This window comes from Arachis hypogaea, chromosome 2 (genome assembly GCF_003086295.3).
Source record: "Arachis hypogaea cultivar Tifrunner chromosome 2, arahy.Tifrunner.gnm2.J5K5, whole genome shotgun sequence".
NCBI lineage: Eukaryota > Viridiplantae > Streptophyta > Magnoliopsida > Fabales > Fabaceae > Arachis > Arachis hypogaea.
In genome coordinates, this window is record NC_092037.1 from 97656869 (window position 1) to 97728957 (window position 72089).

Below are 72089 nucleotides of genomic sequence, written 5' to 3' on the forward strand. Positions count from 1 at the left end.
CTCTTACTACTGTTATTCTCGATGGTAAAAACTATGGTAATTGGAGTAGATCTGTGCTGTGGGGACTGAAAGGGAAGAACAAGATGAAGTTTATTGATGGTAGTTTGCCTAAGCCTAATAAGGATGATGAAACCTTTGAGGCATGGGATAGGTGTAACACTTACGTCGTAGCTTGGATAAGCCTTTTCCTTAGTCCAGACATAGCTAGAAGTGTTGTTTCGGAACAATGTGGCTAGCAATCTATGGAGTGAATTGAAGCATAAATACTATCAAGGAGACAGATTTAGAGTGGCAGAGTTGCAAGAAAAGTTGTTTGCCATCAAACAAGGGGACCTAGATGTGACGGCATATTTCACAAAGTTAAAATCCATTTGGGAAGATCTTGACAGTTTTAAAGCTATACCCGATTGTGAATGTTCAAAAAAGTGTAATTGTGGCTTAAGTGTGATACGACAATATCGAGTAGAGGATCATGTAACACGATTCTTAAGAGGGCTAAATGAGCAATACTCCACCGTTAGATCTCAAATCATGTTGTTGGATCCTCTCTCTGATGTGACCACTGTGGTATCCATGTTGACACATCAGGAATGACAATTTCAGAATCCAGATGTCGCTTCAGACATCAAAATTGCCTATGCTGCCATTCCCTCGAACACTGCAAGATCATTTCAAGGCAGAGGGAGAACGAGGGACAGAGGTGGATGATCCCAAGGTGGTAGAAGTTAGGGAGAGAAAGGCAGACCACAATGCTCCTATTGCAGAAAGCTAGGCCACAGTGTTGACGTATGTTACAAGAAACACGGATTTTCACCACATTTAAGAGGTAAAAATTCTGCAGATGAAAATGAAAGCTTTGCAGCAGCAACGAACACTGAGGGTGAATCAAGAAAACTCAGTTAGCACGACAACTCATCGCATTCCTCCCATTTAGAGAGAGTTTGAAGTGACATACTGGAATTCACCCTTGAGCAAAAGCAGGCATTGCTCACTCTTCTCAACAAGATTCATGGAGCGTAGCATCATAGCATCAACGTGACAGCATCAAAGGTTTCACCCGAGTTATCTCATCAAGGTAATTCAGTGCATACACCAATCCTTCATCTAGGGAAGTTGGTAACAGTCATGCATTTTAAAATAAGCATCAATGCATTGAATATTTCTTCAAACAGGTTCTTCTCCTGGGTAATCGATACTGGTGCAATTGACCATGTATCATATTGCCTTAATGATTTTTTCACATATAAAGAAATAGCTCCTGTGATAATTAAGTTGCCCAATGGGGCTTGGAATACAAGTAGAATCATAGAAATTATTGTTTTCTCAAACAATCTATTACTGCACAATGCCCTTTACATCCCATCTTTCAATTTCAAGCTCATTTCTGTTTCAAAACTCACCTCGGCATTGCATTGCCAAATGAATTTTACTGACACAAAGTGTGAGATACAGGATCGGAGCTCGATGAGAATGATTGGAACAGCTAGAGAAAATGGTGGTCTCTACATATTAAATAAAGAGGCTTTAAAACTCCCCAAGCCAAGTACACAAGTATGTTCGGTTGTAAGCAAAAATCACAGGAAAGACTGTTGTATTTGGCATTACAGGTTGGGTCACTTGCCAAATGATAGACTAATAAAGATGAAGAGAGACTTCTCCTTCATCTCATTTGATAAGGCAACAACACCATGTGATGCTTGCCATCTAGCTAAACAGAAAAGACGTCCTTTTCCTGTAAGTAGTTTTGACCCAACTCAATTGTTTGAGCTTGTACACATAGACATTTGGGGGCCACTTAGAATGCCATCAACCAGTGGATATCGTTACTTTCTAACCATTGTAGAAAATAAATCAAGATATACTTAGGTGTACTTGATGAAATTGAAGTCTGAAGTATGCAATTTGGTTCAACATTTCATCACTTTTATACAAACTTAATTCGATAAATCTATCAAAATCATTTGAACTAACAATGGTCCAGAATTTCTCATGGAATCCTTTTTTGCTAAAATTGAAATTTTGCATCAAACTTCATGTGTTGAGACTCCTCAATAAAATGGGATAGTAGAAAGAAAACACCAACATATTCTTAACATTACTAGAGCTATACTATTTCAATCTCACGTCCCACATTGTTTTTGGAATTTTGCTATTAAGCATGTTGTTTTCTTAATGAACATGATTTCTTCTACTTTTCTCAAGGACAAGTCTCCTTTTCAAATTTTGCATCAATATCTTCCTGATCTAATGACCCTAAAGGTCTTTGGTTGCTTGGCCTATGCCAGCACCATCAATGCTCACAGGTCCAAGCTGGATCCTCGAGCTAGGAAATGTGCCTTCCTTAGATTTAGGGAGGGGACAAAAGGATATGTTTTAATTAACTTAAAATCCAAAGAAATTTTTGTTTCTAGAAATGTGGAATTTTACGAAAACCATTTTCCTTTTGCACAAGATAAAAACAATCATGCATCAACGCTAGAATTAGAAATAAATAAAACCATTGCACCACCTACACTTAGACCTGAAACATTGGAATTGGATCATGGTTCTTCTTCATACGAGCACACGAGTGACTCGTCGAGAGTCACTGAAGGTGACTCAACAAGTCAAAGGAAAAATACTCAAGAACTAGCCAGGAAAGACTCACAACTAAGATACTCGGAACATAATATACAAAGAAAATCCACAAGGGAGAGAAAGCCACCAGCTTATCTAAAGGATTTTGTTTGTATGAGCACCACCATTGACAAAGCTAATCCAAATCAAACCATCAATGATAAAGTCAGGTATCCAATGTCAAACTTTGTGTCTTATGAAGCTCTTTCTGCATTACATAAAGCATATTCACTTGCACTAACCAATTATATCGAGCCGAAGTGTTATGAGGAGGTGGTGTTACAACCCTGTTGGCAAGACGCGATCAATGCTGAGCTTAAGGCTCTAAAAATGAACAAAACATGGAGGCTTACAACTCTGTCTCATGGGAAGAAAGCGATTGGAAGTAAGTGGGTCTTCAAGATAAAACACAACCCGGATGGTTCGATAGAAAGGTACAAGGCATGGTTAGTGACAAAAGGGTACACACAAGTGGCTGGTATTGATTATCTAGACACATTTAACCCAGTGATAAAACTGAAAACACTAAGAATTGTGCTAGCCTTGGCTACCATGAAAGGTTGGATGCTTAAAAAAGTTGATGTAAATACTGCGCTCTTGCATGGCGTACTCAAGGAGGAGGTTTACATGAGGCCACCACAAGGTTTAGAAGTTGAAGATGGGAAGGTGTGCAAGCAAATCATTGTATGGACTCAAGCAGGCTAGTAGGCAATGGAACCACATGCTATATTCTGTCTTGGTAGAAGCTGGATACACCAGGTCAGCATCAGACCATTGCTTGTTCACGAAAGGGACAGAATCTGGTTTTACAGCGCTGCTGGTCTATGTGGATGACTTAGTGATAGCCAGAAATGATGAAAAGGAAATCGATCGAATTAAGAGGATCTTGGATGAGAAATTCAAGATCAAGGATATAGGAGATTTGAAGTTCTTTCTAGGGATAGAAGTTGCAAGATCAAAGAAATGTATTACTCTCTATAAAAAAAAAATATGTGATGGACTTGTTAAAGGATACAAGATTTGAAGGTTGCAAACCAGCAAGAACACCATTGGACTATACCGTGAAGCTGTCCAGAGAAAGAGGAGAACCACTAAAGGACCATTCAGCTTATAGGAAGCTAGTTGGGAGGCTCTTGTACTTAGCTAACACTAGACCTTATATAAGTTACGCAGTTGGAAAGGTCAGTCAGTTTTTGGACTGCCCAACCACGCAGCACATGCAGGCAGCACATCATGTGCTTAGGTGCTTGAAAGGAGCTCCATCAGCGGGCCTGTTTTTCACATCAGAACCAGATTTCAACTTGACTGGGTTCTCAGATTCGGACTGGGCAGCATGCTCAGGCACTAGGAAATCAATTTCAGCCTATTGTTTCTACCTGGAAAACTCAGTCATAACATGGAAGAGTAAAAAGCAATTGTCAGTGGCTTCATCATCCTCCGAGGCAGAGTATCGAGCATTAGCGAGTGCGACTAGAGAGGCACAATGGATTAGTTACATCTTGAAGGATCTGCATATCTCTCTTACCAAGGCTATCAACATCTTTTGTGATAGTCAGTCAGCAATATACATAGCATCTAACCCTGTATTCCATAAAAGGACGAAACACATAGAGGTGAATTGTCATGTGGTGAGGAATAAAGTTCAAGAGGGACTCATTCATTTACTACCCATCTCAACCCATGAGCAAGTGGCTGATTTGTTCACCAGAGCACTTGCACCAACTGTTAGTATTGCAAGTGTGAGGAGTGTTGAAGTTAGTCCCACATCAAAGAAAGCAAGGAAGAGTGAGGAGTTTATAAGATGAGAGACCCATTAACTTGACACCATAAGGTTTTAAGTTAGATGTGGTGTCTTCTCATCTTATGTTCTCTCACTTGATTCCTCCCCGAAGTCTCTCCGATGGTCGAGAGCTCTCCACAGTTGGCCCAACAAAGTGGTATCAGAGCCGATGGTTTAATCGGTCTGGTTTTAAAGAGTATTCAATGTGAAGCATCAAAAGTCTTCCTGGTAAAGGTGGTTCGGGCAGCGTGTCCCGCGGTGTTTTGCGGCGGTGTGATGGACGAATACTCGTGGTGGCAGAGGAGCTAGAAAGAGGGAGAGTTGATGCTTGATGTGGAGACTCACACTTGAGGGGAAGATTGTTAGTGTTGCAAGTGTGAGGAGTGTTGAAGTTAGTCCCACATCAAAGAAAGCAAGGAAGAGTGAGGAGTTTATAAGATGAGAGACCTATTAACTTGACACCTTAAGATTTTGAGTTGGATGTGGTGTCTTCTCATCTTATGTTCTCTCACTTAATTCCTCCCCAAAGTCTCCCCGATGGTCGAGAGCTCCCCACGGTTGGCCTAACACCAACTGTGTTTATTAGTGGGCTCCGAGATAAACTAGGCATGCTAAACATATACGCTCCTAATTTAAGGGAGGGTGTCACTTGACCTCTAAGTTTGATAATAAATAGCTAGAGTAAGGTGTGATTCACCATTTTATGCTATCAGGTATTTTGCAATTGTGCCTTTCTCTCTGTTTTCTCTCACGAAAAGTGCAGCTACTCACACTTGCAACACCTTTAACACATGTCTCACGAGGAATCAAATCACAACTCTCTCTCTCTCTCTCATTGCACTGAGCTTGTCACATGTTGTGGAATTTTTGCTACATTTGACTCTCTCTCTCTCTCTTTCTCTTTCCTCCTACATAGTTAAGTCTTTGTATTTCCATAATTTTCTCCTATACAACTTATTTACATATGCAATAAATCCTTGATTATTAACGGACTCTTAAATGAAGTTTTGACACAAAATAAATTAGTTTTTAATTTATTGAATTAAAAATTATTATAAAAAAACTAAAAAACAAATAAATGAATAAAAAATGCATAATGTCTAATTTTATTTAAAATTTAGCTAGTTTGAGCTGACTCAACATAACTTGAATAAATTTTTTAATAATTTTTAGTCCTACCATTATAACTTAAACCTTGAATCTTTGATTAAATAACATACTAAAGTAGCATTATATATAAATATTTTCAAATGAACTACATGTATCTTAAAATAAAGTAAAACAAAAAATAAAAAAATGTATCATTTTATTTATTACCTCCAATAATAGATCATTTTGTAAAAATGGTTACACACACTACTTACTTGAAGCACATTAGTATTGGAACAACATATTGCTATTAACAGGAATATCAAAAGGGAGTAATAACAAAAGCCAGCTTAAATAATAGAATAATTATTTAAATTAGTCTTTAAAATTTTTAAAAATAAAATATTTTAGTTTTTATTGATTTTAAAATAAATAAAATAATTTTCAATGTTTATTTCTATTAAATAATACAATTTTTCATTAACTGTTGTAATTAGTCAATAACTTGAATTACTCTTAAGTGTGCATGTGTAAGATGAATAATTGTTTAACAAAACTACATTGTCTTAAACCCAATTCCAAGATGAAAACAAATAAATAATAATAAAGATGAGAAAAAGCCAAGTGGAACACGTAATATGCAAAATAGTATTGGGGACCCGTGACAATTGGTAGGCTTTCAAGTTTCAACACCAGATTCCACACTCCCTGCTTCTTCTTCTTCTTCTTCTTCTTCATCCATGGCAAAGAAACCTGTCAAGTACACTATAGTAAGTTCATCTTTGATCCCTATACTCTGTTTATTTTTGTTACGAGAGGAATTACCATTTTGTTGGTTTATAGGTTGACGCATTCACAGAGTCAGCGTTCAAGGGGAACCCTGCAGCTGTGTGTTTGCTAGATGAAGAGAGGGAACAACAATGGCTGCAATCTGTAGCTGCTGAGTTCAATCTCTCAGAAACTGCTTTCTTGATTACAGTTCATAATCAAAACTCTAATCCTCGTTTTGCTCTCAGGTGGTTCACTCCTGTTGCTGAGGTCAATATTCTCCCATCCCACTCCTACAAATAATATTTTTTTGAATAATACTATTCAAAATAACTTTGATTATTTGTCTGTTGTAAATTTAGTTATTCTATTATGACAAATTTAATTACTATTATGTAATTAGAAAAATATGCGAAGTATAAATATACAATGACTCATTTAATGAAAGTGGGGACAAGTGACTGCAATTTTTGGGACGGAGATTAAAGTTTTGATAACATTTTTGTTAAAAAACATTTTTATTTAATTTTTCAAATGCTAAATTTATTTTTTAATTTCTATATTAATTGAACATAATACTAAGACATAATTCAATTCAGTATTATCAAACACAATACAAAGACTAACTGTCTCTCTGTTTCCAGTCTTAATTTTAATCTCTCGGTCTCTGTCTCAGTGTCTGTCTTTAGTGATGTCATGATGTCATGTTTGATTATTTTAGTAGCTAAAGTAGCGTTTGAAAGAAAATTTGAGATTGAGAGATAGAGATTGAGAAATAGAGACTGAAATAAATCTTAGTATTACATTTGGTATAAAGTGAAAGACAGAAACCGAAATCAGAATAAAATTCTAATTTAATTTGCATAAAAGATAAAGTTGGAATTAATTAATTGAAATAGAGGTATTTTAGATATAAAATGTTATTAAAATTTTAGTCTTCGTTTTCAAAAATTTCAGTCTCCTGAGTTTTTACCTTTTGGAGATACTGAAATACTGAAATTTTAGAGACAGTGATTGAAGTTTTAATACCAATCTCTAGATCAACAAACATAATATTGAATTCCAATCTCTCACTCTTCTCCCGATACCTCAAAACAAACAAACGTTACCTTATTATTGTTTAGTTAAAAAAACATATATAAACCAATATATAAATATACAAATACATAGAGATGAATGGAACATTTTCTTTTATTCTTTTTAAAGTACCTAAAATGAAAATCAATAGGCACTTTGTTATTAACATAAAGAGTAGCCTTTAATAATACATGGATGATTCTTATGCAGGTTAAACTATGTGGCCATGCAACATTAGCATCAGCACACACGCTATTTTCATCTGGTTTGGTTGATGCCAATAGTATTATTGAATTTGTTACTCTCTCTGGAATACTAACTGCCAAAAGAATCCCAGCAATCAATGAAGAAGAAACCAAGCATGGATTGTTCTATGTTGAATTGGATTTTCCTGTTGACCCTATAAAGGAAGAAGAATCCAACGTTGCTGAGATTTCTTCTCAAATCTCTGAGGCATTGAGTGGTGCTACCATAATTGATTTAAAGAGGACACAAGATTCAGATGACTCACTCGTAATTACAAACTATACTATCTACAAATATTTTATTCATTACGTATTTTCTTTATTCTTTTTTTATTTATTACTGTCAATAATGTACGTACAAAAATTGACAGAAATAAATAAAAAGACAGAAGATTAATAAACAAGTTTTTGCTGATCAAGATTACATAATTAAGGTTATTATTTTTTCTTTTCATAGGTTGTACTAGAATCTGGAGAAGCTTTGTTAGAAATGGAGCCAAAAATTGATGCAATAGTTAAACTTGAATGTGCTAGAGGTTTGCTTGTTACAGCAATTGCTCCTCCAGGATCAGGATTTGATTTCTACAGTAGATGTTTTTTCCCCAAATATGGAATCAATGAGGTATGTATACTACTATGGTAACAGGGATAAAATGTAATTTACCCTTCTTCCAACATTTTGACTAGTGAAATTTACTCTTTAAACTTTTAAAATGTACAATTTGTCTCCTAGAGTTATGAAAAGTTAATAAATTAGTAGAATGTATATTCTTTATTTATACATTTGAAAAATTTAAGAGATAAATTGAATAAAATATATGAACTGAATTTCAAGGTGGAAAATGGAAATTTTTACATGCTAATGTCTTAACTTAACTCTTAAGGCAGTAATTGAATGAAGACTCAATAATCTAAGGTAAAGTTGTTACAAATAATTGTAGGATCCTGTGACTGGGAGTGCACATTGTGCATTAGCACCATACTGGTGCAAGAAACTAGGCAAGTGTGATTTCAATGCATTTCAGGTACTATACTTTTCTATCTTTGATTATTTGCAATCATCTTAATATATATAATTTAGAAAAAATTTTAAATATTCTTAAAATGCCGGTGTTTCAGTAATTTTTACTGTTGATTTCAATTAATATATTATATTTATTTTTTATAATTGAGATTAACTGTTAAAACTACTGAACCTGGTATGCCAAAAATATTTGAAATTCTTCTTATAATTCATGAGCCTAAATTACTAAATTTATCCAATAAACACATACTGTAATTTGAGCAGGCATCAAAAAGAGGGGGAGTTCTGAATATTCATATTGATGAGAAGAGTCAGAGAGTGCTTTTGCGTGGAAAGGCTGTTACAATTATGGAAGGCTTTGTTTTGGTTTAGTAGGGTTTTCATCAATTCAGTTCTTGTTGGTCCTTTAATAAATTTTTATGAGCACTTAATTCAAAATACTCATGTTAGACAACAAATTTGTCTTCGTTTTATGGGGTAATGAATTTTCATAATGCTTTTATCTTTAATTTGAATAATAACCTTTAAATGTGCAATTAATAAATAGTCAAAATAGTCTTTTAAATTTCGCTCGTAAATCTAATTGATCTTTTAATTTTTTATTAAATCAGACTAATCCATCAAATTCATTTGAAATTTTGTAACAATAACAAAGAATTTAATTTTAATGTTTTGACAGTATACATATTCTTTTAATTACATTCGCTTTTTAAATAAAATAATGTAAAAATTAGTTATTTTTTATTAATAATTTTATGGGATTAGATGTATCTGTAAAAATATCAAAAATTAAATTCAATAACAGAAACATTAATTTAGATTATTAAATGGTAAGCATCTTGAATTCTATCTAAAAAAGCCTTGTTGGCTAATTCTGAATTCTTTTGAATGCTTGCCCTCCAAGTTTGTCATGTCAATTGTTCTCATGAAAAATTTCAAGCCACTTGCTATAATTTCTACTTAATTATTCATTTTTTTATATCATGATTTTAAATGAGTCATTTACTTTGAAAAATCTTTACAAACTTAAACAATTTTATAATTTAAATTTATACAATTGTATATTTTACGTCTTTAATTTAATTATAGTTCTTGGTTTTTGCTATCTTGTTTCATGCAAGAGCAACTTAGAGCATTCTAATAAATTATTTTTAGAATATTATTTTTGAAAGTTTCAAAAAGTGAATCGGTTTAGAATTAAAATCTGCATTGAAATTTATTTATAAAATGAAATCGGTGTTACATTAAAGATAAAGTAACTTAATGAAAAATCAATAAAATTTTGTTACTCATATAATTATGTTGATAAAATAATATAAAATTTTAATTAAACTAATATTAAGCATTAGAGAAACAAATTTTATTTTTAATTTTAAATTATTATTTATGATATATGGTCTACAAATATTAATATAGGACTCAAAATAAAATAAAATTAAAACTAAGCATTGGAGATCCTCTGAGATTTAAATATATATTAAAAAAAAGAGAAACCTTAAAAAAAAATTAAAAGAAAGCGCATCATCAAGATTGAAGTGCACAAAAACCATCAAAATTTCACATGAAGTTTTGTAATTTTAACATTTGTCCTAAGAATACAAAATAAATAAATTTTTTAACTAATTATACTTAATATATATTAAAATTACTAACTATAAAATATATATTAAAAATAAATTAAATTATATAAATATCTACGTATAAATATATAATAATTAGTTTTAATATATACTTAATATTCGTATATATTAATATATATTTTATATGAATAGATAAGAAGGATTATTTTTTTTTTCTTTTCATCTCCTTGTTGCTCCCCACTTTCTTCAGCAAAGCCTGCTCAATACCCCAGCTTGTTGAATAGTAGTAATTGTCAACAATTTCCCCGAATAATAATAATAGAAATAAAAAGGAAAGTGAAACACTAAGACTAACAGAAAGCGTTGACAGTTGACACTTATATTTACAAGGTTCTTACATCTTAGGAGTTTGGTTCATCAGAATAAACCTGTGTTCTTCTTCTATGGCAAACAAATCTGTCAAGTACACTCTGGTATTCTTGAATTATTACTCTTCCTGCAAATGATTATTTATTCATATACAACAACTAAGATTTAATATTGTGAATTTATGATGATGAATAGGTTGATGCGTTCACAGAGTCAGCATTCAAGGGGAACCCTGCAGCTGTGTGTTTGTTAGATGAAGAAGAAAGAGAAGACAAATGGTTGCAATCTGTGGCTGCAGAGTTCAATATTTCACAAACTGCTTTCTTGACTCAAATACATAGTAATAATCATCATAATGGATCATATTCTATTCCTCGTTTTGCTCTCAGATGGTTCACTCCTCTCATTGAGGTTCAACTTAATTTACTTTTCTTTTCTTAATTTTCATCCTGTTTAAGTTAAACCTTTTTCTAACAACTCTATTGTTAATGCTAAGGGTAATTTCGTAATTTTTCTTATATATTAGGTGATATTCTTGAAACCATGTTTGGAATAGATATAAAGAGATAGAGGAGAGGAGACAGATAAATATTTTGTATCCATATTTCAGAAATTTTTTTTTACATAAAATCAATTTTTAATTAGCAAGTTAACCTTTTTTATTGTAAAAATATTTTACTTTTATTTTTTCAGAAGGTTAAGAGTTAGGATTTAGGATTTAAAATGTAGATTTTAAAAAAGTTGTAACTAAAAAATTGACTTTTCAGTTGAACTAGAAAGATATTGTGTTAGACAGTAAATTAATATATTTTGTGTCTTCTTAACAGAAAGGACACAAAAACATCAATAAGAGACAACGTAAAATCTGTGTCTTGTTCTATTATCAGAACCAAATGCAGCCAAATATTACAATCTTGTGTGAAGACAGTGTAATAATATCTTAGCTTCATTGCTTATTGATCAGGTCAAACTATGTGGGCATGCAACATTAGCAGCAGCACATACACTATTTTCATCTGGTTTGGTTGATGGCAATAATAATGTCATTGAATTTGTTACACTCTCTGGAATAGTAACTGCCAAAAGAATCCCAGCAATCAATGATGAACAAGAAGGAAGCAAGGATAGTTTCTATGTTGAATTGGATTTCCCTGCTGACCCTATCAAAGAATCCAACTTTAATGAGACTTCTCAAATCTCTGAGGCATTGAGTGGTGCTGAGATCATTCATCTAAAGGGGACACAAAACTCAGATGACCTGTTTGTAATCTCCTAACTTTACCATCACTGTTAAGATCTACTAAAAATTGACTGTTATAAATATTTGTAAAGAGAAGTGATCAATTTATACCTATGAAGACTATATTTTCAGCAAACATTTGAAGTTTATGGTTTCTTGATAGGTTGTAGTGAAATCTGGAGAAGCAGTGACAGAAGTAGAACCAAAACTTGATGAAATTGTAAAATTTCCAGGAAGGGGACTAATTGTTACAGCTGCTGCTCCTTCAGGCTCAGGATTTGACTGCTACAGTCGTTTCTTCTGCCCGAAATTCGGAATCAATGAGGTAAACTAATGTTTCTTCAGTTGCATTATTAATATGATGATGAATTGTTGATGCAGACATAAGATCTTAGTAAGATAAACTTAAGAGAAGTTGTTCATTTAGTACAATTAATAAAAGGGTGTTGTATCATATGCATATAAGGTTGAAATAGAATCTTAAATTAAAATCAAATAGATCAAATTAGAACTAGTGATGAGATGAGATCATATGGTAAATTTAACTTGCAATTTGTTATAGGATCCTGTTTGTGTTACTGCACATTGTGCCATAGCATCATATTGGAGCAAGAAGCTAGGCAAGTGTGATTTAAATGCTTATCAGGTACTATTCTTTAATTAACTTATTGTGTGATTAATTATCTTTTTAGCCTAAACTAAATTTTATTCAAACTCACTATTATTTGATTAGGCATCAAGCAGAGGGGGTGTTTTAAATATTCATTTTGATGAGAAGAAGCAAAGAGTGCTTTTGCGTGGAAAGGCTGTTATAGTGATGGAAGGCTGTATTCTGGTGTAACATAATTGCATGTATTTGGATGAAGAATGATTTGTTATTTCAAAATTTGAAACTTAGTATTTATGTTGCATCTTAAAAGATCTTTAGGGAAAAAAATAAGTGGAGTTAGCTTGAAAGGCAGAGACCACACCAAAATTTAAATAAAGGTGATAAAATGGATGTTGACATGATGTTCCAAAAAAATGTACACCTCTTTTAATTGTTTTTGGAATAATTATATTTAGAACTTCTGAATTACTAATCTCTCAGTGGATTCTGTATATAATTCAAAATTTTACAGAAAACTTAGTATGATTATGCTCATCTAGTCATATTTGTTGAGCTGAATAAATTGTGCCGATCAATCATATAAGTTAAGAACGGAATGAATTTACATCAATTTTGTTTATATTTAGATGATATTACACATGATGTTCTTTTTTAAAAAAAAAAAGTTCTTTTCTATAAAAATGTTTGTATGCGCATAACAACTAAACATAACTTGATCTTATAAAAGCTATATTCTCCAATAATGCATTGCTCCAATTCTGCTCCCAAGGTAACAACATTTTCACCACTTATTATGAATTTCTCCTAATTCTCAACAAATTACCCAACCTTCTGATTTTAATTTATTTATCCATTTTTGTAGAGTTATTATACCTTTTAAGAAAAACTGCACCATGTGTCAAAAGGAGGCATAAAATTTGCTATCAACAGCAGATGGTAATGTGGTAATTTAATTTATCCACTTCTTTACTTATCTGATTAAAAAATTCCTTATGCTAATTTTCATATTAATTAACATTCACATGATTTCCTAGGTGAATACATCATATATGCAGATAGAGGAAGAGTCACAAATCTCAGAAAAAATAATGAATATGAACATTCAAGTGAACCAACCAAAAAGTCAACACCAATAGGTCAAAGACTTCTCAAAGGTTATGAATTAGTAGACCTAAGGTAGTGTTTGGTTGATGTCCATGTCTCATTGAGACATAGATACGGTGACACATGTCTGCTGTTTGGTTTGATGAGACACAGATTTTTGATGGACACGGGAACATAGATGGACACGGAGACACTAAATTAGTGTACCTACAATTTAATGAGACACTGAGACACAACTTGTGAGACACTACTTTTTTACTCTTTTATCCTTAGTCAATTTTTAAATTTTCAAAATTTATCCTCTTATCTCGTCAAATATTTCTTTTTTTTATTTTCTCTTTTAAATTCTACAACCAAATTTATTTTTCTGTTTTCTTAAAAAAATTATACATTTAATTTTTTATTTATTTGAATTTTAATTAATCTTTGATAAATTTCGGACTTTGATTTTTTATTTTTTTCAAAAAAAATTATATATTTAATATTTAAATGATAATTTGGAATGATATTAGAAAAAAAAATACGGAAAAAAATAAAAATTTAATGGTTATGACATGTAGCCTTTGAGGTGATGGGTGTGTAACAGTGTTGGTAAAATTTGTGGTTGAATGAAGGGCAATTCAGACTTTTTCAAATATTTGTGTCTTGTTCATTATTTTTACCAAACATAATACATAGACACAAATATTTTATATCTATGTCTTTAGTGTCTGTATCTTTGTATCTATGTCTCATCCTATACATCAACTAAACGGAGCCTAATGGAATTGGCAAAGACCAATACATTGAAGAAATTGGAGTTCACCAAAACTAGGAGTGTGAGAATGACTTTCAACGAGGAAAAGAAAGATGGGCCTCTCCAAACTTGGTCCAACAAAAAAGCCCAACCCAACAAAATAATAACCCAAATCATGTTGGGGCAATGTTGTTGCAAAAAAGGATCAAATGCAAACACTAGCTAGCCCAAATACTTGTGGTGATTCCTTAAATGTTACAAAGACATACATTAGCCCAATTTATGTAAGGCATGGTCCTTAGCCAAATGAGTCAAATGCAAGGAATGGCACAAGTGCTTGTGGTGCTTCCCAAAATGCATCAAAGGAAGATGCTAACTCAACTAATTTATTGTATAGTCCCTGCTCAAATAGAATTCAGATAGTTGCACAAGTGTTACTAATAGTGCTTCCCCAAGATGGACCAAAGTCAACTATTATTGACTATAATAGTGATGATGCTTGTAGTACTATTTTCCTTCAATAGACTTGTCCTTCAACTCAAGGGGAGGGTACTTCTAATGCTGACTATAACCATCACACTCCACACATGGTAACGGGGGGTAAAGCCGCCACATTCACAGCCATTGCCACCACCACAACCAACCCGACACGGCGGTCAGAATTCAATAGTTGCATAATAATGTGAGCACCAAGATGTAACCTAAAATTAGACTCATTTGTTTTTTATATTTTGATAATATTCTTTTAAAGTAACATTTAAAAAAAAGTTATTTTAATTTTAACAATACTTTTTAAAATATGATAATCACTATAATTACTGTAACATAATTATCTTAGAAGGACGCTAACTAAAGCTGACGAGAGAGAACGCTCCTCAAAATAAAATACGATGCCTTGTACACTTGACAAAGCAAGAGGATATAATTATCATATGGAACCATGGCTGAAATGAAAAGAATGGCGATTTCAAATAATCTAATTAGAAAGAATAATATACAAAATAAATTAGAACATTGCACTACTAGACAAGTGAATCCCTAACACTTGATTTGTTTAGAAGAATCGACAATATTATCACATGTTGAAATTTTAATAAGATAATCCTTGCACATTTATTAGAAGCAGCATATCATGAGATCCAATAAATACTGTATGATATGATTTAAGAGAAATAGATTCGATAGATCATGGCATGCTGTTATTCTATAGGATCCATACGCTATATTACATTCCACCCCTACATCGATCAATGTATTATAATCAATTATTATAGATGCAATGAGTGGATTCACAAATTAATAAATTAGAATTTTCTATTTTTAAAATTAATTTATTAAATAAAAATGTTTAAAAGCTATTTTCTTTGAAAACCCTAATAATTTTACAGTTTTATATTTCTAACGTGATACACACTGGAATATCTGATCATCATTATCATAATATAATAATTGATCCTTGCTCATCTATATAAATTAAACTAATCTATTGCAATTATATCCCACTTAGTTTTGTCTCCATTGATAATAGTTCCAAAAAATGCCACATTCTCTTTCACTATGGAGCTTCACCTTCTTCTTACTCTTCTTTACTTTCTTCTTTCTTCCCATTCCAACCCTACAGACAACTCTAATCTCACCAGTTTCAAAGGACAAATCCACCAACCTCTTCACTCTTTCTGTGTACCTCAAAATCCCACTTCACCCCACGAAGCTCTTCCTTGACCTCGCTTTCTTGTTCCCATGGACACTTTGTGATGCTAACTACAACTCCTCCTCTTTTCGCTATGTCGATTGCGATCGCACCTTTTGTTTTTACCTCGGCTTCGGTGGAGCTTCTTGCACCAACTGCACCGAAGCCGGTCTCTCCGACCCTAATTGCATTCCAGAAAATCCTATATGCGGTGCATATCCCGAAAACCTAGTCGTTAGAGACTACGATTTTGATGCCACGCTTATTGACACGCTGGCACTTCCTAGTGCTGACGTGTCAACTAAAACCCACCTTATTTCTCTTCCAAATTACACGTTTTCTTGTGCACACTCTTCTCTTCTTAAAGGTTTACCAAAAGATGTAACCGGTTTAGTTTCATTGAGCCGTTACAATCTCTCTCTTCCGAACCAAATTAGTTCAGCTCTCTCGGTTCCCAACACTTTTGCGGTTTGTTTTCCTGGTTCATTTAAATCAACAGGAGTTGCTTTCTTTGGATCCACAGGACCCTACTACGCTCTTTTTGAAAATTCCAAAATTGACCTTTCGAAATCACTTATTTACACTCCACTCATTGTGAATCCAGATGGCATTGGCGATACTGTAATTTCTTATTCCGATGACCCACCTTCCTATGAGTATTTCGTGAACCTAACTTCCGTTAGAATCAACGGTCAAAATGTCCCGATCAATGTTTCTCTATTGAATATTGATCATGAGAACTTTTTGGGTATTGGTGGCACCAAGTTTAGTAGTAACACTCCGTACTCTCTTCTAGAAAGGTCTATCTACAAAGCATTTACGAAATTGTTCATAAAAGAGGCAAGCTTGTCTAGGTTTAACCTCACGAGAACTAGTCCAGTAAAACCTTTTAGCGTGTGCTATGCCGCGAGATTGGTCAAAGTGACAAGTATAGGTCCGGATGTGCCGACCGTTGATCTTGAGTTGGGAGGGAAGAAGGGTGTGGTGTGGAGGATTGTGGGTGCAAACTCAATAGTGAGGGTTAAGAATAAGAAAAATAATTTGGATTTGTGGTGTTTGGGTTTTGTTGATAATGGAGTGAATAAGAAGACATCCATTGTGATTGGTGCCAAGCAACTTGAAGAGAATCTTATGCAGTTTGATATTGAATCTAACAAATTAGGGTTCACCTCTTTGCTTACGTCTCACTCACTCAAATGTAGTAATTTTAATGTCACTGATTTTGCATAAAAAAATAATTAGAATAAGCAACGAAGTTGATGTCCTAACTCCTAATAATGTTGATGTCCTTTTTGCTTTGTATGTTCAATAAGCTAATCACTCGAGTGCCTAGTTATTTAGTTAAGTTCTTGTAGTAGTACTACTACTACTACTACTGTATTATATTGTTTTCATAATGCATGTAATAATTCTAAAGAAATGTCTTGGAAGAAAATCTTGTTTTATTTTAGTTCGGGTATTATTGAATATATTTTGAAGTGTGTTTATTAGTCACAATTGTTAAATGACTAAGGGTTCGTTTGGAAAGGTTCATCAAATTTTTTTTTAATTTTTAACTTATAAAAAAATATAATATTAATGTTTGGTACAATTTTTAAAATCAAATTTACATTTTTTTACAAAATTATTTTAGTACTTATAAAGAAGTTAAAAAAATGACTTCTATCATAATAAAAATTTTTTTATCACTCTTTTATTAAAATAAACACTTTTAAAATTAAAAAAATTAAATATAAAATAATTTATTTATAAATTATTTTTAATATAATTATTTATTATTTAAATTATTTAAAAAAATTTAACTAAGCAGTTTACCAAATCTAAACTTAAATATTATTGATTGACAAAAATAATTTTCTCATGTAGAACGTAATTAAGCCGTATGTCAATAATCAATAAGAGAAAGTTTCAACCAACACTTAATCATAAAAAAAAATGAATAATTCTGTATTATTAGATGTTATCCCATACTATTAAAAATATTGATAATAACTAATTAATAGCTACATATTACAAATTCTGTTGGCCCTAACACTGAATAATTTAGTTAAAGCTAGGAATTCTATGATACCCTATCATTGAAGCTATAATTAGTGGTTGATGGCTAGACACACAGACACAAAAGATGATATGATATGGATACGTTGAAACATAAATTTTAAAGTTTTATAAAATATAAGGTGTTTATATCCTGGCCCAATAATAAAGGCCCAGGATTAAGCAAAAGGTCTAAACTAAAGGGTTGTGCCTCACCCAGTACCAATCTTCGTCTTATGAAGTCGGTACTTACCACGACTTGCTATAAAGAAGTCGGGTACGAGGGTTAGCTGGCAGATAAACACTCATTCAAAAGAGTAACTGCCCCAAGAATCTCTCTACCTACTTTACAGAGCCATATCTTAACCTCCCTAAGATAAAGGGACGATTAACACCCTAAAAGGGTGGCACTACTCCAACGGTGGTTATTGGTTCGCCACTATAAATACGCTAACACCCCTCAGGTATCTCTAAGTTCCGATACATTCTAAACCTGCTTAACCCCGTGCTGACTTAGGCATCGGAGTGTCCTTGCAGGTACCACCCCCTTCTCCTCATACGAGCAAGTCGGACGGAGGCCCCAAGGTGCAGACCCACTCGAAGGCTTCTTCTTTCAAGCGATTGGGCCAACCAACACCATCCAATCCATTAATCTCCGGTTACCCACCGTAACATTGGCGCCGTTGTCGGGGACCCGAGAGATCAACCAGTGATGGCGGACAGATCCCCCGAAGAGGGTCATGTGGAGTCAGATTCTGAACAAGAGAATCTGGACACAGGTAATAATGATGCGGACTTGACCCTCCACCAGGGAACCAATGATCAACACAGGGAAGGTACCTCCGGAGTAAAAAATCTGAAGGTAAACTCTTCAGAAGGTCGCGAATCAGAGAAAGAGGGACCATCCCATGCAACCGAACTCATGGGATTAGTCCACAGTCGCGTGGAACAGTTAGAACAAGAACGGGAGGGACAAAAGGAGACCGAAAAGAACCTAAAAGAGGAGATGGAATGACGAAAAGAGTTAGAAAGAAAACTCTTAAAGTTAGAATCCTCCCTCAAAGGCCGGAACTCCCGTGAAGAGCAAGAAGAACCGCCCCTAGGAAGGGAGGATCCTTTCAGTGAGGACATAATGAGGGCAAAAGTTCCGAGGAACTTCAAAAGCCCCGATATGGACCTCTACGATGGAACCACGGATCCGAAGCATCACTTAAGCAACTTCAAAAGTCGGATGTACCTAGCTGATGCTTCCGACGCTACGCGATGCAAAGCTTTCCTGACCACTCTATCGAAAGCAGCGATGAAGTGGTTCGACAGCCTCCCCCCGAGGTCGATCACCAGTTTTGAAGAGCTCTCAAGGAAGTTTCTGATGAGGTTCTCTATCCAGAAAGACAAAGTGAAACATGCACCGAGCCTCCTGGGAATAAAACAGGAGGTCGGAGAACCCTTACGAGCCTATATGGAAAGGTTCAACAAAGCATGTTTAGAGATTCAGAACCTGCCCACAGAGGCAGTCATAATGGGGCTAGTCAATGGACTTAGAGAAAGTCCCTTCTCACAGTTCATATCTAAAAGGCACCCCGTCTCTCTAACTGATGTACAGGAAAGAGCTGAAAAGTACATCAATATGGAGGAAAATGCTAAGCTGAGAGACCTGAGTTGGCGACCTGGGCACCCTCCCTCAACAAAAGAGAAGGAGAGGGAAACCAAGAAAAAGGAAGAACTCGGTCTCGAGAGGCCAAGAAAATACCACTCTTATACTCCTCTGAAAGTTTCTATAGTGGATGTATACAGAGAGATTTGTAATACTGAAAGGCAGCCGCCCCCTAGACCCATTAAAAATAAAAAAGGGGGGAGCCGTGGCGACTACTGTGAGTACCATAAAATATATGGTCACTCGACAAACGACTGCTACGATCTTAAAAATGTGATAGAAAAGCTGGCTAGAGAAGGTCGGCTTGACAGGTATCTCATAGAAAGGTCGGACAGTCATGGAAAGAGAAAGCGAGATGATATGGATAGAAGAGACCCACCACCGCAGACTCCAGAGAGACATATCCATATGATCTCAGGGGGGTTCGCTGGAGGGGGGCTCACCAAATCCTCTCGCAAAAGACATCTCAAAAGAATCTACCAGGTCGGAGAGGAATCATCCGACCTCCCTACCATTTCATTCACAAAAGAAGATGGACAAGGAATAATCCCTGGACACGATGATCTAGTAGTAATAACTATGATCCTGGCAAATGCCCATCTCCACAGAACCCTAGTAGACCAAGGAAGCTCAGCGGACATCCTTTTTAAGCCCGCTTTTGACAAACTAGGGTTGGATGAGAAAGAATTAAGAGCCTACCCCGACACCTTATACGGATTAGGGGACACGCCGATAAAACCACTGGGATTTTTGCCCCTCCACACCACTTTTGGAAAGGGGGAAAAGTCAAAGACTCTGAGTATAGACTTCATAGTCATCGATGTGGAGTCAGCATATAATGCTTTAATCGGCAGAGCTACTCTAAATCGACTCGGAGCAGTAGTATCCACTCTCCACCTTTGCATGAAATTCCCGACTTCAGCGGGGATAGCAACGGTAAGGGGAGATCAAAAGTTGGCAAGAAAATGCTACAATGAAAGCCTAAACCTGAGAGGAAAAGGCAAAGAAGTTAACACAATAGAGCTCGGTGGTGCAAGGGCTAGAGAAGAGCTGCGACCACAACCGGGAGGAAAAACTGAGAAAATACAGGTCGGCGAAGAGGAAGGAAAAAATACTCACATAGGAGCCAACCTAGGGGAAACCCTAAAACAAGAGTTGACTAAGCTCCTAAGAGATAACTTCAATCTCTTCTCCTGGAAGGCCTCCGACATGCCTGGGATAGACCCCGAGCTCATGTCCCATAAGCTCTCGGTCTATCCGGGATCCCGACCTGTACAACAAAGAAGACGTAAGCTCGGCCCAGAACGAGCCCTAGTAGTGGAGGAGCAAGTACAGGCGCTCCTGGAAGCCGGCTTCATCAGAGAAGTCAAGTACCCAACATGGCTAGCCAATGTAGTGCTGGTCAAAAAACAAAATGGCAAATGGAGAATGTGTGTAGACTATACTGACCTAAATAAGGCATGTCCCAAGGACCCTTATCCACTGCCAAGCATCGATACCCTAGTAGACTCCAGCTCAGGGTATCAATACTTGTCGTTCATTGATGCCTACTCGAGGTATAACCAAATCCCGATGTACGAGCCAGACCAGGAGAAGACATCATTCATCACACCCAGAGCTAATTTCTGTTACGTGGTCATGCCATTTGGATTGAAAAATGCAGGGGCCACATACCAGAGGTTGATGAATAAGGTGTTTGCCTCTCACCTTGGGAGCCTAATGGAAGTATACGTCGACGACATGCTGGTAAAGACCAAGAAAGAAGTCGACCTCTTGTCGGACCTCTCACAAGTCTTTGACACCATAAGGCTGCACGGGATGAGACTAAATCCCGCAAAGTGCGCCTTCACGGTGGAGGTAGGGAAATTTCTAAGATTTATGCTAACACAAAGAGGGATCGAAGCCAATTCCGATAAGTGTAGAGACATCCTAGAGATGAAAAGCCCAACTTGTTTGAGAGAGGTCCAGCAGCTGAATAGCCGACTTGCAGCCCTCTCCAAATTTTTGGTAGGATCAGCACTAAAATCCCTTCCATTGTTCTCCTTATTGAGAAAGGGATGTCAGTTTGAATGGACCCCTGAATGTGAGGAGGCGTTCCAGGAGTTCAAAATATTCTTAAGCCAATCTCCTATTCTGACCCGACCCGTAGCTGGAAAAGACCTCGTCCTATACTTATCTGTAGCAGACAAGGCTGTCTCATCAGCCCTGATAAGAGAAGACGAGGTCGGCCAACATCCAGTATATTTCATCAGTAAAGTTCTATAAGGCCCTGAGCTAAGGTACCACAAACTAGAGAAGTTTGCCTACTCCTTAGTAGTAACCTCACGAAGGCTACGACCTTACTTTCAAGCTCACACAATAAGAGTCCGTACGAACCAACCCATGAAGCAAATCCTCCAAAAGACGGATGTTGCAGGGAGAATGGTTCAATGGGCAATAGAGCTCTCCGAGTTTGACTTAAGATATGAAACTCGGACGGCGATTAAAGCCCAATGCCTCGCCGACTTCGTTGCAGAATACGCAGGGGATCAGGAGGAAAAACCAACTACATGGGAACTCTATGTAGATGGATCCTCCAACAAAACAGGAAGCGGTGCAGGCATAATATTGGTAGATGAAAGAGGAACCCAGATAGAGGTTTCCCTAAAATTTGAATTCCCAGCTTCAAATAATCATGCAGAGTATGAAGCCTTGATTGCTGGATTGAAGCTGGCAGAAAAAGTCGGTGCTACAAAGGTGATGATATACAGTGACTCATAAGTGGTGACCACCCAGATAAGTGGAGAGTATCAGGCAAAGGACTCAAATATGAAGAGGTACTTGGAGAAAACTCTGGAGCACCTTGGGCGCTTTGCAGAAACCGAGGTTAAACACATAACTCGGGATCTAAACAGCAGAGCGGACGCCCTATCCAAGTTAGCAAGTACCAAGCCAGGAGGGAATAACAGAAGCCTGATCCAAGAAACCCTCCAGGAACCCTCAGTGGTAAAAATAGAAGACAAACAAGAAGTCCTTGAGATAGTCGGTTTAAACCTCGGATGGATGAACCCCTTGGTCGAATACATAAAATTTGACATCCTTCCAAAAGAGGAAAAAAAAGGCCAGGAAAATCCGGAGGGAAGCACAACATTACACTTTGATGAGAAATATTCTCTACAGAAGGGGGATATCAACACCATTGTTAAAGTGCGTACTGACATCAAGAACCACCGAGGTGTTAGAGGAAGTCCACAGTGGAATCTGCGGAAATCATCTCGGAGCAAGATCACTAGTCAGGAAAGTAATCCGAGCTGGATTCTACTGGCCGACCTTGCAGAAAGATGCCACAGAATTTGTGAAAAAGTGCCAACCATGTCAGATGCATGCAAATTTTCACGTGGCTCCCCCAGAGGAGCTTATCAGTATCACTTCTCCATGGCCCTTTGCAAAATGGGGAATGGATTTGTTAGGTCCTTTTTCCGAAGCACCAGGACAAGTTAAATACCTGATCGTGGGAATAGATTACTTCACAAAGTGGATAGAAGCAGAACCATTGGCCACCATCACTGCTCAAAGAAGTCGGAGGTTCCTCTACAAAAATATCATCACAAGATATGGGATACCTTATTCCATTACTACAGACAATGGAACCCAATTCACCGATTCTACCTTCAGAAGCCTAGTAACCAGTATGAAAATCAAACACCAGTTCACCTCGGTGGAGCACCCGCAAGCCAATGGGCAAGATGAGGCAGCCAACAAAGTCATACTGGCAGGGCTAAAGAAAAGATTACAAGAGGCAAAAGGAGCCTGGGCTGAAAAGCTCCCACAAGTGCTATGGGCTTACAGGACGACCCCCCAATCCGCCACTGGAGAAACACCCTTCCGACTAGTTTATGGCATAGAAGCCATGATACCAATAGAAATCAATGAACAAAGCCCAAGGGTAATTCGCCACGACGAGATCGGGAACATACAGGGGCACAAAGAAGAGCTCGACTTACTTCCCGAAGTACGAGAACAAGCCCAGACAAGAGAAGTAGCGCTAAAACAAAGGATGACTACAAGGTACAACAAAAAAGTCATTCGAAGAACATTTGCCCCAAACGACTTGGTCTTGATCAGAAACGACATTGGAGTCAACAAGACAGGGGAAGGAGAACTCGCTGCTAATTGGAAGGGACCATACAAAATCAATGAGGTCTTAGGAAAAGGTTATTATAAAGTGACCGACCTGAACGGCACCGAGTTACCGAGGTCGTGACATGCTTGTAATATGAAAAGGTACTACAGTTAAAAGCGAACTCTACTCCCTGATGTACTCTTTTCCCAACTTCATGATTTTTTCCCAAAATAAAAGGATTTTTTCTGGAGAAGGGTTTTTAACGAGGCATCATAGTAGGGGCTAAGGGAAATAGATTGTCAAAAACTCTTAGTAGCAATAGAGTACCTCCCCCAATTAATAAAGATCTTTTTCATCTTACAAATATCTCTTATAAATTCCTTCTTTGTTTTCTTTTTCTTTCTACGAAACGCGCCGACTTAAGCTCGACAAAACGTGAAAATCCCATGAACCGGCCTAGATGGTCGTCAGGATAAAACGACGGGGTACAAGTCGGTGTAAAGAGGTTATAAAAGTTGATCGTAAGAAACTCGGAAACACTTCGACCCGTAAATTGGAATGAAAAACCGAGTAGAAGAAAAACGCATCGCAAAAATAACCTAAGTCATAAGAACTCAATAAAGCAAAGTTGAGTATAAGGAATAACAAAAAAAAGATTTAAAAAACCTAGGAAAAAGTTCAAAGGCTGTCCTAAAGTCCTTAAACAAAAAGGCTCAGAAAAACAGACAAGCCAAGGGGAAAGGTTTTCAGGAAAAGATCAAGGGGATTTCGAAAAATCAAAATCAGAAAAGCATGCACGCATAAGGTAACTTAAACCCTTATCCAAAAAGGGTATTTTGTTAACTTAAAACCCTTATTAAAAAAGGGTATTTTTTAAATATTTTGTTAACAGCATTAAAAGGCCAAAAGAAATTGTTCAAACACCAACCAACAAACAAGATATAAAGAGTTTAAAAAAGGGGGGACTCACAGGCCGAGCCCCTATATAGCCATATAAAGTTATTTCTGCAGAGGAGTAGACGGATCACCACCACCAGAGTCAGGAAAAGCGCCACCAGGACCGGGAAGAGAGGCAACCACAGGAAATGAAGAGGAAGTTGGAGGAACAACAGAAGAGCTCGGAGCGTCTTTAGAACGAGGAGGGGACTCCATAATCCTCTGCCCCCGAGTCTTCAATTCTGACTCGGAAACAATTACGGGGGCAGGAGGATCCACAATAGCACCATCAATGACGATTTTGTCCGGATCTAAAGGAGAAAGGTCCAGGTCAGGGGCAATGACTCCGACCTGCTCCTTGAAAATCCTCCAAGCCTCCTCGGCACCATCAGCAATAGAGTCCTCCAACTCAGCATATGCATTCCGAGAGTTCAACAAGTCCTTCCTCACAGACACAAGATCTTGAAATAAACTCTGGTAACTCTCCTGTGCTGCCTTCCTCAAACCCGCCTCCATGTTGCATTGGGCCTGCAACTTACTCTCCTTCTCCCGAAGGGTATCTCTCTCCTCCTTCAGCTTCGCGACCTCCTCCTTCAACTCCCTATCATGCTCTTGATAAGCAAGAAGCCTTCTTTCCAGCTCCTCAACCTTCGAGGTTAACCCCAAAGAGCTGAGAGGAGTCTTCTAAAAAATATCCAAGAGCTTGCCACAAACACCTGCCGCCCTAAAACTCTCCTCAGCCAGAGTGGTAAGGTGGTTCCGAACAGAGACATCATCCATACTTATATGAGGATAGATGTTCTTTCGGACGAATGCAAGAGCATCCGCCTTAACCCCACCATCAAAAGAAGAGCCAGACTCTAAAGTCTTGCGCTTCTTTTTCTCTGGCTCAGAAAGAAGTCGGGCGGAGGGGAGTGGCCGAGACAAAGCTGAAGAAGAAATCACAATGGGCTGGGAAGGAGTCCCCACGTTCTGAGGAGGAGGAGGAGAGACGATCGCCCTGGTGCCACCAGTCCTAGCTCGAGATCTTGCCTTAGCCTCCTGAACTCTTTGGTAAGATTCTTGAGCATTCTTCCTTGCCATATCTGCAAAAGAAACAATTAGCAAAAACAACAAGTCGACAAACCTCAAGTCGGCAGATACAAGTTGAAAATAAGAAACGTATATACATGTATAAAAACTACCTAGTTGCGACCGAACAAAAGTTGGCGATCCCTGGAGGAATTTTCTAGTATCCAAGTATGGGGTCCTCCCCCACACTTCTCGGAAAAACCCCACAATGGCCGCCTCCACCTCGTCTAGGTCGTCCAGACCATACTTCTCACAGGGGGAGGCCTCCAACCAATAGAGGGGAAAGCGAGGGGAAGAATTCTCATCTAAGAAAAAGGGGTGGTGACCATCTACAGCTTGCACTTTGAAAAAATAATTTTTGAAGTCATGGAAGGATTCGTCAAAAAGGGTGAAGATTCTCCGACTTTGTATGGCTCAGAAAGACACCCATTGCTGCTTGTTATTTAACCCACTGAAAGGCTTAGTCATGTGGAAAAGATAGAAGAAAATTCTCAAAGAAGTCGGAAAGTCCAAAGCGTGACTTATAAATTGATAAATTTTCAAAAAACCCCAAGAGTTGGGGTGAAGTTGGGTAGGGGCAACACGACAGTGGCGCAAAACAGCCATTTCAAATTCAGAAAACGGAAGAAAAACACCCAAACGGGTAATCATGCTCTCATACATATAGAAAAAATGAGGGACCTCCTCGGAATCCCTCCCAAAACAAACCCAGTCTTCCAGACCCAGGGCCACCAACTCATACTTGGACTCATCCTTCTCAAGAGTACAAAGGCAATGATGAGTGCGAAGATGGGTGATGAACTCGGCATCAACCAAGGGTTCCTCCCCCAGGACCGTAACATCAACCCACTGAGCAAGAACTTCTACAGAAGACATTTTTTTTCTAAAAATGCGATGAAAACCTACAAAGGAAAAAAGAAAAAGAATAAAAAACAAGAGTCCCTAAGGGGATACGAAACTTAACAGAAGCCTACAACGTCACTTCTCCCTCTCCAAAGAAAACAAAAAACATGCAAGCAAAAGCAATTAACAGAGGGAGAGGAGAAAGAACCAACCTTTGCCGGAAAAAGGTAGGAGAGGATGAAAAGCCTTCAACAAAAGAAGTCCCACAAACCGATATGAAAATGCTTCACGGATGAAAGTGAAAAATTTGAAAAATCAAAGAAACGAGACAAGGAAAGAGAGAGAAAGTATTTATAGGCACGTTAGGGGCATAATGGTAAAAGCGGGGCAGCCATTAATGAAAATGCACCGTTACCAAGGCCATCAATCTCTACGCACATCCCTAACGGAGACGACGCTTGATTAGACGTAACTGTCAGAACCGAAAGGCCACGAAAAGCCACGTCGGTTTCAGATCATCACGTCGGTCCTCCTACAAGTCGACAATGATCCCGAGTACAATACTCGAACCCAAATCTTGAAAAGAAAATTGGGCTCGAGTAGGGGTACTGTTCATACCCTGCCCCAATAATAAAGGCCCAGGATTAAGCAAAAGGTCTAAACCAAAGGGTTGGGCCTCACCCAGTACCAATCTTCGTCTTATGAAGTCGGTACTCACCACGACTTGCTATAAAGAAGTCGGGTACGAGGGTTAGCTGGCAGATAAACACTCATTCAAAAGAGTAACTGCCCCAAGAATCTCTCTACCTACTTTACAGAGCCATATCTTAACCTCCCTAAGATAAAGGGACGGTTAACACCCTAAAAGGGTGGCACTACTCCAACGGTGGTTATTGGTTCGCCACTATAAATACGCTAATACCCCTCAGGTATCTCTAAGTTCCGATACATTCTAAACCTGCTTAACCCCGTGCTGACTTAGGCATCGGAGTGTCCTTGCAGGTACCACCCCCTTCTCCTCATACGAGCAAGTCGGACGGAGGCCCCGAGGTGCAGACCCACTCGAAGGCTTCTTCTTTCAAGCGATTGGGCCAACCAACACCATCCAATCCATTAATTTCCGGTTACCGACCATAACATAAGGAATATATATATATAAAATATTTAATTTAATTAAAAAAATCGTAATAATATTATCACAATCCGTGATAATTAAGAATGCAGTATATACATTTCGTTTTCATATCAAATCCACAACAACAATATATAAAATAATCAGCAAATTGCTCTAGACAAAGTGAATCCCTGTTAGTAATTGTTGACTGCATGCATACATACAATGTTCAGAACATGGTAGTGATGGCACCCGAATAAATTATGAAATATTAAACATTAAAAAAGCTATTCCACAATTCATCATCAACAGATCTAAGAACCAAAGCAGAATAGTGGTCAACCTTTACATGCTCACAGATCATATATAATTAATTAATTTTTAAAAAGAAACAAGATGCTATATTATTGATGTGCAACTGTTATATATAATATATTAATTGATATTACATTATTATTAGTATATGAGCGAAATAAGGCACGTGAAAGCGTGTTTTTCCATAATGCATGGTTTTGTTCCCAAGTAGGTAGAAACTATGTTATATATATACAAGTTATAGTAACAAAAATGAGTATCATCTATTTCACTCAATTTTTCTTTTTTGGGTTATTCCACCACATTACCTTCCCAAAATGTGTTCTCTACATTCTCTATTGAGGTTCAGCTACCTCCTCATATTCTTCACACTCCTTTCTTCCAATCCAACCCTGCAAACAACTCTAATCTCCCCAGTTTCAAAGGACAAACACACAAACCTCTTCACTCTCTCTGTCTACCTCAAAACCCCACTTCGCCCTACAAAGCTCTTCCTTGACCTCTCCTTCCTATTTCCATGGACAGTTTGCAATGCCTCCACCTACAACTCCTCCTCCTACCGCTACATCGATTGCGGCACCGATTTCTGCGAAACCCTTGGCTTCGGCGGCCACGCATGCGGTAATTGCATCGATACAAGCTTGCCGGATAAAAACTGCATACCAGTAGACAACCACATGGTATGCGGTTCTTTTCCGGAAAACCCAGTAACAAGAGACTCGTACGCAAATGATGTATTAATTGACACGCTGGCACTTCCTAAAGCTGACGTGTCAACTCAAACTCAACTCTTTTCTCTCTCTAACTATACCTTCTCTTGCGCTCCCTCTAGTATAGTCAAAGGTTTACCAAAAGGTGTTACCGGCTTAGCATCATTGGGCCGGTCCAAACTCTCGATTCAGGCCCAAATAAGTGCGGCTTTTTCTACACCAAATTCTCTCGCGATTTGCTTTCCCAGTTCATCCAAATCTACCGGGGTCGCTTTCTTCGGGTCGCGTGGGCCATACTACGCATTTTCTCATTCCAATAAAATCGATATCGCAAAATTCCTTCTTTATACTCCTCTCATTGAGAATCCAGTCAGTTTAGGAGATACGGAAATTAACTACGAAACCCCATCTAATCAGTATTTCATTGGTTTGACTTCTATCAGAGTCAACGGAAAGCAAGTCCCAATCAATAGCTCTCTACTAACTATCAACAAAGAAAACGGTTTTGGTGGAACCAAGATTAGTAGTGATGTTCCATATGGTGTTCTAGAATCTTCCATTTACAAGGCCTTCACGAAGTTGTTTGTAAAGGAAGCAAGCTCTTCTAGATTTAACCTCACAACAATATCTACTCTTGTAAAGCCGTTTAGTGTATGCTACTCTGCGGAAAGGGTCATGGTAGCAAACGGTGGTCCTCTGGTGCCTACCGTTGATCTTGTATTGCACAGGGATGATGTGGTTTGGAAGATTGGTGGGTCAAATTCAATGGTGAGAGTTACGGATAAGAAGAAAAAATTGGATGCGTGGTGTTTGGGTTTTGTGGATGGTGGAGTGAATAATAAAACTTCAATTGTGATTGGAGGGAAGCAACTTGAAGAGAATTTTGTGCAGTTTGATCTTGAGGCTAATAGATTTGGATTTAGCTCTTCACTTGCGTCTCGTTCTCTTTCATGTGCTGACTTTAAGGTCGTTGACTTTGCCAAGTAATGTGTTACAATGTAATTTTTTTTTCCAAAGCAATATTCTAATGTTGTCGTGGTTTTGTTTTTGTTTGGAAAGAAGATATGTGTTATTTCGTTCACTCATCTGGCTATGAGCAACTTTAGAGCTTTCAAAATGTGTAAAAAGTCAATTATTAATTCTCCCACTTTATCTTTTGGACTATAATTATAACAGTACTCAATAGTTCTAACATACACCCTTTTACATTAAAGAAAATATTAAAATAAACTAAATTTATCGTATTTGGACTAGTATTTTTAATTATTAGTTTATTTTTTTAGTCTACGATTTAATAACATATTTTAATTTATACTTTAAATATTATTAATTACTGATTAAAAACAATAAATTTTATTCATCTTTTTTAAGATTTTTCTTCATATTATTTAAAAGATGATATTAAAATTTATATAATATTTTCAAATTTGATTATATTTTTAATTTTAAAATTAAACAAAATGATCAAATAATAATTAAAAAATATTATCTTAATTTTAACTACATTACATTTTTTTATGAATTGTCGAAATTTTACTACTACAACTACTATAATGATGTTCAGTTATTCACCATAAAGTACATCTTATTTTTTTACACAATTTTTTACTTGGTCCTCTTCTAGTCCTAGATAGAATACACAAAATTTTACAAAATTAAAAGCTTGTCCATCGAGATACATTTATTCGTTTCGTGTAATTCTAGAACAATAATATATATAAAATCATCAAATTACATTAGATAAGTGCATCCCGAGAAGTACCTGATTCGTTTAGAACATCACCACCCAAATTATAAATAAAAAAATTGAACACCAAAAATTAAGCCATATTCCATCCACAGATCAAAGAATAATGAAGAAGCCAAATTGGTCAACAATGACAGGCGCATGTTGAAATAAGCCACGTGAAATCCTATCTTCCATCAATCTCTATCTATATATCCACTTGCTTACCTTTTAGGTTCTCACTACTACTACTACCTTTCCAAAATGCATTCCCCACTTTCACTATTCTTGATAAGGTTCAGCTTCTTCTTCATTTTCTTCATCTTGCTTTTTTCAAATCAAACTCAACAAACAACCCTAATCTCACCGGTTTCAAAGGACAAACACACAAACCTCTTCACTCTCTCCGTCTACCTCAAAACTCCACTTCGCCCCACAAAGCTTTTTCTTGACCTCTCTTTCTTGTTTCCATGGTTAGATTGTGATGGCAACTACAACTCCTCCTCCTTCCGCCAAGTCCCCTGTGACGCTACTTTCTGCGACTCCCTCGGCTTCGGTGCACTCTCTTGTGCCAACTGCACCGACTTCACCCCATCACCTAATCCCAACTGCGTACACATCCCCACCGAAATGGTTTGCGGTGCATTCCCAGAAAATCCAGTAACAAAAGATGTCAATTCACAAACTGTTCTTATTGATACGTTAGCGCTCCCAAACGCCAACGTGTCATCACAAGAACAACTTGTTTCTTTTTCTAATTATACTTTCTCTTGTGCACATACTACTCTTCTTAAACGTTTACCAAAAGGCGTCACCGGTTTAGCTTCGTTAGGCCGATCCAAAGTCTCGATCCAAGCCCAAATTAGTTCGGCTTTTTCCACTCCTAATTGCCTTGCAATTTGCTTTCCCGGTTCACCAAAATCAACCGGGGTCGCTTTCTTTGGATCACGTGGACCGTACTATGCTTTTCCTCAATCCGGTAAAATTGACCTTGCAAAATTTCTTATTTATACTCCACTTATTGAGAATCCAATCGGTTCAGGAGATACTGTGATTACCTACGTAAACAAACCATCCAATGAGTATTTCATTGGGTTGACTTCTATCAGAGTCAACGGTAACAAGCAAGTTCCAATCAATAGTTCTCTGCTAACTATCAACAAGGAAAACGGTTTTGGTGGAACCAAGATTAGTAGTCATGTTCCATACACTCTTCTAGAGTCTTCTATTTACAAAGCCTTCACAGAATTGTTTGTAAAAGAAGCAAGTTCCTCTAGTTTCAACCTTACAATAATATCTAATCCCGTAAAACCATTTAGTGTGTGCTACTCTGCGGAAAGGGTCACGGTAACAAATAGTGGTCCAGTGGTGCCTACCGTTGATCTTGTACTGGATAGAGATGATGTGGTTTGGAAGATTGATGGGGCGAATTCAATGGTGAGGGTTGTGAACAAGAAAAAAGAGTTGGATTTGTGGTGTTTGGGATTTGTTGACGGTGGAGTGAATAATAAAACTTCGATTGTGATTGGAGGGAAGCAACTTGAAGAGAATCTTGTGCAGTTCGATCTTGAGTCAAACAGATTTGGATTTAGTTCTTCACTTGCATCTCGTTCTCTTTCATGTGCTGACTTTAAGGTCGTTGACTTTGTCAACACAAGCACATAGAGTAATGTTTAGTGCAAATAATAATAAGACACCATAGTGATTAAAAGTAATCACATGATGGGTTTAGTCAATTATATATCATTTGTCAACTTTTTTTTCTTTCAATTTATCAATAAGTCTTGGAATGAAAAGATGAATACACTTATATTGATGATTGAATGGAACGAAGGAATATCATATATATGCGACTTGTGCAAATGTAAAAACTAAAAACTCTAAATGAGCTAACATGAAAACCCTATATAAGGAGGATCTAGTAAAGCTTGGTGCACTTTTTAAAAATATTAAGTATCATATATGTTTTATAAAACAACCATGCTACGAATATATTAAAATCAGCCATTAAAATTAGTTGCTAGTGTAAAATATATATTAAAATATAAATATATATTAAAATAAATTAAATTATATATATAAATATATTAATAATTAATTTTAATGTACAAATAATATTTTTGTTTTTAAAATTATATTTACTATTTTTAAAATTTAAAATTTAAAAATATTTTAAAATTTAATTTTAATACAATATTAATAAAAACTAATTTTACATATGCATTTAATTACGTAAACATTAATAAAATAATTATCTTTTATATTAATAATATAAATAATCATTAAAAAAATAAATATAATTGAATGATTATATAAAATATTTTATACTATTATTAGTATATCAAAATTAAGTTATTTTTAAATTAGTATAAAGTATTTATCAATTAAATTAATTTTTATATTTTAATTACACACACATTTAATAAATAGACGGATGGATTAATAAATATGTATGTTAATGTTAATTCGAAATTGTTATTTACACATTAAAATTAACTATTAAAATTAATTATTATATATTTATATATATAGTTTAATTTATTTTTAATATATATTTTATATTTTAATATATATTTTATTTTAATAATTAATTTTAATAATTAATTTTAATATATATTTAATATGATAGATATCAATTAATATACTAATATCTATAATTTTAAAATGATTTAAGAAAAACATATTTTTAAAACGAAAAGAGTAAAGAGTCTAAAATCGAATTTCTAGAACCCGTAACAATCACCAAACTAAATAACTAAAAGGTAAATAGTAATTAATTAATTATATCACCCAAATTACCATTAGTTGGCCAGATTAATTAATATAATAAAGAAAGAATCCTGCTAGTAGTGATGAGGATGAAAATAGAACAGACTTATAATGCATGTATTTAATTAGTATCAGTCTGATATGTAATCTATTATAAACTTTATTTTAAGTACCAAGACTAATTTGACTTGAAATTTGATATAAAAAAAAACTCATATATATCATTTTTTATCAAAATAAAAAAATATTTAAAAATTTAATTTTAAAAAAAAATATTTATATATAATATATTATATTCAATTTTTATAATAATATCTGAATTTTTAAAATATTTAAAATATGAAAAAATATTTACAATAAAGTATAACAAATTTAATATTTATAATAACTATTTTAATTATAAAAATTATTTTTATATTTATTTATATTTTAACAAATTTAAACTGATCTGACAAATCTATTAAATTATTTTATGAACCTGAACCTGATCTATTAATAGAATTAGACTTTTAATTTTGTTTAAATTTAAAACTATTTTATGACAGATCAAACCAGATCAAACACAAACCTAATTACAGGTCGGCTGAACTATTTCTATTTCTACCAACTTCAACTAACAAACAAACAAATTCACTCAATTTTTTTTCTTCAAATTATCCGTCTATCCCTTTTGGATTACTTCTTCTTTCTTCCAGCATCACAATGTAATCCATCACCATCAGTCTTTCATTACCACCGTCACTATTATCTGCTATTGGATTGGATGCCGACGACCCTAAATCCTAAATCTAAATTTTAAATTATAAATTTAATTAAATTTGACTATCTAAATTTTATATTTTATATTTTATATTTTAAATTAATTTTTTTATATTTTATTTTTAATATTTTTAATTTAAATTTTTGGATGTTATTGTTTTTAGTTTGATGTTTATTTTGTATTTTTTTAACTGTTGACTAATTAGTATTGAATTAATGTTGACTTTCTAAACTTTTTTCAATAATAAACATGAGAAAATTATAATTAGTAGAAGTAATTTTATATGATATTGTTTTCTAAAATAAAAGTATTTTCGGTCGCTTTGTTGATTCATGTACATAATTAAAATTAAAATAGACACTACTAATAAGTACTATAGCTCTTAATATTTCAATATCAATGAGTTTATGGATAACTCCTTTTCTAAGATAACTAGCTTTTGACATTGAGTTGATTATTAATAGGCTAATTCACATGAATAAAGAGGAAAAAAAATCTGATTACAAATTATTACAAAATTATGATGTTTGGAATTCGTGACATTGCCAAATACAAAGAACACGACATGACATGTAGTATACAATGTTAAAATAAGTTGTAATTCATATTTTCTTTTTATTTTAATTTATGTGCTGTAATAATGTATTATAGCATAGAAAAATAATTATTCGAAAAAGAAACTAATTTTGGCATTAAGAAATAATAATAATAATAATAAATTTATAAAAAAATTAACAAGAATTACTACAAACAAAAATAATTACATAGGACCTATTTAGATAGGTTCATAAATTTCTTTTTTTAACTTTTAACTTATAAAAAGATATACTATTAATATTTGGTACAATTTTTAAAATCAAATTGCAGCTTTCTAAAAAATTATTTGTGTTTATGAAAAAATTTAAAGAGATGACTTCTCATAATAAAAATCTTTTTATCATTTTTTTCTTAAAATAAGCACTTTTAGAATATCACATTCTTGAATATCACATTTTTTTGAATATCACATTTTTGTAACCTAATTTAGAATATCAGATTCTTGGATGAAAGTTTTATTTTTTATATATTGATGAAAAAAATTGTGATTAATAAGTCGATTCAATTATAATTAAAATCACAAGTGTGAGAATGGGAAGAATATATATAATTGTTCAATGCATTAATATATATATATATATATATATATATATATATATATATATATATATATATATATATATATATATATATCATGATTCCGAAAATATATAATTTCCACATCGTATGTAGACCCCTCCCTATCAATACTTTCCCTTTATTTAAACCAAGGAATTCTATGATGCGCCATCTTTCAACTGATTAGTTATTACAAGCTTTGACAAATTAAAGTATAAATAAATTAAACCTGTATGACTATAAAAGTTGACAATTAAATTACAATAATCCCTGAAAAGACTTATATAACTATATAAGTCCACAACAACAATAACGAACAAAATGAAATCAGCAAATTATTCTACACAAGTGAATAATCCCTATTAGTATGTACTTGATATGTTTATTAGAATATTACCACTATAAACTAAACATACATAGCTGATTAAGAAAGTAACAATAATCCAGAAATCCAAGAATCAAGCAGCTAATTGGTCAAAAAATACAAGCGCGCTGATCATATAATATATAATATTGAAACAAATCAGATACTTGACAGGGTTACCATAATATATATGATATCTATGCATATATATTGCTATAAATAATGTTTCTAACTTGTTATATGCACAGTACATTAATTAATTAATGATATAGTATTATTACATGAGCAAAATATGGCACGTGAAAGCGCGTTTTTCATATGGTTTGTGTCCATAAATAGGTAGCAAAGCAACCATAGTAATCAAATTCTTGTGTCATCAATAATTTCTATATCCACTTGCTAGTTGCTAGCTACCTTTCCAAAATGCACTCTTTACTTCAACTCTTGATAAGGTTAAGCTTCTTTTTCATTTTCTTCATCTTGTTTTTTCCAAATCAAACTCAACAAACAACCCTAATCTCACCGGTTTCAAAGGACAAACACACAAACCTCTTCACTCTCTCTGTCTACCTCAAAACCCCACTTCGCCCTACAAAACTTCTTCTTGACCTCTCCTTCTTGTTCCCATGGACAGTTTGCGGCGACACCGCCACCTACAACTCCTCCTCCTACCACTACATAGATTGCGACGAAACCTTTTGTGAATACCTCGGCTTTGGAAACCCTAGCCTCTTGTGCCAAGATTGCTACTACTCTAACCTAACCTCCTCACATTGCTCATCACCAGCTACCATGGTTTGTGCTAGCTACCCTGCAAATCCGGTTACCAACGCCGGGGATGTAGGTTATGTACTCGTTGACACGCTAGCACTTCCCGGTCTGAGTCGGTCAACTCACTATGGTCAACTCATTTCCCTCTCTAATTATACCTTCTCTTGCGCTCCTTCATATCTTGTCAAAGGGTTACCAAAAGGTGTAACCGGTTTAGCTGCATTGGGTCGGTCCAAACTCTCGGTCCAAGCTCAATTTGGTTCAGCTTTGTCTACTTCCCATTCTCTTGCAATTTGTTTTCCCGGTTCATCCAAGTCAACCGGAGTTGCTTTTTTCGGAACCCACGGTCCGTATTTCGTGTTTTCTAAATCCAATAAAATTAATCTTTCGAAAAACCTTACTTACACTCCTCTCATTCACAACCCAATTGGAATAACATATGATTTTCCGATTTCTCCACCTTACAATGAATACTACATTGGTTTGACTTCTATTAGAGTCAACGGTCAACATGTTCCCATCAATGCTTCCTTGTTGACCATTAACAAACAAAACGGCTTTGGTGGAACTAAGATTGCCACTCGTACCCCATACACTCTTCTAGAACCTTCTATTTACAAGGCATTCACCGAGTTGTTTATAAAGGAAGCTAGTTCATCTAGGTTTAACCTTACAGTTACCAATCCTGTGAAGCCATTTAAGGTGTGTTACTCAGCAAAAGGGTTAATGGTGACAAATAAGGGTCCCAAAGTGCCCATCATTGATTTTGTGCTTGATAGGGAGAATGTGGTTTGGAGAATCATGGGGGCAAATTCAATGGTTAGGGTTAAGAATAAGAAGGTTGACTTGTGGTGTTTAGGGTTTATGGATGGTGGGGTGAAGGAGAAAACTTCAATTGTGATGGGAGGGAAGCAACTTGAAGAGAATCTTGTGCAATTTGATGTTGAGTCTAATAGATTAGGGTTCTTCTCTTTACTCACATCTCATCACTCACTTTCATGTGCTGATTTTAAGGTCACTGATTTTGCCAAGCACATTAAATAACTTGTTAATTACTTACATACAATCATGTTCATCAGGTGCTAATTACAATTTTTTATATTTGTTTCTTCTTTTTTCTTTTTGTTAAAATAAGGAGACATTGAAGTTGTCGGTCACCTTTATTTAATTTTCTAATGTTCACTAAAGAATTGAAGTGGGTCTAGGTATATATACGCACTAAAGTTCTTGGTGTATTTTTAAAAGTGTAATAAGAAGGTATGGTTGAAATAATGTTGTTTAGTTTTTCAGCACTACTGTTAACAAAAAGTTTTATTATTATTATTATTATTATTATTATTATTATTATTATTATTATTATAAGAGATATAATTATTTATGTTTTTCTTTTTATTAATATAAACTTTTTAAAAAATAATATCATGATAACCATCATTTCGAAAATAATTTTTATATGGTAAAAACCTTATAATGAATTATAAAATATTTAAAGAACTATCATCACAAAATTCAAATATTATAGTAAAAGAGTTTAAAATCTTGAAAGACTATTTTTAAGATGATAATTCTCTAATATATTTTTTTTAGATATTATAATCCTTTGATACTCATCCTTATCAATAATTTTAAGATGCTTACTGTAATGCATATTAAAAATGAGAGTGACTTAGATAAAGATGTTTAAAACGTCTTTTTTAAAGATATTTTTAGTAATTAAAATTTTATATATATAATTAATTAAATCGTATTATTTTTGTCAAAATTAGATCAGACAAATTAATTTGATCGAAAAATTGATAAACAAAACCTTGAATGGATTTAAATTAATATTTTTTTTATGAAAAATAACTACAATATGATTCTATTATAGAAATAACTAAAATATTCTTATTATATATATATATATATATATATATATATATATATATATTTAAATTTTGAAAATCATAAATCTTAATTCTATGACGGCATAGAGAGAAGAGAAGGGTTAGGATTTAGAATTTTTAAAATTTATATATAATAATAATATATAATATTTTAGTCATTTTTTATAATTTATTGATTTTGTAGTCAAATCAATTTATCTGATCTAATTTTGACAAAAATAACATAGTTTAATTAATTATATGTATTGAATTTTAATTATTAAAAAATATTTTAAAAAAAATATTTTAAATATTCTTATCTAAGTAACTCCTATTAAAAAAATATAAAAACAGCTTTTTTTAGTTTTTCTTTTAACTATGTTTATTCTATATAGAATGTAATTTCTGATTGTGTAACTAAATGCCTAGCTTTATTTAAACCTAGGAATTCTAGATGCGCCATCTTCCAATTTAATTGATTATTACCATAGTTGACAAATTGCAATGATCCACGAAAATACTGCAGCATGTATTTACGTTTAGTTTTCATATATAATCCACATGCAACAAAAATAATTAACAACATGAAATCAGCAAACTACTCTAGACAAATGAATAATAGTCCCCATTAGTACTTGATTTTTGTTTATTAGAACATTACCATTTACCACTACAAATTATACTTTGCTGATTAAGAAAGCAACAATAATCATTCACAGATCCAAGAATCAAGTAGCTGACTGGTCAATAATAAATACAAGCGCGTCGACCATATAATATATAATACTGAAATAAATCAGATACTTACAGGGTTAACATGCTATGATATTAGTATATATGCATATTGCTATAAATTATTAGTATGTCACGTGAAAGCGCGTTTTCTCTATGGTTTGTGTCCATAAATAGGTAGCAAGCATAGTAACCCAAATCTTGTGTCATCATCATCAATAATTTCTATATCCACATGCTACCTTAACTTTCCGATCCAAAATGCACTCTCCACTTCAATTTATGATAACATTCAGCTACTTTCTCATCTTCTTCACACTTCTTTCATCCAATCTAACCCAACAAACAACTCTGATCTCACCGGTTTCAAAGGACAAACACAAAAACCTCTTCACTCTCTCTGTCTACCTCAAAACCCCACTTCGCCCCACAAAGCTCCTCCTTGACCTCTCCTTCTTGTTCCCATGGACAGTTTGCGCCGACGCCGCCTCCTACAACTCCTCCTCCGACCACTATATCGAGTGCGACGAAACCTTTTGCGATTACCTCGGCTTTGGAAAACCTAGCCTCTTGTGCGAAGATTGCTACTATTCCAACCTAACCACCTCTCACTCTCAATGTCCATCACCGTCCACTATGATTTGTGCTAGCTGGCCTGCAAATCCAATTACCAATGTCGTCGATGCAGGTTATGTACTCGTTGACACGTTAGCACTTCCCACTCTCAACCAGTCAACTCACCATGGTCAACTCATTTCTCTCTCTAATTATACCTTCTCTTGCGCTCCCTCATATTTCGTCAAAGGCTTACCAACGGGTGTGACCGGTTTAGCTGCATTAGGCCGGTCCAAACTCTCGGTCCAATCCCAATTCGGTTCAGCTTTGACCACTTCCCATTCTCTTGCAATTTGTTTTCCCGGTTCAACCGAATCAACCGGGGTTGCTTTCTTCGGAACCCACGGTCCGTATTTCGTGTTTTCTAAATCCAATAAAATTGATCTTTCGAAAAACCTTACTTACACTCCTCTCATTCACAACCCAATTGGAATAACAGATGATTTTCCGATTTCTCCACCTCACAATGAGTACTACATTGGTTTGACTTCTATTAGAGTCAACGGTCAACATGTTCCCATCAATGCTTCTTTGTTGACTATTAACAAAGAATACGGCATTGGTGGAACTAAGATTACCACTCGTATTCCTTACACTCTTCTAGAACCTTCTATTTACAAGGCATTCACCGAGTTGTTTATAAAAGAAGCTAGTTCATCTAGGTTTAACCTTACAGTTACCAATCCTATGAAGCCATTTAAGGTGTGTTACTCAGCGAAAGGGTTAATGGTGACAAATAAGGGTCCCAAAGTGCCCATCATTGATTTTGTGCTTGATAGGGAGAATGTGGTTTGGAGAATCATGGGGGCAAATTCAATGGTTAGGGTTAAGAATAAGAAGGTTGACTTGTGGTGTTTAGGGTTTATGGATGGTGGGGTGAAGGAGAAAACTTCAATTGTGATGGGAGGGAAACAACTTGAAGAGAATCTTGTGCAATTTGATGTTGAGTCTAATAGATTAGGGTTCTTCTCTTTACTCACATTTCATCACTCACTTTCATGTGCTGATTTTAAGGTCACTGATTTTGCCAAGCACATCAAATAACTTGATAGTTACAATCATGTTCTTCATCAGGTGCTAATTACATTTTTTTATATTTGTTTTGCTTTTTTCTTTTGTTAAAATAAGGAGACATTGAAGTTGTCGGTGCTCTTTTATAATGTTCACTAAAGAAATGGGTCTAGCTAGGTATATATATATGCACTAAATTTCTTGGTGTATTTTTGAAAGTGTAATTAATATCAAGGTATGGCTGAAATGTAATGTTGTTTAATTAGTTTTCAACTTAAATTTAATCATAGTAAATAAGAGAGGGCAATGGAATGAGAAACAAGATTTAAATATGAAAAAGTATTAGAGACCAACTCATAATCTGCCAAGTGGTAACAATAATAATTAATAATTTTTTTTAATAAAATGATATGATAATGAGCAATATTAATTACAAATTTGAAAAATAAGAATAACCTAAAATAACAACTCCATATTCATATAGCGTGAATTTGGTGAAACCAACCCTCACCCACCCAGAACCCTCACCCCCCACCCTACCCAAACCTCATTCAGCCCGGATTGTTGCGCCAAATGCTAACATCTACCTCGCCCGCATCTCCGTCCGTTTTATTGACCGGAAGCCACCCCCAACTTTCATCATAATGCATTCGAAAGAAACACCCGATGTCTTCCATAACGCTATCGACACTGTCATCAACCAGCGACAAAAATTTGCGCACAATAGAATTGTCATCGAGATCGTATGCATCTTTACCTCGCAAGTTCGGGCGTATCCCAAAGTTGCGAACAAAAATTCTGTGTCCCTAAAGACACTTCCACATTAGAAGACATATGCATAAAAAGACACTTTCTGAAGATACTTCCATTAGAAAACACACGTATAGGAAGACAAATTTAAAAGACACATCCGACGTATTAGGGAGACACATCCAGAGACAAATTAGGTGGTAGTAGAGTAGCAGCATGCGACGGATATAGAGGACACAGGGCCGCACGTCCTGACAACAGCGATGGCTTTCACGCCAATGCGATGAATGCTGAAGGAGGCGGAGCTTCGACCGACCCACTGGAGAAGACGAATCCGCGACGGTATCTTTGATTCGGGTCCAAAGCAGAGGCGACAGCAAGTGCTGTCACAATCGACGTGGATGGCTTTCTTGCACACGACAGCAACGCCTTCTTCGTCGGAGCACTGGATGGCACTGATTGGGGTTAGTTGTGGGAGAGAAGACGACTAGAGCGGGAGAGATGCGGAAATCGCTGCCATGCAGAGGAAGCTCGCCAATCGCCAACAATCAGTATAAAACTGGAGAAGTGAAATACGATGGTGAAAATTGGACATTAGGTGAAATGGTAATTTTTTGAATTTATCGGTGTAATTACGATATAAATTGAATAATTAGGTAGATGAGTTTTAAAAAATTTGGATTTTTAAATTCAGTTGGCAGAAGTTGATTGAACCCTAATTAATTACTTAACGAAATTCTTTATATATGCTAGACAAATTGTTCAGGATTGTTACCAGCAAAACGTGGTTTATATAATGTATTTTTCTAGTAACATTTTTTTCATTGAGAATACCAAAAGATTTCTGTCAGAAAAAATACAGATAGTTATATAGGTTATTTTGTTTAAGGTGTCGGTAAATGTGTCACTTATTTTTATATCATATATTTTCCTTTTTATTGCATCATTAAGAAACAAGACATAAACAAACACAGATACACAATATTAGTTCTTTTAATAATAAGGAAAGCAATATAACTAGATAATTAATATACATCAACCATTATTCATCCGCCATTATTATTTATAGGAGTTCAGCTAAATAATTGCAAGAAATATATTCAGATTTTATTACTAATCACTTCATAATTTTATAGTGTGAACTTTCCGTTATATCATCCATTAAACACAATAAGTTTTCCGCCATAGGTGCATAAGTAGTGCACAAGCTACTCCGTCCTGAGTTATATATAATATTAGAATAAACACGCAAATTAATTTTTTTTAAAATTTAGATCGAACACTTTGGTTTTTAATAAATTTTTATTTTTTAAAAATTTTCGAAAATTAATTAATCTCGTTGGACAAACTGATGGAGTAATTTATTATGTAGTAATATATTTTAGAACATGATTGTCTTATAATAAAATTTATTAGGAACTTATTTTTTCAATTTACATATTAAAATTTTAATTAAAAATGATAGAAAGATCAATTTATTCGACGGATTAATTTTTAAAAACTTCTAAAGAATAAATATTTGGTCTAAATTTTTTTAGGACTAGTTTAAATATTTATTCTAATATTTATGAAGTGCCATCTAAGTATAGAGATGGAAACATGTAACTAATTAATAAAGTAATCATGTCCCAATAATTGATGATAGGATGATATTGGCTTTATTAGTTAGAACTAATATAACTCATATATAGAACCCTAAGAACTAAACAAAAAGAGAAAAAAAGAGATTAATTTTCAAAATTAAGCATCTATTTAATCTAAATAGCTGTCTATACTCATACAAGCAACGTTATGATTATTAAAACAAGCTATACTAATTGATTAAGTGATATAAGTAGTGATTAGTTTACTTATTTATTTAATTAAATTTTAAAATTTAAATTTTATTTTATGCATAAATTAATAATAAATTTTTAAATAAAATTTTGACCCACAAATTTAAAAATTAATATTTAATTTATCAGACTAAAAAACACGTTAAAAAAAACATGCAATGATGAGGGGTTTGGGTGTCCACAAATATTATCACAGGTACGGCCAATGACAGCTCAAGAGCTAGCGTTTGCTCATAAATATTATTCAATTGGCTACTTCGCTTCTCATTTATGTTACTCTTCCCACATGATTTTGGATTAGGGTACTACTCATCATCATACACTTTCGTATACTACTACTACATACACCACTAATAATATACTCTCATTATTTTTGTTGGTTTGGTTTTTTTAGGAAGGGAATTTATTATTCTTTTTGGTGATAAGAGAATAAGACAATTTTTTTTAATACTAGTATTAAAATATGTAACAACTAAGAACTAGGAATCTAGATTGATCCATATTTGGGACCTACAACCTTTCTGTATTGTTTGTTAGATGTTAATTCATCCTCAACGATTGTTGTTACATACTTTGAAGTTGAAATGCATAATCCTTAGTACATGATTATAATTAATTAATTTCATAGAGAATAATAATGCTAATAAAACAAAATTTTGTACACAAATTAGAACAAAACACATGTTTAGTTAACCCAAGTGGAACCTAATGGACCTCAGGCTTAGACCACTAATTAAGATTCTAATTTATTAAATAAAGTAGTTCAAAACTTGTTCAACTAGATTTACCTATGTTGAAGATTAGTATTAGTATTTTTCCTTTCGAAGTTTAAAATCTGGAAAAGAAAACTAAAAAAGGAAAATAAAACTTTTATCAAGTTTTCTACAAAAAAAAAAAAAAACGAAGAATGGGTATGATCAGTAGGTTGAAAATCTACCATTTAAAACTCTTAATCATATATATGTAATGAAATTTTAATTTTCAGTTAGGAGAACCAATAAAAGTACAGTAATTATAATAACAAGGACATAAATTAATAACACATACCCCACTAAATATAATTCATATATAGTTCTATCAGAGTGTCTTTCTCATTCTATTAAATTTGGTGAATATACATCTATCTAAATATGGTAGTAGTTGCATATTAGATTGTTTGTTTACTCTACTCGACATTCATTTTCTATTAAAATTAAAAGGTTTTGATGTGGATATTTTGTACGTGGCAATGTTTAACTTGTGTATGGTGAATAATGATGTAGATTGCTTTGACGATAATTCTTATAATAGCCGTCCCGATTAATTTTTTAGTTTAGTTTACCTAAACTTAACTTACATGTTATTAATTAAAACTTTATCTATTAAGTTTTTTTTATCTTTAATATTTAGGGTGAAAATTAAAATCCCCTTTAATTTTTTTTAAAGTAATCTTTAACATTAAATTTAATATTAAAATCATTCTTTCGAACATAATAATTATTTAAATAATATAAATACCACTTTTCTATTTTGCTAACCCACTCACTACCCTCAACCATAATCATTTCCACCTAAAGCAGAAATAAAAGAAAAGGAGCAGAGAATTAAAAAAAAAAACACAAAAAAAAAGAGAGAAACATAAAAGGAATAAAAATAAAGAAGAGAAAGATGATAGTCGGGAAGAGTGCAGGAAAGGAAAAAGAAAGGTGATATCAAAAAAGAGTCAAGCGCGTGTTTGTTATTGTCACATCGTGAAAGAGAGTTGATAATGTAAAAGAGTGTAGCTGCTGCTGTCGTGTTGTAATTAGAGGTGGCAAACGGATCAAGATCTACTATGTCGGTCCGAATAACCCAACAAAAAAGGTAAGCTGAGTTAAATATTTGAAACCGTCAAACTTAAAAAGTCCGCCTAACTCGTATTGCCTAATCTGTGGGATTTTGCAGGCTTTAATAGGGCAGGACAAACTTCCCCGACGGACCAGACGTTTTGTTGGTTAGGGTCGATTTTTTTTTTTTACAAATTTTTATGATGTTATTGATCTACAAGATGATGAAGATGATAATTGAATATGTTTTAAGTTATATTTTGGATTATATTTTATGTTTGATTGATTATAAACTTGAAGATGTTTAATTATATGTTTTGGACAATATTGGTTTTATTATTTTGTTTCAAAAAAACTTATTTATGATTATTATGTTTGTTACATATTTATAGTTATAAAGACTTTAATGTTTATGAATTTAAAAATTATAATTTTTTTGTCTTTAGAAATTATAAATTTATTGAAATGGTTGTGAAATTATATATATTATTTAATATTTAATAATTTTTTTAAAAAAAGAGATTTTAGCGGGATTGGCTCGCTAGCCTGCCGTTAGACGGGGCGGGGGAGAAATTTAGGACCGCCTCATTAGACGGAGAGGGGCGGGATGGGATAGGCTTCCCCGTTTGCTACTTCTAGTCGTAACTGAGATGGTAGCAGCTTCTGTCGGCATCAAGTTCCATCACCGTTGTTGAGTTTCTAATGATGAGGGCTCTGCTCTTCCTCCTCTCTGTGTGTGGCCTATTTCTCTCCTCAACCACAACTACTACGACGATGGCAACAATGACTTTCTGCGTCGTTGTTTTTTACTTCTCTTCCTTTTTCACAGTCTCTATTTCTCACCCTCTCTTTTTCTATCTCCACTTCTCTCTCAGCCGAACTCACGTTTTTTTCTTTCCTTCAACCGCGATGGCAACGGACGACAGCAACACTATCTCTCTCCATTGTTGCTTCCCTATTCTCTTTTTTCTTTCTCTCATTTCTTTTTATGAGTTTTTTCTCTTTTTTTCTGTTTTTCTTTCTTCCTTCGTGTATGTATGTGTATTGGGTGTGAATTTAAAAAATTAGAGTTATGACAATGTAGATGTGTAATGGTAATGGTGAAATGAGAAGTGTGTCAGTAGATACATGGTAGAAGATTATGGTAGTAGTGAGAACAGTTTGAGTGAATAATAAAAAAAAGAGATGATGATAAAGGGTATTTTTGTTTAAAAATAAAAAAGATAATTTTAAAATAAAATTCAACGTTAGAAATTATTTTAAATAAAAAAAATTTAGAAATAATTTCAATTTTTATCCCAAATCTAAAAGACGAAAAAAAATATATAACCCTTAAAATTGATTATGCATGTAATTGTTTTTAATTAAATCACTTAAAGGTACTGAGATATTTAAATAAAGAGCTTGATTTAATAAAAAAGAAAAAAATAAAAGCCAAAAGAAACTAAAAGTTTGCACAAAGCGCCCCCGGTTGTTTTGATGTTTGCTCTTCACGAAAAAATTAGCATTTTAACCATTTTAACTGAATGAAACAATATTAATTAGTTAAATTTATGTATGTATACATTAAAGCTCAAGTTTTAAGGAGGATTATAATTCGTATAAATCCTTTAAATTTATCCATATAGGGAAAATTTAGAATTATCCTTTAAATTAGTTAGATTTATCCATATTGTTGATTTTGACTGCTACTTAATAAATTGTTGTTTCATAATTTAATTAGTTTTTTAGTAATAATTAGAATAACCATTATAAAATGGTCAATTAATTTGAGCGATTTGCAATATCGTTATTTTTTGGATTTGAGTTTAAAAGGTAAAGTTGCGGCAGTTTATTACCTTCATTTTCTTTTTAAAATTTGTGACGGTTTAAAACCATCGTAATTATTTCATACATGATATTAAAAAAATCATAAAAGATTAGGCTGAAAAATATTTAAAAAAAAGAAGAAAAACTAAAGTAAACCTATATAAAATTTTATAATGTAAATTAATTTCTTTTCCCATCATATTTGTCCGCTCTTCATATTTTTCATTTTTGTTTTTTATTAAAATTTCTTGAAGTAAATGGATACAATTATAAATTTATAACATAAAGCACAAAACTTTACTTCGAGTATAAAATAATCTCTCTTTTAATTTGTTCTTTAATTGAATTTAGGTGTTTAGTCATTTTGTTCATAAAAATATAGGAAGAATTTTTTATTACAATGTTTTCATAACAAAAAACATAAAAAATAAATATATTGACAATCAAATAAAATTGTTGTCTGCTTTTCTTCTAGTACCCATAAAAATAAGTAAATAAATAAATAAATAAAATTGTTGTCATAATAAATGGAAAGCATAGTTTGCACGGCATTCACTGTAAATCGTTGACCTCAGAAAAACAATCTCATGTGGGAAGAAAAGAAGGGTTTAGAACAAGAACGTGAACTCACAGCATTCTCCCTTCAAAATCGATCGTGACCCTTCAACCGATCCTTCAAACTACTCGTCAACTTAGCTCAAATCCCCTCTTTTCCCATCTGGGTTCCCTTCAAAATTTGATTTTTCCAATTCAATTCACTTCCTCCTCCTCCTATTCTTCCTGCTCTGTTTCCCCTGTTTCTGTTTGATTCACAGCATGTTTTGATATTTAGGTAAGTAAACACTTCTTTCTCTCTTGATTGTGCTGAATTTGGCATTGTTTTTGTTCACTGTCTCATTTTTGAGTTGCATTTCTCAAGTTTGTTTCTTTATATTTATTTCTTTTTGTTTCTATTTTCGGTTTTATTTTGGATTAATGGCAATTTTGTTCATTGATTTATGGTTGTTTCTGTGAAAGGGTTTAACTTTCTTCTGTAATAATTGTAGTGAAGGGTTGCAAAATGTTTATGGAGATTCTGTTTTATGAACTAATGTATGTTGAGTTGTGAGCTGTGTTTGTGACCCACACATTTCAGTAGTAGTTTTGATGCTTTTTTTTGAGTTTGTCATTGGCTTCTCTGAACAATAGTACAATACTATTGGAATTTTTGAGTTGGAGTTTGTTAGATGAAATTGGGAATTCCAGGAATGAAAATCAGTACTACTGAATTTTTGCTCCAATACGAATTTACTATTTAACGCTTGAAATTCATTTCATTTTTTACATGTTTCACACTTAAAAAAACCTAGATCATTTTAAGCGCCGGATTTTGCTTCAAGTAGGCCCTAGGATTCTTGGAACGTTTGGATTCCAAGAGGATATCTAAATCGATAGATCGTAGATGATTGTTATGGAACTTTCCTAGTTTGTCTACTATGCTTTCATAAGTTCATATGTTCTTGCTACTTGCTAGTACAGTCATGGTTAGGAACATCGAGCATTGAGCGCCTAAATTTGTTATTATAATCACTCATTCTATGCAATAATTTTCTGTTTGCTTTTAAACCCTGGTGTATGTGATACCAAATATTGTTACCAATTTAGTTTGTAGTGAAAACACTCTTCCTATCTTAACTGTATTACTTAGCTTATTCCTTAGATGCATAAGAACAAGTTCTGATAGAGCTTCATGTCTTTGTTACTCGGTAATAGTAAACATGTTGCAAGTTTCCCATGCAGATTTTTTGTAATTACAGTATCTGTTACTTGCTGGATTCCATTCATTTGATTCACAGTGAAGAACCCTTTTTGAATAATATTGTTATTTGGGATTGGCAATACCCCTTTTTTAGTTTCTTGGGATGCTATAGCCTATAGGCCATGTGCTGCTTTTCCCAAAGGCCTGTTTGGTAATCGTCATGAGACAATAATACCGAGACACAACACATGTTTGGAGAAGGATATAGATACAAAAGTAGGCAAAATGTTTCCGGACAAAATTTGTCAAATTTCTGTCAACTCAGAAACCGGGGATAGTAGAGATAGGGACAGGGACCTTTTCTTTTTCCGTCCTGTCTCTGTCTCTATTGTCTCAATGTTTCTGAATATTTTGTCCTAAGACACTTATCAAACACAATTTAGAATTTATATTACCCCTTTTGCCATCCCAATCTTTAGAAAGAACTCATTTGTCTTGGCTGTGAATTATAATATATACTTTAGGGAGTGAGTGGAAATTACATATATGAGATGAGCACTACATCCTTATTTTTTTTTCCTCATAAATTTTCTGTATGTTGGGAAACCTATGTTTATAGGAACGTAAGATTAGATTTGGAGTATCTCTGAAGAAGTTATTTTGATATTCTAAGTTCTAAGATGTTAACTTTGGATTTGCGGATATTCACTTGATCTCCCCTGTGTTGTGTAGGTATGTATGCATGTTTTTAGGAAACTTTCTTTCATAATTTGGCCATGGCATGTGTTAGAAATGCTTGGAAAATGATGTAAATCTCTTGGTCTGATTGATGTTTCTATTTCAAACCCTTAAGTTCCAATGACGGTATTAAGCTATGTTCATGCTATTATAATGCTATGATGTTGAGGTCTTATGATTACAAGATGGGGATAACTATAGACTATAGTTACAAAATTTTTCGCTTAAATTTTATGAAACACATATATAGTAAAGTAAGCATAATTTTACAGGCATATACATTCCTGAAGTCATTATCAAAATTTGGATTGAGATAGTTGTTTGCTTTTTTTTTTATCAGATAAACTAAGTCCCGATAGTCCTACCTTTATATGCCTGATTATCAACTAATAAATTTTTAGTTAATTTTTTTTATTATTCAAGAGAATGCAGGTTCCTTCATTTTTCTGTTATTATTATTATGCAATTTGATTGTGTTCCTTTGACAGGCTGCGGATTATAGCAATGTCAGTCGTGCCAGTTGATAGCATCCCTTCGTTGAATAGTGATCTCTTCTACGACATATTACGACGTCTTGATGGCCCTACCCTGGCTAGTGCAGCATGTACCTGTGCAGCATTTTGTTCCATTTCAAAAGAAGAAAGTTTGTGGGAGAATGTGTGTTCATCTGTGTGGCCTGCAACCAACAGGGAAGATATCAAAAGCTTAATATCATCCATGGGGGGATTCAGGAAGTTTTATGCGGATTGTTTCCCTCTTATAGTAAACAAGGAAGTCGCGGATTATCAAGAGAAGAACTTTCTTGAGTACCCTGACGACTGGACCGAGGCAGAATACTATGGTGATATGAATGAGTTCGAAAGCCTCTCTCCATCGGATTTCGTCTCTATAGTCGATATCAGATTTAAGGATAAGGCAATCTGCTCGAAAGTTCAATGGGGTGTCGGAGTTCCAAATGCTAATGGATATGATGGTTGGTTCTACAACTGTCCCTTTAGGATCGATCTCCTCACATATAGAGACGACGATAACAATGATGGTGTGGTTACCCTCTCAGTATCCGATGGTTTGCCACCGATTACATCAATGGAACGAGAAAGGAAAGATGGGAAACTTTGGCAAGAGCTTTTCGACGGTCTCCAATTAAGTTGGATCATGGTGAACCGTAAAATGAAGCAAGCTGCCAATCTTGCTAGCTGGAGACCTCTTGGCGGCCAAAGGCATTGGCCGACAGATAATGATTTCGTGATCAGATTTGGCTCCGTTCTCCCTGCAACAGACATTCTTCCTTCACAAGTAGTAGAATGCATCCTTATCATGAAGTTTAGAGTGGTTAACACCGAAGAAGATGGTGTTGGAACGAAAGTTAAGCTAACCGAGTTAAGCATGCAATTGGAAGACATGGAAGGTGCTCATGTTAATGGAAGGAACAGTTTGCTTATTCTGAAGGAAGCACTTAGCTGTAGAAGGAGCAAGAATTATAGTGAAGTTCTTGAGTCTTGTCATTTGTACTCAAAAGTGCAGAGTGAGTTGAAGGAAGAGAAGATGAGGAATGAGAGTAGGTTGGATAGGCTTTGTATTCTAAGTGGCATTGCTGCTTTTATGACATTTTGGTACTGTGTTTTGTGAAATTATTATTATTATTTTGCCACTCTTCCATTTATACTATAATGAGCTAATAATATTGCTCATCAAGGTGATCAATTTTAACATATGCTCTGTTTTGTTTTTTGTGGTAAGGTATATATGATATTCACAATTTTATAAATCAAATGGACAATTTTTTCTTATCCATAATTCAATCCACATTTAAAAATATTTTGGACTGATCATTTTATATACCATGTGAAATGTGATCAACTCACTGTTGGGAGAAGTTCTACTAATTAGTAATTAGAGTTGTCACATTTAGTAAGAAAGTTACCCACAATTTTTTCAAGATATGAGTTCATAATGTGAGACTTTGTACATTCAAACTTGAAAAAAAAATATATATATATATAAAGATTTTTAAGCCATTAAGCCCAAACTAGATAAACAAATAGAAATCAGAATGAGACTCAAGAAATGAATATGGCAAAACAATAATTTGAGTTGATATGGTCAACAAAGTAATCATTTAATTTATTATTATTTGTGGTACACATTACACAACCTCCTTATCCTTACAAAAGAAGCCTTAGCTTCTTCTATAATTGTAGGAAAAGGTTGTAAACCAAATCAAAGTTCTAACACTTGCACAATCAATTAATCATCAAATGGGTATTGTTCATACCTTATCGTACAATCATGAAGAACAGAACGAGCCCCTATTCTTTTCTCACATGAACTCAACATAGTAGTTTTTGCAACACCAAGACATGCTTTGCAATCAGAGGATGTTAGATTCGTCTTCTTCTTCAAGTTGTTGTTGTTGTTGCAAGCAGCATGTCCATATGCAAATGCATTAGGGTAAGGTGAAATATTGTGGTAATCATAGTTTTTTTGTGTTGGTGTTACTTCCTCTAATTCTTCAAGAACATAGGATAAACTAATTGCAAAAGGGTCCCCAGAAGTGTATACACCAGAATTGCAGAGAATAGTAGTGATGTTTGTGTTGGGAACACACTCACAAACACTACTACATAATAATATTAAGCACAATATCAAACTAATTGTTATTGATGCTGCAAAGTTTGAAGCATTATTGATCATTTTTGATATGATCTTTGATGACTTTTTTGTTGTGGTTGGGTGTGTATAGGTTGTGAGTCTTATTATTTGTCTATAGTAGATATTTAATAGCCCCTAGCTTTTGTTTTTTTTTTTGTTAGCTTAATTTTTTTGGTTGTCCACTATATTTCCTAGTTCTACAGGTTAATAATTCATTTGTCACGAATTAGAATTCCATTTAAAGGTGTCGCTGGCTAATGAGTTGGTGCATGCACAAGGAAAGATTCGAATTCTCAACATTTACTTAAACCTACGAGTGAACTGATCATTCGACCAATCCAAGTTGGTTTTGTTAGCTTAATTAATAGTGGATTCTTCCATTAACTTTTAATTAAATATATGAAGGCCGGCCTTAATTTCCGGATGCATACAAAAGACATATGCTATACGCCTAAAGAAAATTATTAGTTTAATTTTGCCTAATGTATCATCTATACACACAAGAAAATATTTCAGTTAATAATTTATCCATATATCTTTGGTTAAGGTAATTTAATAAATGAATGATAATAATTCATAATTTTTCAATTTTCCGCAAGAGCATTTCTTTTCTATCCAATAAAAATAATATAAAAATCTACTTCAAATCTATTTAAGATATGTCACTTGCTTGTATCACTTTATTTTAATTTTTAAACGTACAAAAGTTTGTTGTACCGAAAACTAGAGTTGTTTCGGAATAAAAAAAAATTATACTAGTGCGTTTGACTTGTATTTTTATTTTTTGTTTTTATTTTTAATAGTTTTTATTTTTAACTTTTTGTGGAAAAATCAAAACAAGAGTTGAAAACAAAAAATAAAACTTTATTATTTCTATTTTTTTATAAAGTTCTAAAAACAGAAAATACTTGAAAATAAAACTAAAAAATAAAAAGACAAACTAAATACACTCTAAAATTTTTATCATTACATCTTTCTAGAATTCTTTTTAAAAAAAATCTTCTATTTTTATATCCTTAAAGCAATAACTAAAGCTCTAAATAATTTGAAGGAATTATATATAAGTCAACGATAGTAGGGATATAACAACTTGATTCATATATATTTAGATTTAAGGACAGTAGTTTACTTGGCTCATTTCACCTTATAAAAATGACTATTCATTTAGATTACCCCCTCGAGGATAATGAAAAACACATTGGTTCCAATTTCATATGCCAAAAATAATGGCAAATGAAAAAAGCTAAAATATAGCATATTATTATGTGCATAGTACTTTTTCCAATTTAATCAACATATATAGTAAGATTATGTTTTGAAAAGAGACAGTGAATTGAAAGATAATTAAAAACTAAATTAAGCCTTTGTATTGTATTGATATAAAATGCATTAGACTAAATTATATATAAATATCATGTTTAGTTTAAGATAAATATAAAAAAGAAATGAGAGTAATTTTAAAAAGAAATATTATTAAAATTTTAGTCTTCAATTTCAAAAATTTTAATTTCCTGTTTCTACTTTCTGAAAATATATAGAAGGAATTGAAATTTTAGTTTCAATCTCTACCACCAAATACAATATTGAATTTCAATCTTTCAATTTCAGTAGTATCTAAAAACAGACACCGACTAAAAAACTAGAGTTGAATATGTGTAGGAAAGCCAGCAATATCTCCAAGTTGTTCCACCACTTTGGTCAACTCCTCAACCTTGTTTACAACCTCCTTGAGCAAGAACAAGAAGCTAGCAATTGCAAGTGATGCATCATCATCATAACAATTATTATTCTCATCATTATTATTAAGCATTGATGTTGATATCTTCTTGGATGTGGAAATAATCATCTTAACCACCATGCTTATCTCTGCTCTTGATGCCTTTAACTTAGTTGAGATTTGAGAAGCATGAATCTTCCTCATTTGTTTCATGCTTTCTCCAAGTTCCTTTAGACTCCACACAATATTTGACCCAATTGCTTCAAAACATGGTTCAATGACTTGGATTGTTTCACTCCATGATTGCAATTCCATGGGCTACAAATTAAACACCATTCAACTCAAAATATATAATAAGCTTACATCTAATAAGTCTATTATATCGTTTTTTTATAATATTACTATAGAAGACTTATATTATTATAATATTTTTATTAAATATTAATAAAATTAAAAAAAAATATTACTAAAACTTTTTAGTAATATTTTTAATGTGTTAGGACCAGCAATTTTTGTAATTTGTAGCCATCAAGAATAGTGTGAAATTTTATTCAATGATGTAGAATTACTCATTTTTCTTGTGCTGGTTATATGCTTACCAGAATTAATAAAGTTGCTGGTCTCTAAACTTTTCCACAGTAATATATATGTGTGTTATCATATCTTTAAATTTAAAAGTCATATAAATATATGAATTTAATTAAATAATTATGTAAAATTATATAATATGTGATTTTATCGGTGAATCAAAATTAAATTATATATTACTACATACATGTGCATGCAAATTTAATTTGTTAACCTACCTTTTTTGAGGTTTGGAGGCACCTTCCAAGAACAAGAATAATTGCAGCCAATTCCCGATTAACCTCTCCAATCTTTAGGTAATTTTGCCAAGGGTACGAGTATCCAAATTTTCCATGCAAGGGCTCCCACTTTGCATAATTTGCCTAAAAACAGAAGTTTTTTTTTTATTATTATTACACTTAATAATTAAGAGAATAATGGATAATATAATAGAAACACATGATGATTCCATAAGTATATATATATATATGTACCAATAACTCATCCTTTGACTTGGAGTTCAACAAAGTCTTGCAAAAAGTGAAGTTGGTATTGGTGGCCTCATTTTCTTTTTCGTCAGCAAATCTCATATAATCCTCCAAACACCCTACAATAAAATATATGAAAGCTAAGATCAAAACTTTGTGTTTAATGGCTAGCTTGGCTATTTGTTTTTCTTGTTTTATATTTAGACATATTATATAGTATATTTAACGGTAAAGTTTTGTCCCTAATAATGTTTGTGATATTATTCAAAAATATTTTTAATTTTATTTAAATTTGTTCTTATTTTTTTATTTATGTCAAAATTATTTTTGGATGTTAATTTTATCTAAAATATTAGAGATAAAATTAAAAATATTTAAAAATAGTTTTAATATAAATACAAAATATTAGACACAAAATTGAATAAATTAAAAATATTAATACAAAATTAAGTTAAAAATATTTTACAGAACAAACAACAACAATAACAACAACAAAGCCTTGTTTCACTAGGTGGGATCGGCTACATGAATCAAACGATGTCATTGAATTTTGTTATGTATTATGTCTACAACGAGACTGTTTATATGTAGATCTTGTTTGACCACCTCATTGATAGTTTTCTTAGGTCTTCCTCTACCTTTCACCCCTTATCCATCTTCCATCTCATTCACTCTCCTGATTGGGTACCCTATCGGTCTTTTTCCCACATGTCTAAACCACCTGAGATGCGATTCTACCATCTTTTCCACAATGGGTGCTACTCCAACTCTCTCTCTTATATCTTCGCTTCTTATTTATCCAACCGCATATGACCGCTCATCCATCTCAACATCTTCATCTCTGCCACACTTAACTTATGTTCGTGCTCTCCTTTGGCCGTCCAACACTTTGTACCATAAAAGCATAGCCGGTCTTATAGCAATGTGATAGAATTTACCTTTAAATTTTAAAGGCACTTTTTTGTCATATATAAAACCAGATGCACTCCGCCATTTTGACGAATCTGCTTGAATCCTATGATTTACACCATGTTCAATCTCTCCATTATCCTGTATGATGCATCCAAGATACTTAAAACTTTTGACTTTTTGTAGGATGTTTTCTCCAATCTTCACCTCTATATTAGGATTTTCATTCGCAGACCGAACTTACATTTCATATATTCCGTCTTGCTACGTCTTATGCGCAGACCATACACTTTCAGAACTTCTCTCCATAAGTCCAACTTCTTATTTAAGTCTTCCTTTGACTCTCTCATAAAGACGATATCATCGGCAAAAAACATGCACGATGGCACAGGCTTTTGGATGTGCTCGATGAGTACTTCTAAGACTAATGTGAATGAAAAGGTATGTGTAAGGTCCCACATCGGTTGGAGAGGGGAACGAAGCATGCCTTATAAGGGTGTGGATACATCTCTCTAGCATGACGCGTTTTGACGAGTGAGTGTGGGGCTATCATCCCTATCGTCAAAGGCAAAACCGTGAGGCCTTGTGTGCCAAAGCGGACAATATCGTGTTAGCGGGTGGTCTAGGCTGTTACAGTATGAACTTAAGGAAAATCTCTGGTGTAATCCTATACTAATAGAAAATTTCTCTGTCACACCACCTTGAATCTTCACACATGTTGTGGCCCTATCATACATATCTTTAATTGTACGTGATCCTTACTCTCTTCTTTTCTAAAACCTTTCATAAGACCTCCCTTAGCACTCTATCGTATGTTTTTTTCAAATTAATAAACATCATATGTAGATCCTTTTTATTACTACGATACATCTTTATCAATAAAACTCCAAATCAATAAACTATATGTAAATCCCTTTTATTATTAATTATTTGTACTATGTATCATCCTTCTTAATTAACTAGTATGAACTCATTTTTAATATCAAAGAGGATCATGGGCCACATCCACTTATATAAGTTCCCTTAAAAGCTAGCATATATATTAGGTAATTTTTGTATGTTTATATTTATAATGTTTCTACTGATTATGTAAGTATTATTAAAATTAAAGCCCTTATTTATTTTATATTTTAAAAACATTTTTTTAGTGACACTTTTTTAAAAAAGCATTGCTAAATAATAAAAAATATTATTTTAATTTTAATAATATTTTTAAAATATTATAATTACCATAGTTACTATAACATACATAAGCATATTAAAATGATTCTATATATTATATATATGATTTTTTTCTTTTTTTATTTGGATATATATATATATATATATATATATATATATATATATATATATATATATATATATATATATAAAGTTCTTGTTTTAAAATAAAAAAAAAGAACCGGATATTGAGAACATAAAATTGATATTGTTGTATTTTAAATTGTCAAAGTCGATCTATATATGTACCTTGGATTGCATTGACGAGATGTTGAAAGCTTGAGTGAGTGGAATCATGAAATTCATTGCTGGCCCAAAGAGGAAATAAGAAGAAACTCACAGAAATGCAAATGATGAAACCAATCACAATTGTTAAGAGACGATCACGTGCTATTTCCCAAACTTGTTGTTCGTCACGCACCACAGACACCAATACAAGGTTTAATGTCAGAATGAATATCATCACCCCATATTCATATCTTCTCTTTATCCTTGGAATCATTCTAAAATATGTTGCAATTGCTCCTGAAATTAATAATTACTTTTCAGTGGTTTCTCTAATGATTAATTAGCAACAAAAATATTTATGCTCAAAGTAGTATAATTGAAAAAAATATTGAGTGTTTGGTCAAACTTAAATTTATTATTGAACTGGAAATAACTGAAATAATTTTGTCAAAATAGTAGTACAATTGCAATTTTAGTGTTTTGTCAAATTTAGCTTTAATCGAATGAAAATTAAAATCAGTCACCAATTATAGGTTATTGAATTTTAAAATATATAATTGTTGGTTTACTATAAATTAGATTATTTTAGTGTCTAATTATTTAATTAAAAAATATATAAATCAATACTATAAATATAGATAATAATAAAATAAATCATATAATATATTAATCTAAAAACTTACCAAAGATGAATATACAAATTCCAATGATAATGGAGTTGCCAACCCCACCGAGCTTTTGAGCCAAAATTGCTGCTACGCAACCTAGTCCACCTCCTACTATAGTTCCCATTCCACGGTTTAAACCCTTACCAAGTGTAGCTCCTGCATGAATATCAATGCAATAATCAAAATACAAAGTATAATTTGTTTGCTCCAAAGTCATATATAAGTAAAAAGGTTAAGCAGGAAAGTGAACTATAATTGCAAGAGTCAATGAGTTGGTGTATATCTATCTAAAATATATTTTTTTGTCTCTAATGTTTACTATATTTTTTTAAATTATCTCTAATATTTAGTTTTATTCAATTTTATTTCTAACATTTTTAATTTATTTAATTTTGTTTCTAACATTTTTTTTATATATTCAAAATTATCTCTAAAAATTTTAAATTTTATCCCTAATATTTTACATAAAGTTAACGTCCAGGATAATTTTGATAAAAATCGAGAATGTTAGAAAAAAAATTAAATGCAATTAAAGATTAAAAAGTATTTTAAAAAAATCGTAAATATTAGAAATAAAATGTATACTTTTTAATTTAATCTCTATAATAATATTTAAATTTCTGACAAGCATAAGCAAATGAATAAACTGATTATTCAATTAATTTAAATTAGTTTAATATATAATGATAATTAACTTATTGTGTTAGACTAATTAATTAAGTACCTGCAGAGAATTCAAAGATGACAACAACAGTCATGATAGCCCACATTGCATTTTCTCCAACTTGTTCATAGAGAGGATCCAAGAGGTACAGAAGTGAAACCAAAACAAGCGAGATTCCAACTTTGATGCTATGAATTATGTTCTTAGTTTCTTGCTCACTAAGATGGGAGAATGAAGGAAAGATTGGAACAAAAGACATGTTGAATTTTTTTTCTTTAACATGGGAAATAATGGTTGGAAATGATGGAGAAAATGGGAATGTTTTATTGTTGTTGTTCTTCTCTTTGTTATGATCAACATTTTCTTCTTCATTATTGGTAATGGATATGACATGAGTTGATTCCATTTTTTGGATTTCTCCTTTTTTTTTCTTGTGTACTTTGATGAATTAATAACAAGCTAAGCTCTAGCTAACTCTTGGAGAGAGGGTCTATTTATAATATGCAAAGAGTAGAGACTCTAGTGATGCCTCAAACTATTGATGTGCATATAAAAAAAATGGATACTACGCAAGAGTTATATATATAAATAAAAGGACAACATCAAATAATGAAGTAGGAAAAATTGATGAAGTTTAGGTATAAAAGGTTTATTGTTAAGGTTCTAAAAGGATTTTAACAATATATATATATATAGTGTATTTTCTCTTATATATAATTATTTATATATTTTTTATTAATTTATTTTTTTAAAAAAATAATTTCATTATATGTCGTGAGCCAATCATATTATTATTAAAGTCTCAATGGGTTAATCAATTATTGCACTCATCATCTGATCTGTGCCATTTCTTCAATTTTGAAAAAATATAAAATAAACTTTATCAACACAAAATAAAATACGTATACATATTATTTGAATAAATATAAAGAATTAATTTTTTAATTAATTAATATTAATAAATATTTTTATTATAAAATTATTTTTTAACTCTTATTTTTTAAAAGGTTTATGACTTAGAATTTAAAATTTAAAATTTGAAATTTGAGTTCTTAAAATTTAAAATAAAAAATAATTTCAAAATATTGTCAAATATATATTGGCCGAAACAGATTAATAACTATCCAATTAAACTCATATTATTTACTCTTAAATTTAAAGTGGACTATGTAGTAAAGTGCTAAAATATAAAGTTGTTCGTAAATATATTTATACACAATAATAATTTAGTTAAATAATCTTTTGGAGAAATGGTTCACAATATATTCACTTGAAGGATCGTGGTAAACATCTCAAAATGAATTCAAATTATAAAACTTGAGACTCAATAGCTTAAAATATTCTCTGTGCATGCTTTTCTGTATCATCACTATATTCGAAATTCCATATTTTAAATTGCTTTAAAATAAACCGTGTTGAATCTGCGTACAGAGATATTCCTTTTCCTTTATCATATCATATATTGAAATAAACCAGAGGGACAGAGAGAGTTAGGTTCATCCGTGGCCCAATTTGCTTCCCACTACACTTGAAGAAATTACCATAAATCAAACAATATAGTACTAATTATAACTACTAATTATTCTTTGTGCTATTTTTTTTGTTTTTTATAGTATTTTTTAGTTTAATAAATTAATAATTAATTTGTTACGAATTAAAATTTTATATAAAAATTTATATACAAAATAAAATTCAAACAATCAATACTTACTTAAACGAGTAAAATAACTATTTATTAATTATTACAATGAAAATGAATAGTGACCTAAGTGGAATTCATATGCACTAGCACAAAGTAATGGTACGGATTTCGGTATGGTGCATATAATTACTTTATTATTATTATATATTTTTACGTGTCCCACACAATAACACTTAAATTCTTTATTTTTATTCTTATTATTTATATAGGTCTGAGATAATATTAAGTAGACAAAAAAAAAATAGTCAGGACTTATCTTATTTAATATTTATTAATTATCATAATAATTAATAAATATTAAATAAGACAAATTATAATTATTTTTTATTAATTTTCTTTAGTTACCAAACATTTTTGATATGTTTGTTATTCACAAATTTAATGTTGAAATTTTGTGTGTAATTCGCGCCTAAGTTTTCAGTAGATCGATTTCTATTTTCTTTTATTTTTAATAATTTCTTCCATTCGTTAATTTACATTACTCATTGATCATTTTTAGGAATTTTTAATTATATTCTTACATTATTTAAGCCTATTAAAAGAGTACATAAGTACATAACTACATATACAAAATATAATATAAAAGATTTTTTTATATAATTTTAAAAAATTTTTAAATGTACCATTATATCGGTATTTCAGTAATTTTTAATCATTAATTTTAATTATAAAAAATATATATAATATATAATTAAAATTAACGATTAAAAATTACTGAAATATCGATACGAGAGTACACTTAAAAACTTTCCTATAATTTTAATACATAAAGATAATTTTTTAAAAGTAACGTACCAAGTTCCGCGTATGCTTCTCGTTTTTTCTTTTACGTCAAAAAGTGAGTAAGTAGCTTCAACATTTTGTTCCTTCCTTCCAACTTCGTATCCATTGCTTTTGAGAGTAATAATAATTTATAGTCCTAGACTGATGAAGACCTCGTGATCAACGTAGCTAGTCAAGGCACTACAAATGAATGTGATATTATAATATTATTATAGGAGAAGTGGTAGAGAAAATTGATTTGTACTACTATATATGCAGTGTTTATTATTTCGAGTATTAATTCGTTAACATTAATCAATGTAAGTCTTGTTTAGCCTAAAATATTTTAACTTAATCGCCAATAACCTAAAATCTTTTTCCCTCTTTTTCTTTTCTGCTCGAACTTAAAGTCTTATTATAGATGTTTTTACGAGAAGAAAACTTTAAAATAATAGTTGAATTATATATGTTACAGTGGTAGAAATAATTACTGATATAATTTATTAGATTAGGCTATATACGTTATATTTTTGGGTATAATTTTTTTTTAATTCTGAATTAATACAGAATGTTTGCTTTTCATATTTTTTGTTATAGATGTCTTTATGAATATTTCTTCATGAATAATATCATGATATCATTCTTTTCAAAAATTTAAATTAATAGTAGAAAATAATAATATAAATAATGGTTATATTTTTAACATTAATAAAAATATCTTTTGGATTGTTAATGAGTTATAATTTAAATGGTATTGTCTCTTTATACTTAATTAAGAGGTTGTGAGTTTGAATCTCTATATCTTTGATAAAAAAAATATATCTTTTGGATTTGTTTGATTTTTTTAGTATAAACCTTTTTTTTCTTTTTTTACTTGTTTTATTCTATTTTTTTTCTTTTAGAGTTTATGATTATCAATGATCGAACTCTAAATTTTTTAACATAAAATTCTAATATTATATTATTATATCACTTTTTTTTAAATTTATACAAATAAAAAAAATAACATGAATGATTATATCTCTAACAAATAATTATGTGCAAAAGCTACGATGATCAAGCATGTGCATAACCGAGAAGCACATTAATGTTGTGTGCACGTTTAAATTAGTCTTTATTTAATAAAGAAAATTGAGTTTTTTTTTTTAAAGCACAATATGAATAATGGGTTGTACTACTTTAGATCTATTAAAATAAAAATATTCAATTTTATTTATTTACTATAATTTTAGTCTCTTACCTTTCATCTTTTTCTTTTTTTATCACAATCGTTTTACTTCCTCTTCTCTATAGCATCATCACCAATGTACTTTACCGACGCTGCCATTATCTAAAGAAACAACGCGTCGGGCTGTCCCTGTGCTCCCTGCAGCCATACCTTTTTCTTTCTTGTCTCGTGCCACCTATTCTCAACACCATCGCTGCACCTTTTTAATTTCTCCCATGAAATTGGGGTATGGTACCCTTTGGGTGCAGGAGCCAAGCAATTTAAGCCACGAACTTTTTCCGGGCAATAGCACTGGAACCTCTCTCCTTTTTCAGTGGAATGAAACTTTTTACTTCGTCGTTATTCAAACACGGTATATACTCGCTCATATTGCACGGGCTGCCACTGTACGCTTTCTTCTTTTCTCCATGATGTCGTACTGTCGCCGAATTAGAGGCCTTGTTCCGTCGCTGCTCCAATGTTGCACCTCTACGCTTGCTTTCACGCTGTTGCGTCGTGTCTTTGTCATTTTCATCGCGTGTCGCTTTACTTCATTTATCTAAATAGTATGATCTAAATAAACATCCACATCTTAGTGAAAAAAATTAATCATCCGCATATATAGTAAAATGAACATCTATCCAACTTAGTTTATAAAAAATAAATAACAAAATAGCAGCTGCAGAAATACCAAAATTATGATACAACAGCGTCGACAGTAGCACAGAATTGTGAAAGAGCGATTACAACAAAAAAATCGAAATTATAATTAAATATAATTAATTTAAAATTTTAATTTTTAAAATTAAAATTAATTTTTCTATTTTAAGTTATTATTTACGTTATTAAAAAAAAAACATTATTCCCCCTGTACTTTTTCTATTATGAATTACAGTGTTAATTCAATAAGCATCAATAGCTCCTTAATTTTATACATAAAGAACAGTCATGTACAACTTGTAGTAACTACTTTCCTAATTTTCTATGTGATGATATACTTGAATAATTATAATTCTAATAACATTTCTCTTCTAATATAAACATGTTCTCTCTCCTATCCTCAATAAATAACTCAAAGTTAATTTGTTGGAGGTATAATTCTGTTAGTACTATTAACTTTGAGACACTTGATCAATAACATAAGAAATGAATAATTAGGAAAATTCTTTTTTATTTAACCTTTTACCTTGCATTCTATCGTGATATTACTATTTTTTTCAAAAACTTAAACGGAAACAATATAGAACACTCATTTAATTAAGAATCTTTCTTAGATTTACTTAATTTTTGCGCGTCTTTTTTTTATTTATCTTATACTATTTTTTTTTAATTCATCAAAGATCAAATTTTAAATTATTTTTTGATATAAAACTCTAATATTATATTATAAAATTATTTTTTTAAAATATTTAAACTGATAGGAGAATTCAATATATAAATAATTATATCTATAATACATTATCAATAGTGTTCTATAATCAAATACGCGTTGAAGAATAAGCACAACCTCTTTTGATTTAAAATCTATTTGTCATTTATTTTGAAATCATAATTTCTTTTCATCTTGCTTGAATATAAATTTTTAATAAATATATTTTCTAATAAAATTTAATTTGAATGCGTTTTACGATAAGTTGCCTTTTAATAGAGCTTATTTATGCGAGTAATCAAAGTGAAAGGTGGCTAAAACTCTTGCTCTAGTAGTAGGCTAAGATGCTCCAAAGATGGCCATATAAAAAAGTGGAGAGATTATTTTTAGTTGTGACAATAATGGTAGATTAGCTTGACTTATTTGAAATTTATAGGTACATTTTGGTTTTCTAGTGTTTCTTTTATTAATATAAAATCTTATTTTAGTCATAAAGATTAAAAGATGAAAGTTGATGAATATTAGTAATATTTAAATTATATTAGTTTGTGTCATATAGAATTTGAGTGAATTTGTATTAGTCATAACTTATGGTTTTCCATTCATGAAAAGGGTTATTTTTATTAAAAATGTTTAGAAAATAATATAAAATCAATCTAAAACGGTAAGATTATTTTATTTTTGTATTTTTAATTATTATAGGAATAATTAAATAATACAACAACAACAATAAAGCCTTATCTCATTATTAGATAGAGTCGATTATATAGATCAAACGATATTATTATGTCCTATCATGTATTATGTCCACAGCAGTGAGTCTGTTTATACATAGATCTTCTTTGACTACTTTATGCATTTATAGTCTTTTTGAGTCTTTTTCTATCATTCGTCTCTGTCTATCTTTCATTTTATATGCATCCACCCTTTTAACTAGATGTTATGTCGATCTTCTTTCCACATGTCTAAATCACTTGAAACGAGATTCTACTATCTTCTCAACAATAGGCACTACTATAATTTTCTCTCTTATATTTGTTCTTTATCATCTCAATTCTATTACGATACCATGATGTTCATTGGCCCCTGTTGTTTCTAATACCTTATACACTCTTTGGTATTGTGTAACAAGCATATCTTTGAGAGCGACAATACATTAGATGAAAGCAAGATTTATGATTTAGTTAGTGCACTTAGCTAAAGAGAATAATTCAGTGCACAACGAGATAGTTCGGGTGAAGAAAAAGGTTCGGTACTTTTCTGAAAAACGAATCTGTTGGATACCCTTAAACTCTTTTTTTGTTAAGTTTAATTCTAGTGGTTCTGTTATAAAAGATAGTTAGACGATTTGCGGAAGTATTTTAAAAGAATATGAAGATAAATTTTTGGCCTGTTATATATAATGCGAATTTGAGTAGTTGTACAGTGACGATTTTGACAAATAAACCCTGAAATATTCTGCTAAGTTTGGACTTAACTCTAAATATTGAGTATATAAATGTTAACATGAAAATTAATTTTAAGTAGTAGCTAAGTTAACTTCTGTCTTTAAAAAATCATCGATTTATATTCTATAAAGATATTAGTTTTGGCTATAAAAAATACTACAATAAACTAAATAACTGAAATATTCATCATGAGTTTTGGAAAGCATATACTTGTACAAATCGCATGACAAAAACTTAAACTTAAGTTGAAATAATGTTATTTTATCTTTTTTATTCGTCTGTATTTTTTATATTTCATGTAGATTATATTAAAACTGCATTTTTTAAAATACTTTAATTTATGTCTAAGTCTTTTGTTCTTGGACATTTTGTCCTGTTGTCTATAAAAAATATTATTATTATATACAAAAATTATAGATATTAAATTAAAAAATAATTTTAAATTATTGTCGACTTTCTATATTAATAGTGTGTCGTAGAGTCAAAATGCAATTTGCACATCTTTGTAGTGGAAGCAAGAAGTTATAGATTAATAATATTTGTACTATTTTTTATATATTTTATTTTCATTCTTTTATGATATAATTTATTTTTTATTAATAATTTTTATAAAAAGAAATAAAAGATGTAAAAAAATTATGATGCTATATGATTAAGTCATTTTGGTAATTAAATTCGATTAAATTAGTTTAATATTTTATTAATACAATAAAAATTAGTTAAAAAAAGAACGTTATAAGGAAAAAAAAGACTTAGTTAAACTTAATTATAAAAAAAAATTGTTTATCCAATAAATTTTTTAAAAATATAAAAACAATGCATATATGACATTTTTTATAATAAAATTTATTTCGACAACATAAAATAGGAAATTTTTTTAATAACATTCTTTTATTCTATATCTAAACTCAAATTCAAAATTGTTAATTAAAAAAAAATACTTACTACTTTGAACTCAATCATGAGAAATTTTTGATAATTTATTTATAAGCTAGATAATTTAGTTTAATATGAAAACATTCACACTTAGCTAGTCCCTTGCTTATATTTATTTACAATTTCTAAGTAAAGGTACCTTAATAATGAAAGGGAAAAGTGGTTGAGTATTCCGTGATACGGAAATAATCCTCCGTACCCGCTGACTTAATAACAGATTTTATTTGTTTATATTTTTTAATTATTATTATCATTATCATATATTATGAATAAAGTTATGATTCCACTATCTTCGTAGTGCTTTTTTCTTTTTCAAATTCTGTCAGAACAAACATATAAATATAATATATATTTTTCATGCTTTTTAAAGGGAAAATGGCAGTTTGGGGCTCCACTAATTTGCACTATTGGTTTGGTGGCCACTTATCTTTTCTTCACGGCAATTTCGAACAAACACACCACTTAATATAAGTGGAAACTGATATTAAGGAAAAATAAGGGATAATATTTTAATAAATTTATTATTGGAGTACGAACTTCTATTATATTAAAATTTAGACCACGTCTAAAAATGTGAAATATAATTTGGAATAGAAGTTTTTACTTTTGGTAATCATATAACGGAAAAATAGTTCTTTTTTCCTAAGAAAAACAATGAACTCATAATTAATTTCTTAGTTATATTACTCTTACCCTTAATTTCAAATTACATCTTATTAAAAAATAATTAACTACTGATGTACAATCCAAGGCTTACATCACTTCAATATAAATATAATGATGAGGTGGTGAAATTCAAGAGATCAAAGTTTGCAAATTAAAATATATATTATGAAGATTATTAAAGTTCGCTCAAGAAAGAGAAAATGAGAATTCACAGTGTAAGGACGAGCGTCTTATATATATATATATATATATATATATATATATATATATATATATATATATCAAACAAATTGATTCTAAACTGCCGATATTTTGATCAGTTTTATAGCAAACGTCAAACTGTAGTCTAGAATTATTGCGATTCCTCTAATTTTATTGCGGTTTAAAAAACGTCGCTAATTTTCCGTCGCTATTTGGCGTATCCGTTGTAGTGACATTTTATTTTTCATATTTCTCCATTGTAACATCACATTACGGATAGATGATGTAACTACTTCCTAAATTTACGAATAATTTTCAACAACATAGACCTAATAATGTATATATATTTACATATATATATATATATATATATATATATATATATATATAGAATTTTTACCGTAAAAAGATTTTTATTTTATACAAGGTTATTTTTTTTCAGATACTAAAATAAGATAAAATAAAATGTTTGTTTGAGCCCAAAAAACGGACGTTATATAAATGTTAATGACGAAATTATAATTTAATCCAAAAACTAGAAATTAATTAAAAATGTACTTTATCTTAAAATTTAAAATTTTGAAATTATATTTCAAAGTCATCCTAAATGAGGAAATGCAACATGGAACTTTAATTAATGAACTTTAAAATGCTAATTATATACTATTTCATTTTTGCTTTGAAAAAGAAATTGATCCCTTCAATATAAAATTCTTATATCTCTGATGATCCCCTCCAAATAATCAATAGAAATATATACAAATAGTACATGTTAACATCAATAATCATGAATATTCATTGAGCTATATGTATAGGTTAGTACCTCTTATTAGTGGTGATATTAGGTACAAATATATGTCAAGATAGGTATATAAGGTATCGACATAAGACATAAGATAAATTTTCTTTGGGTCAAGAGTAACCATCACGGACTTATTGTATTTTATGGGCCAGCCACAATAAAGAAACTTCGAAGATTGTTGCCACCTTACAAAATTGATTTTGGCCCAACAAAAAATGGAGAGAGAGAAAGAAAGAGAAGAGAGCGAGCGCATGAGATGAACATGCTTGTATATAATATTCGAAAATATTATTCGACCAAAAAGATATTGGAAAATTAACTCTTTACATCTTGTTGCGCTCTAACTTTAAGGTTGGGTACCGAGTAAAAAACGACCCAAAAAATACCTTTTTTTGAGTCAAGCAACATATAAGTTTACGTTCATAATGGAAATTGAAATTAAAAGATAGGAATTAAATTAAATTTTTATATTGGATTAGATGTAAGTATATAATACTGAAATATATTTTAATATTTTATTTGATTTAAGATAAATATAAAGACTGAAATAAATATATTTTTAAAATATTTTTATTAATTAAAAAAAATAAAAACAAAATAAAAATGAAGGTGAAGGTGCTCCACCTCACCTCCGTTCACCTCCCTTAATTGGTGCCACTGAGTAGTTTGATATCGATTTCACTTTCGAAGATGAAGGTGCTCCACTATTTTGCCACTTTGGATTCTTCTAGTCCATTCTACTCTGTCGCATGATTTCGCCACCATCCATTTTACCATTGTTTCGCCACCATCAGCCACATCGACTTTTTCTTACAACTTGTTAATCTCTATTTTTATTTTAGTTTTTCCACCATCGATTTCATGTTCATTTACATAGCGATGTCGATGACGAGCTAGAGCAGGTCTTAGTGGTGGCAATGATATCACGAGCTTGAGCAAGGAGCATCGTTGGGTGCAAGAGAGTTCGATAGGATTAGAAAAAATAGATTTGGAATTTGAAAAGTTAAATAACTGCATTTTACAAATATATGTTGTCAAAGTTTTAGTTTTCATTATAAAAAATTTTATTTTATTGTATCCTCATTTTTTAAAAATACTGAAATTTTGTATCTCTAGATTGAAATTTTATTTCTAATATTTAGTTATCAAACACAATAATAAATTTCAATCTCCCAACTTTAATTTCAGTCTTTAGTAATAAACGCTTCGTAAAAGACATAATCTAGATTATATCTATGTAGAATTTTGCGTATATTCCACATGGAACTATTCAGATACTTTCTAAATTTTTCTTCTAAACACTATAAATAAAAGACTTAATACATACTTAATATGTGTACATACAAAAAATGCGCTGAATACTATCTGATTCAGTGACGGATTTATTGACAGATTTAGCGGCAAATTTTTTGACGGTTATAAGTAAAAATTCGTCTCTCGAATAAATTATTGTCGGATTTCAAATTTCGCCGTTAAATCTGATGGTAAATAGAGATACAAAAATTAATTTTATTAGCGCCGAATTTACTGTCGGGTTGAAAAATTTTGACGGTAACAGGATTTAGTGAAACGTGTCGTTTAGGTAAAGACGAATACCTTACCATCGAATTTTTCCGTCAATAAATCCGACGGTAAATTTGGGATAAAATTCAAACGCAAAATCCTTCTTCCTCACTTATACAAACTCTCTATATCTCTCTCTCTCTCATCGCTCTCCCTCTTGTCCATTGAAGTAGGTTGCACCGCCTCCACTTGGAGCTGGCGTTGCTGCCGGTAAGCAACATTGTCATCGTAAATTAGCACATCGTCGTCACTGCTGCTAGAGTCTCCGTGGAGAGCATCCGCTGTGCCACCGCTATTGGTGTCCCTTGTCGTTGATCGAAAGTCATTGCCTTGTCATTATCACCGCATCTGAGGTCCACCGTGTCAATTGATAAGGTTGTTGTCTATTTTTTCTTTTGGTTATTTGTTATGTTACTAAACTCTAACTTCATTATTGTAGGTTTTACTGCTGTTTCTGTTACCTGTCACCACCATACTTTCACGATTTTGCAGCTACCATCAGAGATAATTTTTTTATAGTTTTTGTATTTTTTTATTTTTTTTGTTTGTTTGTTTATAATTTTGTTAGGTATTTTATTAAATTATTGATTATTTTTTTTATGAAATGTGTGATAAGGGTTTGTTATATTAATTTTAGTGTAATTAGAAATTAAATAATGTTAGGTTAGGTAGAGTATAATTTAGGGTTTGTTTTGAGTTGATGGTGTTTCGAATTATTGGTAATTTTCTGAGTTTATTATTGTCAGAGTTAATTATTTTATTTTGAGTTAATTAGTGTTGATTGTTGTTAATTTTTTGAGTTAATTTTAACTTATTAATTTCTTAAGTTAATTATTGACTTATTGTTGATTGCTGTTAATTTTATGAGTTTATTGTTGTCTGATGAGTTAATTGTTTTCTGAATTAATTTTGCTAAGTTAATTGTTGTTAATTTTACTAAGTTTGTTACAATTTACTCATTTGAATATATAAACTTTGATTTATTTGTTTAATTATAATTTGTGTGTTGATTATGTTTAAAGTTTACAATTAAAGGTGTACTATCTGCTATGCAGACAATAGGTTTACGATGCAAAACCTCCGATTAGATTTGTAAGTTGCTGAAATTATATAGGTTAAAATAGATATACTATTTGAGAGACATGCATATGCATGTTAGTAGATTACTTAAAATTTTAAATAGATATACTATTTGTATGATTAATTTTTCTTTTCAATATTGTATTGTCTAAAGAGTTTCAATTATATAATTTACCTAGCCATTACGAGGTATCTTGTTTTCATATCAAAATTTATGTAAGTTTATCTTTTTTGAATTTAGAATATATGTTTATAGTGCTATTTTTTTCTATACACAAATAATTATTATTTTTCTTCTTTATTCTTAAATTTTGATGTGTAAATTTATTTGTGAACTTTTAACAAAAAATTATAAATAAATTATTATAAAAAATTTTAAATTTTAAATTTTGTTAGTTTAAAAATTATTGAATTTAAATATTTAAAATTATATATTGAGATTTTAAATAATCTTTTTAAAAAATAAAATTTAAAATTATCATTGAATTTCTTTAAAAATAAATCCGACGGTAACAAATTCTAGAATTTTATTAATTAAAATTCGCCAATAAATAATTATTGGTGAGATATATCTCCTTAAATTTATTCTAACAGAAACTTTGATAATAAACATATTACTGACAGACTTTTTTTATAAATCTATTGATACATTCGACAATATCCGACGAATTTCTTACCGTTATTGATCGCTAATGGGTTAATTTATATATCTTTTAGATTATTACTGATATAAATGTCCAAGGAGGTATTCTTAAACCCTGTGGAAATATTGCTAATCTCGTCTCTAGAACACACCTATATAGGTAATTTATTTCATTTTATTTTTGTTACATATAATATTATGCACGAAGTTGACATGTATGTGTTGCATTGAAATCGTAAAACAAACGGTAAAAAGAATGGCAGATTGGTAGTTAGGAAGTTTAGGAGCAGGGCTTGGAAACAGCTCGTGTTTATGCAGTCAAACATAAGTAAGGTTCCAAGGTTCAAAAATGTTTATTTCTGATCTATTGGTGGGATAATAATAATAATAATAATAATAATAATAATAATAATAATAATAATAATAATAATAATAATAATAATAATAATAATAATAATAATAATAATTTAGAATACTATAGTTTCTAACTATAAAACTTTAAATCATTAATAAATTTAACTATAAATGTATGAAATTAATTTTTGTAATAACGAAAGATAATTTTTATGTGATGAAAGTATCCAATCATTAATTTTATTTATCTGTAAATTATCAATATTGCGAACTTTTATAAGTAAAACGGACGAAAATTTTTTTTGTCTTTTATTATGAGTACAAAATTGATTTTGTTATTAATGAGTAGATTTATTAATATTTTAAACTCAATTTTATAGATATAAATGATAATTTTTGGATAAATTTATTCATAAAATATCCTATAATATGTAAAAAAAATATTAAAACAAATTGAAAGAGCTAGCTAGATAGCAAGCAGAAAATATGCAAACAAAATTATTTTAAACTAATAGAGGCCCCCCACCCAAAAAATAAGTAAAATTTGAAGAGTAATTGCATATATAGTCAAGTCATTTTCTACTTGCTTCCTATTACTAGCTAAGACAGTACATAGTATTAATACATGGTCCTGGTGATGAGTAAGCAAAGCATATACATTTTCATTTCAGAAGAATTATTAATGCATGGGAGTTTCCATAATTTGACGTACATATATAGGATGGGAAGAGAGGGGCCCCCCTCTTTGGAAGAATTGCTTTCTCTCATTTCTCTGTCAATGCATCATGAGATGAAATTAATTGGCCTTTCGAAACTATATGTGGATAAAAAAAAAATCCTTAATTACTCTCATTTTTTTAGTCCTATTATATTCATTATTTGTAGCTAATTTAAGCCCCACATTCAAGTGGTTAACTCACTTATTTAATTAAATAAATATTAGTATTCAAATTTTGTTTTATATATATATATATATATATATATATATATGATTAATAATTAATTTTTAAATAAAATTTATATTATACAATAAATTAATATTTAGCTTATTAAATTAGAAAATAAAATAAAAAACCAAAAAACAAAAAT

General features: G+C 32.0%; 10 protein-coding genes across 10 annotated transcripts; 8 read left to right on the plus strand and 2 right to left on the minus strand.

Annotated features, from left to right (window-relative positions):
• The first annotated feature begins 6093 nt into the window (after nt 1-6093).
• LOC112754931 (uncharacterized) lies at nt 6094-9108 on the plus strand. The gene is made up of 6 exons (XM_025802764.2): nt 6094-6255; nt 6329-6523; nt 7541-7843; nt 8033-8197; nt 8517-8600; nt 8864-9108. The coding sequence occupies exons 1-6, from the start codon at nt 6226-6228 to the stop codon at nt 8969-8971; spliced, it is 885 nt and encodes a 294-aa protein (XP_025658549.1). The 5' UTR covers nt 6094-6225; the 3' UTR covers nt 8972-9108.
• A 1265-nt stretch (nt 9109-10373) lies between these two features.
• On the plus strand, nt 10374-12866 carry LOC112754940 (uncharacterized). Its single transcript, XM_029293259.2, has 6 exons — nt 10374-10652; nt 10744-10959; nt 11513-11812; nt 11952-12113; nt 12351-12434; nt 12522-12866. Exons 1-6 carry the CDS (start codon nt 10623-10625, stop codon nt 12627-12629), a joined length of 900 nt encoding a protein of 299 aa, XP_029149092.1. The 5' UTR covers nt 10374-10622; the 3' UTR covers nt 12630-12866.
• Nucleotides 12867-15749: 2883 nt separating this feature from the next.
• On the plus strand, nt 15750-17348 carry LOC112720344 (probable aspartic proteinase GIP1). Its single transcript, XM_025771258.3, has one exon. It carries the CDS (start codon nt 15776-15778, stop codon nt 17156-17158), a length of 1383 nt encoding a protein of 460 aa, XP_025627043.1. The 5' UTR covers nt 15750-15775; the 3' UTR covers nt 17159-17348.
• A 10912-nt stretch (nt 17349-28260) lies between these two features.
• On the plus strand, nt 28261-29904 carry LOC112754949 (probable aspartic proteinase GIP1). Its single transcript, XM_025802787.3, has one exon. The coding sequence runs from the start codon at nt 28318-28320 to the stop codon at nt 29695-29697; it is 1380 nt and encodes a 459-aa protein (XP_025658572.1). The 5' UTR covers nt 28261-28317; the 3' UTR covers nt 29698-29904.
• Nucleotides 29905-30390: 486 nt separating this feature from the next.
• LOC112729087 (probable aspartic proteinase GIP1) lies at nt 30391-32282 on the plus strand. The gene has a single exon (XM_025779454.2). The coding sequence runs from the start codon at nt 30701-30703 to the stop codon at nt 32099-32101; it is 1401 nt and encodes a 466-aa protein (XP_025635239.1). The 5' UTR covers nt 30391-30700; the 3' UTR covers nt 32102-32282.
• Nucleotides 32283-35907: 3625 nt separating this feature from the next.
• Nucleotides 35908-37299, plus strand: LOC112729099 (probable aspartic proteinase GIP1). Its single transcript, XM_025779465.1, has one exon. The coding sequence runs from the start codon at nt 35908-35910 to the stop codon at nt 37297-37299; it is 1392 nt and encodes a 463-aa protein (XP_025635250.1).
• A 1814-nt stretch (nt 37300-39113) lies between these two features.
• Nucleotides 39114-40511, plus strand: LOC112729107 (probable aspartic proteinase GIP1). Its single transcript, XM_025779473.1, has one exon. It carries the CDS (start codon nt 39114-39116, stop codon nt 40509-40511), a length of 1398 nt encoding a protein of 465 aa, XP_025635258.1.
• Nucleotides 40512-47173: 6662 nt separating this feature from the next.
• Nucleotides 47174-50865, plus strand: LOC112754957 (F-box protein At2g27310). Its single transcript, XM_025802799.3, has 2 exons — nt 47174-47509; nt 49642-50865. Exon 2 carries the CDS (start codon nt 49658-49660, stop codon nt 50780-50782), a length of 1125 nt encoding a protein of 374 aa, XP_025658584.1. The 5' UTR covers nt 47174-47509; nt 49642-49657; the 3' UTR covers nt 50783-50865.
• Nucleotides 50866-51400: 535 nt separating this feature from the next.
• On the minus strand, nt 51401-51847 carry LOC112729119 (antifungal protein ginkbilobin-like protein). Its single transcript, XM_025779481.1, has one exon. It carries the CDS (start codon nt 51845-51847, stop codon nt 51401-51403), a length of 447 nt encoding a protein of 148 aa, XP_025635266.1.
• Nucleotides 51848-53297: 1450 nt separating this feature from the next.
• On the minus strand, nt 53298-58721 carry LOC112720353 (aluminum-activated malate transporter 14-like). Its single transcript, XM_025771267.3, has 6 exons — nt 58328-58721; nt 57619-57759; nt 56957-57232; nt 54584-54696; nt 54329-54472; nt 53298-53840 (listed from the first exon to the last, which is right to left on the minus strand). Exons 1-6 carry the CDS (start codon nt 58671-58673, stop codon nt 53445-53447), a joined length of 1416 nt encoding a protein of 471 aa, XP_025627052.1. The 5' UTR covers nt 58674-58721; the 3' UTR covers nt 53298-53444.
• Nucleotides 58722-72089: the final 13368 nt, after the last annotated feature.

Excerpts from the sequence above, each read along its gene's own strand:
- LOC112729119 (XM_025779481.1), bottom strand. The coding sequence starts at position 51,847 with ATGATCAATAATGCTTCAAACTTTGCAGCATCAATAACAATTAGTTTG.
- LOC112720344 (XM_025771258.3), top strand. The coding sequence starts at position 15,776 with ATGCCACATTCTCTTTCACTATGGAGCTTCACCTTCTTCTTACTCTTC.
- LOC112720353 (XM_025771267.3), bottom strand. The coding sequence starts at position 58,673 with ATGGAATCAACTCATGTCATATCCATTACCAATAATGAAGAAGAAAAT. Across the intron at positions 57,760-58,327 it reads CATCTTTGAATTCTCTGCAG|GAGCTACACTTGGTAAGGGT; the intron begins GTACTTAATTAA and ends ATATTCATGCAG. Across the intron at positions 53,841-54,328 it reads GCCTCCAAACCTCAAAAAAG|CCCATGGAATTGCAATCATG; the intron begins GTAGGTTAACAA and ends TTTAATTTGTAG.
- LOC112729087 (XM_025779454.2), top strand. The coding sequence starts at position 30,701 with ATGCATTCCCCACTTTCACTATTCTTGATAAGGTTCAGCTTCTTCTTC.
- LOC112754957 (XM_025802799.3), top strand. The coding sequence starts at position 49,658 with ATGTCAGTCGTGCCAGTTGATAGCATCCCTTCGTTGAATAGTGATCTC.
- LOC112754931 (XM_025802764.2), top strand. The coding sequence starts at position 6,226 with ATGGCAAAGAAACCTGTCAAGTACACTATA. Across the intron at positions 6,256-6,328 it reads AACCTGTCAAGTACACTATA|GTTGACGCATTCACAGAGTC; the intron begins GTAAGTTCATCT and ends GTTGGTTTATAG. Across the intron at positions 8,198-8,516 it reads CCAAATATGGAATCAATGAG|GATCCTGTGACTGGGAGTGC; the intron begins GTATGTATACTA and ends AAATAATTGTAG.
- LOC112729099 (XM_025779465.1), top strand. The coding sequence starts at position 35,908 with ATGCACTCTTTACTTCAACTCTTGATAAGGTTAAGCTTCTTTTTCATT.
- LOC112754940 (XM_029293259.2), top strand. The coding sequence starts at position 10,623 with ATGGCAAACAAATCTGTCAAGTACACTCTG. Across the intron at positions 10,653-10,743 it reads AATCTGTCAAGTACACTCTG|GTTGATGCGTTCACAGAGTC; the intron begins GTATTCTTGAAT and ends GATGATGAATAG. Across the intron at positions 12,435-12,521 it reads GTGATTTAAATGCTTATCAG|GCATCAAGCAGAGGGGGTGT; the intron begins GTACTATTCTTT and ends TTATTTGATTAG.
- LOC112754949 (XM_025802787.3), top strand. The coding sequence starts at position 28,318 with ATGTGTTCTCTACATTCTCTATTGAGGTTCAGCTACCTCCTCATATTC.
- LOC112729107 (XM_025779473.1), top strand. The coding sequence starts at position 39,114 with ATGCACTCTCCACTTCAATTTATGATAACATTCAGCTACTTTCTCATC.